The 67681-nt window shown below is 33.8% G+C and overlaps 13 protein-coding genes across 14 annotated transcripts in view; 6 read left to right on the top strand and 7 right to left on the bottom strand.

Moving 5' to 3' along the window:
* LOC105769973 (putative HVA22-like protein g) overlaps nucleotides 1-1365 on the bottom strand; it is a 3013-nt gene extending 1648 nt beyond the window's left edge. Inside the window, exons 1-2 of the mRNA XM_012590964.2 lie at nucleotides 1086-1365; nucleotides 1-29 (exon numbers count right to left, since the gene is read on the bottom strand). The exon at nucleotides 1-29 is cut by the window's left edge and continues 15 nt beyond it. Of these exons, the coding sequence (XP_012446418.1) occupies nucleotides 1-17 (17 nt within the window). The 5' untranslated portion in view covers nucleotides 18-29; nucleotides 1086-1365. The remainder of the gene's footprint in view (nucleotides 30-1085) is intronic.
* A 1294-nt stretch (nucleotides 1366-2659) lies between these two features.
* LOC105769890 (L10-interacting MYB domain-containing protein) lies at nucleotides 2660-4796 on the bottom strand. Its single transcript, XM_012590842.2, has 3 exons — nucleotides 4655-4796; nucleotides 3538-3878; nucleotides 2660-3454 (listed from the first exon to the last, which is right to left on the bottom strand). The coding sequence occupies exons 2-3, from the start codon at nucleotides 3862-3864 to the stop codon at nucleotides 2870-2872; spliced, it is 912 nt and encodes a 303-aa protein (XP_012446296.1). The 5' UTR covers nucleotides 3865-3878; nucleotides 4655-4796; the 3' UTR covers nucleotides 2660-2869.
* Nucleotides 4797-5383: 587 nt separating this feature from the next.
* Nucleotides 5384-8485, bottom strand: LOC105770772 (uncharacterized). Its single transcript, XM_012592109.2, has 13 exons — nucleotides 8241-8485; nucleotides 8035-8162; nucleotides 7824-7944; nucleotides 7654-7735; nucleotides 7439-7509; nucleotides 7291-7332; nucleotides 7073-7197; nucleotides 6796-6889; nucleotides 6512-6614; nucleotides 6254-6432; nucleotides 6054-6159; nucleotides 5780-5866; nucleotides 5384-5701 (listed from the first exon to the last, which is right to left on the bottom strand). The coding sequence occupies exons 1-13, from the start codon at nucleotides 8471-8473 to the stop codon at nucleotides 5603-5605; spliced, it is 1470 nt and encodes a 489-aa protein (XP_012447563.1). The 5' UTR covers nucleotides 8474-8485; the 3' UTR covers nucleotides 5384-5602.
* A 3798-nt stretch (nucleotides 8486-12283) lies between these two features.
* Nucleotides 12284-14673, top strand: LOC105769812 (uncharacterized). Its single transcript, XM_012590699.2, has 3 exons — nucleotides 12284-12953; nucleotides 13049-13149; nucleotides 13815-14673. The coding sequence occupies exons 1-3, from the start codon at nucleotides 12451-12453 to the stop codon at nucleotides 14483-14485; spliced, it is 1275 nt and encodes a 424-aa protein (XP_012446153.1). The 5' UTR covers nucleotides 12284-12450; the 3' UTR covers nucleotides 14486-14673.
* A 4183-nt stretch (nucleotides 14674-18856) lies between these two features.
* Nucleotides 18857-19625, top strand: LOC105767683 (hypothetical protein). The gene has a single exon (XM_012587258.2). It carries the CDS (start codon nucleotides 18965-18967, stop codon nucleotides 19415-19417), a length of 453 nt encoding a protein of 150 aa, XP_012442712.1. The 5' UTR covers nucleotides 18857-18964; the 3' UTR covers nucleotides 19418-19625.
* Nucleotides 19626-29371: 9746 nt separating this feature from the next.
* LOC105765941 (gibberellin-regulated protein 1) lies at nucleotides 29372-30321 on the bottom strand. The gene is made up of 3 exons (XM_012585224.2): nucleotides 29987-30321; nucleotides 29848-29896; nucleotides 29372-29744 (listed from the first exon to the last, which is right to left on the bottom strand). Exons 1-3 carry the CDS (start codon nucleotides 30065-30067, stop codon nucleotides 29563-29565), a joined length of 312 nt encoding a protein of 103 aa, XP_012440678.1. The 5' UTR covers nucleotides 30068-30321; the 3' UTR covers nucleotides 29372-29562.
* A 918-nt stretch (nucleotides 30322-31239) lies between these two features.
* On the bottom strand, nucleotides 31240-32205 carry LOC105771432 (gibberellin-regulated protein 1). The gene is made up of 3 exons (XM_012592900.2): nucleotides 31899-32205; nucleotides 31765-31807; nucleotides 31240-31675 (listed from the first exon to the last, which is right to left on the bottom strand). The coding sequence occupies exons 1-3, from the start codon at nucleotides 31980-31982 to the stop codon at nucleotides 31494-31496; spliced, it is 309 nt and encodes a 102-aa protein (XP_012448354.1). The 5' UTR covers nucleotides 31983-32205; the 3' UTR covers nucleotides 31240-31493.
* An 8141-nt stretch (nucleotides 32206-40346) lies between these two features.
* On the top strand, nucleotides 40347-42470 carry LOC105768920 (uncharacterized). Its single transcript, XM_012589188.2, has 5 exons — nucleotides 40347-40680; nucleotides 40810-40921; nucleotides 41007-41071; nucleotides 41161-41751; nucleotides 42200-42470. The coding sequence occupies exons 1-5, from the start codon at nucleotides 40477-40479 to the stop codon at nucleotides 42317-42319; spliced, it is 1092 nt and encodes a 363-aa protein (XP_012444642.1). The 5' UTR covers nucleotides 40347-40476; the 3' UTR covers nucleotides 42320-42470.
* Nucleotides 42471-42498: 28 nt separating this feature from the next.
* LOC105768919 (tubulin beta-6 chain) lies at nucleotides 42499-45792 on the bottom strand. The gene is made up of 3 exons (XM_012589187.2): nucleotides 45182-45792; nucleotides 43473-43742; nucleotides 42499-43379 (listed from the first exon to the last, which is right to left on the bottom strand). The coding sequence occupies exons 1-3, from the start codon at nucleotides 45579-45581 to the stop codon at nucleotides 42697-42699; spliced, it is 1353 nt and encodes a 450-aa protein (XP_012444641.1). The 5' UTR covers nucleotides 45582-45792; the 3' UTR covers nucleotides 42499-42696.
* Nucleotides 45793-50031: 4239 nt separating this feature from the next.
* LOC105768917 (protein PSK SIMULATOR 2) lies at nucleotides 50032-54679 on the top strand. 2 transcript variants are annotated; one of them, XM_012589185.2, is made up of 13 exons: nucleotides 50032-50261; nucleotides 50643-50958; nucleotides 51332-51657; nucleotides 51756-51848; nucleotides 51946-52036; nucleotides 52421-52514; nucleotides 52759-52856; nucleotides 53083-53146; nucleotides 53236-53339; nucleotides 53427-53543; nucleotides 53681-53757; nucleotides 53864-53908; nucleotides 54039-54679. In XM_012589185.2, the coding sequence occupies exons 2-13, from the start codon at nucleotides 50707-50709 to the stop codon at nucleotides 54529-54531; spliced, it is 1854 nt and encodes a 617-aa protein (XP_012444639.1). In that variant the 5' UTR covers nucleotides 50032-50261; nucleotides 50643-50706; the 3' UTR covers nucleotides 54532-54679. The 2 variants fall into 2 exon arrangements, with proteins under 2 accessions (XP_012444639.1, XP_012444638.1); XM_012589184.2 differs by having other exon boundaries at nucleotides 50032-50360.
* Nucleotides 54680-56300: 1621 nt separating this feature from the next.
* On the bottom strand, nucleotides 56301-58704 carry LOC105768918 (L-ascorbate oxidase homolog). The gene is made up of 7 exons (XM_012589186.2): nucleotides 58440-58704; nucleotides 58232-58341; nucleotides 57832-58102; nucleotides 57306-57763; nucleotides 56884-57234; nucleotides 56719-56797; nucleotides 56301-56627 (listed from the first exon to the last, which is right to left on the bottom strand). Exons 1-7 carry the CDS (start codon nucleotides 58584-58586, stop codon nucleotides 56406-56408), a joined length of 1638 nt encoding a protein of 545 aa, XP_012444640.1. The 5' UTR covers nucleotides 58587-58704; the 3' UTR covers nucleotides 56301-56405.
* A 794-nt stretch (nucleotides 58705-59498) lies between these two features.
* LOC105768913 (ferredoxin--NADP reductase, leaf isozyme, chloroplastic) lies at nucleotides 59499-62142 on the top strand. Its single transcript, XM_012589180.2, has 9 exons — nucleotides 59499-59808; nucleotides 59876-60110; nucleotides 60212-60345; nucleotides 60460-60538; nucleotides 61116-61207; nucleotides 61289-61366; nucleotides 61456-61518; nucleotides 61602-61836; nucleotides 61907-62142. The coding sequence occupies exons 1-9, from the start codon at nucleotides 59704-59706 to the stop codon at nucleotides 61972-61974; spliced, it is 1089 nt and encodes a 362-aa protein (XP_012444634.1). The 5' UTR covers nucleotides 59499-59703; the 3' UTR covers nucleotides 61975-62142.
* Nucleotides 62143-65830: 3688 nt separating this feature from the next.
* LOC105768914 (pathogenesis-related thaumatin-like protein 3.5) overlaps nucleotides 65831-67681 on the top strand; it is a 3103-nt gene continuing 1252 nt past the window's right edge. Inside the window, exons 1-2 of the mRNA XM_012589181.2 lie at nucleotides 65831-66167; nucleotides 66285-66978. Of these exons, the coding sequence (XP_012444635.1) occupies nucleotides 66083-66167; nucleotides 66285-66978 (779 nt within the window). The 5' untranslated portion in view covers nucleotides 65831-66082. The remainder of the gene's footprint in view (nucleotides 66168-66284; nucleotides 66979-67681) is intronic.

Raw genomic sequence — 67681 nt, 5'->3', positions numbered from 1 at the left:
AGAAAGGATCCAATCATTTTGTCTATTCCCTGGTGAAAGATAATACTCCCAGGGTTAAAAGCCAGTAACAAAATCAAGATTATCAATCCCAGAAAACAAGAACAGTCAATACATATGCTAATTAAAGCAAAAGATTCCTCAAAAGATTAACAATCCACTTCCTCACTGTCCATGAAACATTAGGAAAGTGATGATTTCTAATGGAAAATGTAACTTTGAGTTCGAAAGTAAAGAAAATTAGTAATAGTTTGTAGCATCTCCAAATCTCTTCAAAAGAAAACCTAGAAAGAGATTGTTACCTAAGTTTCTCCTCCTCTTTATTTATTTCCTTGATGAAATACAAAAGAAGAGGAATTCCATCAGTTCTCTCAATCCAAATATGTTATAATCCTAGTCAAACAAGGCCTAATCAGGTTGGAACTTAAAATTTTCTTGGCCCCATAAATCGACCGAGTAAAAGGTATACCAAAGGGTCTAAAATTTTGTCCTATTCACGACTTAATGGCAGAGATCCCCTTAAGAGCTTATGGAAAGACTCAGTTGAGCTAAAATTTTCAGATACCGGAACTGAAAACAACATAAAACCTGCTTAGATGTCAATTTATCATCTTTTTTTTCCCTTACTAACCAAACAAAGGAGTACGAGTAACGTAACGTTACAAGTTCAGAAACCAGAATGATTTAGCTAATCAAACCCCAAACCTTCCTTATTACGCAAGTCACAACAAGCAACATACTAAGAATTAAAAACACTAATTAGATCCCAAAAGTATAGGACACCGTACGGAACTATTTCAAGTATTCAAAATTGAAGCAACATAATCGCACCGAGAAGCAGTGAAAACGAAGAAATCATCGAGAAAAACGCAAACACCGTTGAGTTCAAAAAATAAATAAATAACAAAATTGAAGAAAATCATATACAGGAAATACAGGAAAAATTTAAAAACATGTTCAAGAACCAAAAAAGATCCTTAGATAATATCGTTATCAACATTCAACAATGTAATGTCAGATAAATCTCGACTGCGATGTGCGGAATCAATCACCGAAAAAGAAGGTGGAAACGGCAGAGTGATTGGTACCTTTGAAAGATTATTTTCAGTAAGATAAAGCAAACAAGAACGCAACACTATTAAACTCAGAAATGATAGTTAAAACCAGAGTTCCAAAGCGATGCACTTGAGGAGGAAATAATAAAAGAGTACTTTCGGAGAAGATCGCCGGGAAACAGGAAAATCGGCGCCGCCAAAATACGACGGCTAACCGTTATGAAGTCGGCGGTAGCAGTGAGACAAGAGTGAAAAAGACTTTTGAGGAAAAATAATAAAAAATATTGAAGAGAGAGTCAGAGAGAGAGAGAGATAGCATTACAGTCTTTTCATTCTTATCGTTAGTTTTCAAATCCCCATTACGTCCGGCTTTGTTTTTAAACTTTGTTGCCTATTATACCCTTTAGAGAAAAGCAAAACTCTTTCTAATTTCCAAGGGCGGAATACACTAACATTTTGAAGAGGATAAGGATTAATAAGGAAAATAAAATCAAATAGAAAGAAGAAGAATCTGTAGCCGACTAAACTAATGGTTTAAAGTAAGTGATCATTATGGATAACGATCAAAGATTTATTACTAACACTAATTATGTTTATGCTTCTGCGACACTTCAGCCTACAAATAGCTAATCAGAAACAGATGAAGGAGGTTGTTAGCTTTGGAAGTGGGTGAGGCTTCGAAGAATTTTGGGTTGCCAAATTAGCAAGCCCCGTTACCAGCCTCCGACTGGGCCTCCAAAGTCAAAAGGATTTCCGAAATTTAAAAGTATATTTGTTTTGGGTAAATTTCATAGAAAGTCCCTATACTATATGTTTTTATTTTTTATTATAATTTAAACATTTCTTTTTCTTGTTCATTAATTTCATCACTTAATTAAATTTGATTCTTATTTTTTCTAAATATACAATGACATGACATATAAACATCAACTTTTTTTTAGTAATTAGATAAATATTATACTTTTCATGCAAAAAAATTTATCTGACCAAAGTGTGTATGTCATATCTTTCAAATTATTTGATGAGAAAAGAGACTAGAACTAATTAATTATAGTACATAAACTAAATCTACCAAGGGACCTTTTATAGAATTTGACATTTGTTTTTATTTGTATTTTGCGTTCAGTCCCCAAAATACTTTTCAAGGGACTTAGCCCTTCAACTTTTCATATTTAGAAATGCAAGTCCTAATTGTGAACACAGTTAAAACTTTTTTGCTAAAGTTAAGTTTATTACAACAATTTTTTTGGTATATGGTTACTTAAGTAATTTTTTACAAAAAAAAAAAATATCATGGCGGCAAATTGAACAGAAGAATTTGAGGGCGTTAACAATTAGACCTAAATTTTAAAATATGAAAAATAGAGAGATTAAATTCCAAATATACAAAGAGCACAGGGACTTAGAGGATTCTTTAACCTTTTCTAATGACGTTTCCTCTGTTTTTAGTTGCTTTCATATAAAGAAGAGAAGCCACCCTTCAGCAGTTCAGCTGATTCTCGACTCTGACGAGCTCTCTCCCTTGGGAGAAGGGGCAACCAGATCCAAACTGGTTGAGGAAGATGAACTGTGGTCACCGTTAACCAAATGAATGTACATACGTGCAGTTGTAGCCCAATGCAAAAGGACGATTCCACTATCTGCAAACTTACATAAATATACACGTGCCTGTGAACATTGGTAACCCTACAGCTAGAACATCTCATCTATCAATCTGTACTATGTAACTACTGTTTGACCAAACTAGCTCCCTAAGATTAAACAATTGCAGTCAAGATCCTAGCACTTACAAAGTAGCCAAAGATTCACCCTTTACCTTAGACACAAGTCATTGCTGGTTTCTCACACTTCTCTTGCAACCATGTTAGCCTAATCTTGCCACCTTCTAAAGAGATAAAGGTTTTCCTTAGGGTGGGGTCTTCGAAGAGGTCAAGAGATGCAAAATAGAGCCACTCTTCAGTGTCTTCTATCTCATCCAATGCTTTAATGCAATTAGTTATGCTAAATTTCTCATCACTTCGTTTTGTGGCAATTGTACTCCTTGACCTCCAAGCCGCAACCATATCTAACAAGGCTCCAGCCATAGTCTCAGAGATTTCTTCATCCTTTCTGCTCTGATCTAAACAAGATTGTGCCTCAGATGGTCGTCTTCTTTTTCTCTCTGCAATACTCTTAGTCAACTTTTCAGACAATGAACCGCTTTGGGTTAACCTTGAGGTGGGTGGATTATCATCTGGGCATGAAATTAAGACACTGGTATCATTTCCAACAGTTTTTTCTAGTCCCTCAAAGTGACTTGATTGGGCATACTTCCCATCAGCAGATGAATCAGTAAATATTGTACATAGTTGCTCATATATGGGGCAGTCCTTGATTTTGATTGGCTCAGGCCTAGGCTGTGCCTGTAAAGTATAAACACAATCTCTCAGGAACATACAGTAAAAGTGTCAGAAACAAACATTCATTACATTGAGAGGAAATTTACCCCAATTTCTTCCCACAGGTCAAACCCGATGCAACAAGAGTCCTCCATGGATGCAAAGTCATTTTGATCATAAGCTGACTTGAGGTTATAGAACCGTATTCTCAGAACATCCAGGTGCTTTCTCAACTGATTGTTATTGAAGTTAAGATCTGTTTGCTTGTTGAATTCATCACGTATGATATTCCACGTTTTCTTGTCAAAAACATTGTTTGGCCTGCTTCCCAATTTAATTTGCTTCACTACCAAGTCTGCAAATATCCTATCAAGGGACGCAGTCCACCTTGTTCTTGAGCGCTCCTGTTTCGGCTGACCGGCTTCATGATCCATCTACAACTACCACACTGATAATGCCATAAAGTTTCAATTCATTGCCAGTGCTTGGCTGGTGGCCAGAAACAATCTCCATACTTACCGATTCACATTGATGAACAAAATGGTGGTTCGCTAGTCATTGAGAAATTTTAAGCAAAAAATAATACTACCTAAAATTTATGTACCCTTTTAGAAAGAAATATGTTAATATTCTTGTAAATGTTAAACAATGGGGGGGGGGGGGGGATCATATATTAATAGCGAGCCTAAAAGCACTACAATTTATCATGTATATATAATTGCAAGTCCCCTCAAAAGCCAAAAAAACAAAAAAAAAATGAGAAAATTATAAATAAAATGCATCTGATTTTCAGCTAATATCACCTGGCAAATAGGAAACAAATAAGCAGTTTAAAACCTATTGGAACAAGGATAATCTTCAGTTACTGCCACTCTGCCACCTTTCTTTTACAACTTACAGTCAAGTTAATCTACATCACGACCTTCTAACAACTTTGGATGATGTTTCTAACACTAAAATCACGAAGAATACCAATGGGGAAAAAAGGAATAGAGAGATATTGGAAATGATGAACAAACTGTGATTAACTTAGATTATAGAACAACCATTTGTAAAACTAAATATCAAGTCAAACCCGTACAAATTTTACTCATCAATACTTGTTCACTAGTAAGTCGTTAGTTTTGAGATCAGTTACAAACCCAAAACCCAAATTGATTTATCAATAACTTCAATCATAAAATTGAAAAGAAAAGCGATGTACAAGAAGCTCTGTAATATTACCTGACAAACTCAATTCACTGAATCTGGCTGTTACCGGTTCTTCGCAAAACCTGAAATGAAGAATGAGAAGAAGAAAACCCAGAAGACTTTTTTTTTTTTTTCTGAAAGAAAGACGATTCAGTAATCGTTCGCTTTGTTTGCTTATTGGGCTCTTCCAAGTTCCAAAGGGCTTCGTTTCTCTGACTCATTTCAACAAATATTTCAAGCCCATTACAACTCTAATTATGATTTTCTTGGGATGAACTACAAATTTAGTAGTATATGCTTGTGTAAATTCAAGATTTCCTCACTCAACTTTAAAAATTACTATATTAGTAATATCAATTTATGTTAACATCTGTGAATTCAAGAACCGTACGAATATGAATAAAGAGTAGATATCAAGCAGATATTAAGGGTCTTTTATGAAACTCTTTTAATGATTGTTGATCAGATACGGTTAGACAAACATATTCGATTGTCTAATCCTGCTGCTACTGTTATTTCTTAATCGATGGTTCTGATGTAATGTCAACACACAATAGGAGTTAAGAGTGTAAATATAAATAACCAATTTTATAATTTACCTTTTCTTTTGATATTTTAAATAAAAACTGTAATACTAGAAGATTAAATCAAATTGTCAACACGACAATCTTACTTCAAGTATGACATTAAAAGATGCATGAGCTTAGTATGATGTTTGAGCTGCTTCAGATTAAATTAAATAAAAAAAATAGCTCACTGAAATTAAGCAGTTAATAAAATTCCATTTGGAATAAATAGTTTACATTTAACATTTGCCACAATAGCATAAATAATGGTTTGTTAGAAATCGAAACCTAAGTAGCAACACCAAAGAAAACCATATAAAATAATGATCCAAGTTATACACATGATAAATTTGGTTTTAGGCGACCATTTTGGGTTACTAATACACAATAATTTTCCTTAATTAAAATTTAGGAACTAGGATTGACTTGTATTAGAATACGCCCGAGTACCACTTAGGATGTAGCCGCCTGATCCACTCATCTGCATGCAGGGATGGGTTCTTGATGGAAGTACCTGCATGATAATCATGTTATTCTCATAAATAAAGCATTACATATTCTACAAGTTTATAAAGAGGAATAAGAAGAAAACCTGATATTCCCGTAACCAAGGTTCTGAAAGTTGCAACCCAATTGCCATTTTCTCAAGTTGTAGATTGTTCATGCATGTTGCAAGAGGCTGTATTTAGACATATAGTTTGATCGAGTTAGTTTTCTAGGGGAATGATTGGTTCCACATTTTTAACAACAGAAATACAAAAGATCGTTCAAAACTACCAACTCAATTATTAGTTTTATAGAACAAATAGAAGTCTAAACTTGGTTCCTTCCAAAATTTAGAGCAGTAACAAGGGATGAAACCGAACCTGCAGATACTGGTGATAGATTGCAAAAGGAGCTGAGTATGTTAGAAGGGGCAGCAAATCCTTAACTAAGCTCCAGGCATCCTGCTCCGGTGCAGCAATAATTAGGCTACACACACACATTGGATTTTAGGATTATGGATATATATATATATATATGGTTCTAATATTAATACAGCAATTGTTGAACTTCTGCAGATTACCTGGAGAAACCATTTTCTTTCCATGATTGAATTGCTTCTTTTGGTGCTTTTTCCCCAGCTTTTGGGGTTTTGCAAGTTTTGCCTGTGGTAGAAAGTTCATTCTCAGGAACAAGATCCGAAACACCATTCTTGGATGAAAGATGAACCTCTTCGGTGCTAACTGATAAGGATATTTTCTCCTATAAATAAAGCATCACAATACATTCAGGGTGATTCAGAAAAAAAGACTAAACTTAATCACAGGGGAGCATGACTAACATCAGATTGACTCTCCATAGTACAGACATCTTCATGTTGGCTGACTTGCTCACTGGTTTCATTTTGGACTGCACAAAGGTCATTAACTGAACACCGCAAAACTCTGAAACAAATAAGAAGAAAGAGTAAATATTGCATGGCATGATTCAAGAACATAACTCTGTATTTATACCTGAACTCCATGTAATCCTCCTTGGAAATGAGATTACAGTGCCCAGCTTTTACATGAGTTTGTAATATGATATTTCATGTTAAGTTAGGAAACTCAAAAAATAGCAGCATACCTCTTGCAAATTTCATTATTGAAGTTGAACATCCTTATTATCTCCATAGGATAGGGTGTCCCCCCAAGATAAGTATTGCACACACTACCTGTACCTGTTCACAAAAAGGTATTGTGAGACAATGGTTCCAACATTACTCTTCCATAGATACTTGAGAACATTTAAAATATTTAAAATACCACTATATTTTATTAGAAATGTTACACTGGCCGTATTCATTATAGGTCTTGTTGTTTCAGTTACAATATTAAATAACTCTTAAAAACATGTATCATACCTCCTAAACGCTCTGCCACAGCACCAGTAACAAGTCCACCAACCATATCCAGGACAAGGACATCCGAGTTTGCAGTAACATTAGCCATTGATAGCAACAAAGATAAAGCATCCACTCGTAAAAATCTGAATCATAGGAAAGGAGATTACAAATTATTTCTAATCTATGTCTGCAGAAATAAATGATCAAAAACACAGTTAACACAATATGATGATTACCCGATTCGAGCTGGATATTTCTTAAAGTATGCCTCACATATACTGAAACAATAGTAGTAGCAAAACACAAGTCAGCAAGCAGAGAGATAAAAACCATTTAAAAACCACATCCCGAAAAAGCAGCTCAGATATAGAATCATTGACATACCTTCTAGAAAATGGTCGTCTAAGAAGCACTCTGGGCGCATATTTCTTTTGCTTCTTAAGCCTATATTTTTCCTACAGATACAAACACAAAAACACTTATGTTACCCTTTCATTCTTTTTCTCCTCTTGCTCTTTTATTTGTGTACCAAACCAGCTTATATTCGAGATTGTGAACCATAAATAAATGTCAGACTATTAAGTGTGAAATTAACTAACTTGTGAGAACTGTGTTTTCTTATCGAAAGTTGCACTGTTAGCAATGAGGGCCTCAACAATTTCATTCCCCGTTGCCCCCTGTCTGCATCATAAGAGAAAAAAGCAACCAATGAAAAATAGTGTACACAAAAAAGGCTATAAATAACCACAAAAAACACAAAGTCTAGCACCTCCGCATTGCATCTATATCATCACCGGTGAGGCTTTGAGCTTGATTATTATCAATTATTGCTCGGTTGTCACGGGATTCTTCTTGTAATTGACAACCTCCTTCATCTTGAACATTATTCTCTGCAAAAATACACCAAAAGAGTATCATGTAGAATGAACTTGAAATCAATTAAGCCACAAAAAATAAGCTTTCAAGGGAAAAAATTAAACCTTCGGTGGGTGGAATAAAGCGGGAAAGGTAAGGCTTTTCCTTTCCGCTTTCAACTTGAAACAGAGACCCAAAGGGACATCCAATCAATGGCTGCAAAGAGAATGTCTTATTCCCAATTTTCAAGGTCCTGAAACAGTTTTAAACGGCATAAAAATTAAAATTTGATAACCAGTAGAGCGAACTGTCAGGAGAAATAGGAGCTTACGAGCCGGCAGAGAGACGAGCGAAAAGAAGACGATCGCCGTCGTTAATGTCGAGCAAGACGCTGCAACCTTCCCAGGTTACTCTAGGATTTACAGTTGGACCCGATTCAGGTTTATTTTCGGACATGTTAGATCCTTTATTGAACAATATATTTGCTCTTATTCCGCAGAGTGTTAAAAAAAATTGCACTTTACGAACCAGAATCTGAAACAACTTGAGTTCACTTAAAAGCATAAAATCTTAACGTCTAGGGTTTAAGATTAAAAAGTTTAAACCGCCACAACAGAGCAACGAGGAATGTTTTGTTTATCTTGGATCTGAATCCTTGGGCTTAGCCCAAACCGTAAAACAAAAGGAATGTTCAAACCGAGCCCATTTTAACTGTCCCTTGCGTTTGATGATTTTATAACATCCAATTGGATTGGGTTAACAGTTAAATACCGAACACACTTTTTAATTATTTCAGCTTCCAAACGACAGATAAAACATGAGATCAGCTGTGAAGTCAGCTTCTTGTTCCCACTCTATGAAAAACACAGTAGTGAGAGGATATCTCCGTAAAACATCACGACAACCGCAATCCTTGTAACTTTAGTTTTTGTTTTAGGTTTTTTATCTATCTCCAAATGTGAGAGGGGAACATGGTCGGCCAACTCATATGAGCCAATTAACCCCCACAAGTTGCACATGGGTTTTTGTGCTAGATTTACTAACCCTCTTGCATTGTTATAGCTTCAGCATCTTAGCCATTAATTTTTTTTTTTAAATCTCTGTAGCTTGCACATGTAATTTAATATTGGGAGTTTCTTTTTTTCTTACAAAATTGGGATATTTTTCATTAATTTTTAAGATACAACAGTGTAGAACATACGTATAAACTTCTCATTACTACCCAATATAATAATAATAATAATTAAGATATTGTTCTAAATCTCATATCTGGTAAGTAATTTGTGGTCACATAATAAATGAAATATAGAACTAAAACTTAGATGTTATATATTTACTTTAAAAAGTATATTAACTACTTTTGCATTGAAAAAAAAGAAATATATAAGTTGAATTGTATTTTAGATATTAAAATTAATATATATTCAACTTACTTATAAACTATAATGTAGTAATGTTTCAGCTGTACTTGCAAAGAATCATTTTTTTATTAATAACTTTCATGTGAGATTTATTAGTTGGTTTATGTTTGTTTGTTTGTTTGAAATCAAAGGTTCCCACGATAATATCCGATGAAATACTGTAGCTTTGTTTGGTTGCACACACCATTTTCTTGTGGATGACAATGGATGGTTTCTTTTCACACTACCTCCAGGATTTGTCTAACTAAGAAGCCTAAATGGATACCAAGTTCTTGGTTATTTTCAGTTTTATATCTTTTGTTAAAAAAAAATTCTCTAGTTATTCTCAATTTTGATATTAAGTAAATTGAGTCCTCTCAAAAAAAATGGAGTAATTTAGTCACTGCCAAATTTAAAACTAAGCATATAAAGACAATTAATGACAACATTAACTTTTTCCACCCAATTATCCTACTTTTTGGAATCAAGATCAATTTGACAGAATACGTAAACGTTGAGAGCTAAATTTATAATTATGCCAACCAAAAGTAGGATAATTTGATGGAAATTTCTAACACCATTATTAATTGTCACTAGTTGCTCACTTTCGATATTGTTAGGGGCTAAATTGCTTCGGTTTTTTAGAGGGACCAAATTTGCTCAATATCACAATTAAGAATAACTAGAGAGGTCTTTTTACCTAATTTTTTTAATTTTAAAATTTCATCATTTACCCAAATGGTAACCGTTACATTTGATAATTTAAGGGTAAACTAGATAGTTGGCCACCCAACTTTTAGAGTGCTTTCATTAATCACTAAACATTAAATTTCTAACGATGGTTAATGGTACACGCCACATCATTTTTACACTTTCATTTTGGTCACCCGACAAATATCTTTTTTAAGTATTAATTGAGGTAAAAAAATATAAGATTAAAGTAAAAAAGCAGTAGAAACTAAAATGTCAAATTGTCAAATTTGTTGATACCATTGTCAAAATTCTATTTTTTAATATTGAATTTTAAATTTCAAACATCAAAACAAATTAAATAATTTGTTGAAATTTTTATGATCCCTTAATAATGTCAACCAATTTGTTACTGCTATAATATTGAAACTAATTAATTAAATCTCCTTCTAATTTCTAATTTAAAAAGTGAGTTATTTGAGTTTATTTTAATTTGAAAACATAAAATAAAATTTAAAATACTAGAAGGAGATTAAATTATTTAAATTAATTAAGTTTAGTATTATAGTAACAAAACATTTGACACAATCAAGGATAAAATTTTCAACAATTTATTTAATTGATTTTGTGTTTTGAAATTTCAAATTTAAATATTGCAAAAAAAAATTAGAACTTCCGGCAAGGAAGTAAACAAGTACAATTTGACAAATTTTTAACACATTATTTTAGTGTATACCTTTTTTTACCCCAACCAATATTTAGAAAATATATTTTGTTAGTGACCAAAATGACAGCGATGTAGAAGTTAGGTGACTAAATAAAAGTGTAAACATGATGTGGCGTGTAGAGTTAACCGCTGTTACAGATTTAACCATTGGGTGACGAAAATGAAAACGCCTTAAAGTTATGTGACAAAATTGTAAGGATTTCATTTTGAATGACCAAAATGAAAGCGTCCTAAAAATTGGATGACTAATTAAATAGTTTACCCTTAATTTAAATTAGGCTTAAACTATAAAATGATACGTAAACTATATCATTTTTCCAAAGTTGGCACATAGACATTTTTATCACAATTAGTACCTAAACTATATTCTTCTATAAATTATCTAAAAAATTAATAGGTTAAATTAAAATTAGATTAAATTAAATTAAAGAATATAATTAATTAAAATTAATCAACTTGTAGTAATTTGGTAAGTTACAAACAAAATTCATAACTTACCCTTAATACTCATTATTAGAAGAATATAATTAATTAAATTTCCGAACGTAGAATAATTAAATTTAATTAAATTAGAGCACATAAACAAAACTTATGCGCAAAAGGTATTACATTTTCGGGGAAAAAGAGCTCGTACATGACTACTCTTGCTGAGCCCTACATTGCCACTACTGCATACTGAACTTAGTCATCACTCATTACGAGGTACCGAAAGCAAGTAGGGTTCAACACCAAAAGAACAAATAAGCTTACACCAGAACTCATCAGTTCCACGATCAACATTCTTCGTGAGTGAGTCAACTGGTGAGCCCTACTGCCTGGTTGTGAAGCATATGTGTTGACGCCTGGGGCTACCTAGTGATGGCAAGTTATATAACCTAGCCCATCCATCTTGGATTCGTTGAAAATGGGATAGAGATAGACATTTGTAGTCATCACCAGCTCAAGCCTTTTTAGGTGGATATTACATGGAGCAGGTTGTTTATATTTTTTTGTGCACCGCAAGGGAAGGGACATGTCAAATTGGCAATTTAGCCAAGAGACATTGGGAAGATGCAAATTTGGCGCAGAGAGTTTCCTATTCTTTCTGTGTGTCGTATATGATGTTCTCTTTAGTTCATGCACTTTTTTCTTTTGCTAATTTTTAGAATCTCTGGATCCCACTTTCAATATTAATAATATTATTTATTATCATACACTAAATAACCTCATTATTCACCTTCCATTTCTCCCTTAATATTTTAACACAGTCCGGGCTATTAACCTCACCATTTAATCCAAAATTATCGTTAAAAGGAAAAACGAGAACAAAGAAAACTTATGTGCTTGTTAAAAGAATACTACCATGAAAATGGCTGGATCATTGACTCAAGCAGTGGTTAGCCGTTTGATGAAATGAAACTAGTTTTTGCATTCACGTCGGGATTTATATTAAGTGGTCCAAAACTACGAAAGTAGGGGAGGGAGTTAAATCATAAAGTGAAGAAACGTAAATGCAATAAATAAGCTGAGACCCCACTCCCACCATCCTCACTGTCCCTCCTTCGACTTTAGTCCGTATTACCCGTCTCGGATCCCTCTACATTTCCCCACCCCCAAAAAATAAAACTAACTCGCTTCTCCAAGTTTTCTCAAAAGCTCTCATCTTTTATAAAAGAGAGCTAAATCTGCTCCTACTTTTCCTTTTTATTATCATTGTCTCCTATTGCTTTGTTTTTTTTTTTTTTATGGCTCTCCTCACTTTCTTACCGGAACCGGCGGCCGAACCCATGAAAGTGGAACAGCCGTCCAAGCGTGGAAGAAACCCGGTGAAAAAGCAAAAGGAAAAGCAACCATCTTCATGGGACCAAATCAAGAATCTGCTCAGTTGCAAACAGATCGAAGGGTCGAAAGTTCATGACCCTTCGAAGAATAACCAGCTGCCTCATCATCACGGCTACTCGAAGCTGGGTTCCTCTTGCAAATCCATCTGTAGCTTCAACGACGTCGTTCACGGCAACACCAGGGTTGTTCACAGAGCCGACAACTCGCCTGAGAGTAGCACGGTGGGTCAAGAAACCGGGCTGCTGAGACGCAAAGCCGGGAATAGCTCGTCAACGCGGTCGTTGTCAGGGTCAACAAGAACCAACAACAGCAGCACGACTTACACGACGTCATCTTCATCAAGAGCTATGCAATTCAGGAAACTTTCTGGGTGTTACGAGTGTCGTATGATCGTTGACCCCAGCAGGTATATTAACATATAGTTTAACTCAATTTGTTTTTTCTCATTTTTTCCAAAAAATAAAATTTGCTTCTTTACCTGAAAAAAAATGAAATGATCAGGTATCCATCCTCAAGAACAACTATATCTGCCTGCTCACAGTGCGGAGAGGTATTCCCAAAGATTGAAAGTTTGGAGCTCCATCAAGCTGTTCGCCATGCAGGTACATTAATTTCTATATCTATGGAGTATAATTTACTCTTAAGCTTATCTTCTAATTTTAGACCTTACACACAATTATTTTCCCCAAGTACTGTACAATAATTTTGTTTAACAACAATTTTTTTTTGTGGAAAAACTACTATTTACTTGATTGTATGACCGCTTTTTTAATCTTTTAATATCAATTGTTTGAACTTATTACAACACAGAAAAGCTAATTCTCCATGTTTTTCGCTTCATTTTGTCTCAACTATATGAAACTCGAAATAATCCATTTTTTTTTGTCTAAAAAAGTACACATATTTTTTCTCTTTATCCGAAAGAAAACAAGTACAATATTATTAACGACCACTTATTACAGTCAAATGGTTTTACTAATTATTTCGTTACCACTTTATTTTCACTTTGCAAAATTTTGACTAATCATGTTCTGATGCTTTATTTACAACTGCTTTAACACCTATTAACTGCACCAACTGGTGTTAAATATCACAGCTGTCACTTTTAATATTTATAGTAAACGTGGTGCCTTTTCATTAGTGCAATACTATCCCTACTTGTGAGGCTAAATTTGCACGGTTTGTGAGGACCCTGACCCCACCGACCACGACAAGTCGAATTAATTTTCCCATTAATGCATTTGATTTGATGCTTTTGGTGCTGCAGTTTCGGAGTTGGGCCCAGACGATTCGGGCCGAAACATTGTGGAAATTATCTTCAAATCGAGCTGGTTAAAGAAGGACAATCCAATCTGTAAGATCGAGCGGATACTGAAAGTCCACAACACCCAACGCACCATCCAACGGTTTGAGGACTGTCGCGACGCAGTGAAAACACGTGCTCTCAACAGCACCAGAAAGAACCCCAGGTGTGCGGCTGACGGCAACGAACTCCTCCGGTTCCACTGCACCACATTGTCGTGCTCCCTCGGAGCGCGCGGCTCGTCCAGCTTGTGTGGTTCCATCCCCGGCTGCGGCGTCTGCACCATAATCAAGCAAGGGTTCCAGAAAAAAGGTGGAGGAGCCGCGGCGGCCGCAGAATTCAAAGGGGTTTGCACAACGGCTAGTAGCGGGAGGGCCCACGATTCACTTAAATGTACGGACGGACGCAGGGCAATGCTGGTTTGCCGTGTGATCGCGGGGAGGGTGAAGCGAGTGACGGAAGATGCGCCGCCGTTTGAGGAGGATAATAGCGGCGTCGTAGCGGCTGCGACTGGCTCATACGATTCTCTAGCGGCGTACGCCGGGGTCTACTCCAATCTGGAGGAGTTGGTTGTTTTCAATCCAAGGGCCATCCTTCCTTGTTTCGTAGTCATTTACAAAGCCCATGAATCTTGACTCGGCTGACAGCCAAATATCAACATCAATTTCACATAATTACCAAAATCAAACGATCCACCTTAACCGTGTACATATATTTTGATCTTACGTCGTGGCACATGAGATCAAAGCCTCGGTTTGTTTTGTTCTTCTTCTTTTCTTTTTTTTTTTATTAAATAAATTGGATTTTAATGTTTGTTACCGCATGCATGGCTGATAAATCTAAAAATTTAATTTTGTTGGATGAATGTTTAAATTAAAGGCATTGAAATCATTGATTGCTCGTTTATGATGAAGACAGGTAGGCATTATGTGTAAGAAATTTACATAGCAAATAGCAAGGGGAAATTTCTATTTACATTTTGTTTTTGGAGGGGGTTGTCATCTTCAATGCGCACCTTTCACCGTCAATTCGCTCACCTACAACATTGTGCTTTCTTAGTGGAGCAGTGGTACCATAAATAATTCGTATAATAACACCCATGCCATATTTTACCCCACAATCTAATTAAAGTAGTATCTACCACCACACAAAATGGGGATAATTTGGATGTATATATCATTTTAAGATTCTTTTAAGTCAACGAGATTTTAATTTAAAAATAGAATCACAAAATTTCCAGAGCTTCAATGAATTCAAGATTATCTCGAATTAAAACGAAAGGAAGATGATTTTGAAGGGAGTTGGAGCAGAATTATGAACACTCGCCCACCCACCCACCCACGTGAGATTATCTTGGAATAATTGCAAAGGGGAAGTGCGGAGATCTTGGTGGACTTTTGACCATGCAACTAAACCAAACTAGAGGCCAAGGCAACCTGCCTGGCTGAGACGAGGACTGAAGGGTGGATGAAATCATGAAGGGTTTCTGTAACAAAGTACAATGTGGGCATTTTATAATTGCAGCAGACACCATTGCATATGCACATTCATTGCTTTCTTCTTGTTTCAAGTGTTTGGATTTTATATTTTAATGTTTTGGTTTAAATTATACTAAAATACTATACGACTTCCCTAAACCGTATTACTTAATTAATGCAATCTTTGTTGAGATTACTGAAAAATCTTGCACCATATTAAAAACTATATTTTAAGTTTCGGGTCATCCATGCTTTAGTCATAGGAAGTTTCCTAACAGTCAAAATCAAATCTTATTTCAATGTAAAGTTTGCTAATATCGACGGGTTCGTTTTATTTTCAATGAAAAATATTTCATCGCAATATTAGAAATTATTATTCTTTTATGATTCCATCGTAACCAAACACCAATGGAAATGCCACCAGGCTGGCTCTATCGAATAGTCGATGATTGCTCAAGGTTCCTAATCAAAATAGTTGGTGAAAGATACCATTAAGCTTAAATAGAGTAAATTGGTTTTATATTTGATGAATTCAAGATTTATTTCTTGATATTGTTCATAGATATGAATTTGAGTCGAATTGTTAGGTCATGAAAGAAAAAAATAAAGAGAGAAAAATGAACTACGAGAGCGTTAAAATTGATATTGATACTCTTTGATGTTTAAATCGATTATAGTTTTAAGGTTATGAAAAGAGTAAAAACGATAATTAATAGGCTTAACCTAAAAGGATGCCTCATGCTTTTTTATCCTTACCTCCCTTTTACTTCTCAAATGACAATGCTCTTAGCCGTGGAACTCAAGAAGCCTTGGAATTGGTTTGACTTCCTGCTTTTTTGTTTGCTCCTTTGGTCTTGTTTTGACAGTGTTAGGTTTTATCTCCATTTGATCCTTGGAGACGTCAAGTTTCTTTTGCTTCCTTGCCAATTTGTCCTTAACAACTCCTTCTTTTGCTATTAGTTGTGTATTAGATATTTTTATAATATAAATTTTTTGGACCTTCACTTTTGGCAAGTCAATCACAGTTTTAGGGTTATGGAAAATTAATAGTAAGTTTAACTTAAAAGGATTCTTCATAAAACTTTGTATGCTTACTTCTCATATGACAATCCTCTTTGCCTTAGGATTGATTCATCCTCTTGCTTTGTTCACTTGCTCTTTTTATCCTACTTTGACCATGTCAAGTTTTGTCTCAGCTTTGTCCCCGACAGTGTTAGGGTCTTTTCGCCCCCTTCCCATCCGTCCTTAACAGGTCATTTTCTATTAGCTGTGTATTACATTTTTAATAATAATTTTTTGGTCCTTCAATTTTGGGCTTTGTGGTAATAGGGTAAGATATAGGACATGGATTTGAATATTTAAGTTCGAGTTTTTCCATATATAATTGTGCTGTGTGAATCTTCAGTCTTAACATAGGTGATAAGAATGAGTTTGTATTTTTATTTGTACTATAATATATTGAATTTGTAAAAGTACTATAACATTTAAAAGAAAAAAATTACTAATTATCAGGCCGGTTGCTCAATTGTGATTTGTTTGCCAGCAACGTCTATAATAGTTTCGGAATTGCTTCTGCAAATGACATAAAGCTCAAACAGACTACCCACACTATGATTTGGAATTATATTCAACTTAATAATATTATTATTAGTATTAATAAATAGGCTATGGATAAATTTAAGTAAGGATGGTGTAGGTTGAATAAAAATGCGAGATGGGTTTAACCTAACACCAAAATTAAAAATAAAATAAAATTCATAATCTCATGGACATGCAAGCTGATAAGCAGGTGACACCATATTATGTTTAAAGTATATTATATCGATTGAATTCAAATACTGATATGGCAAAACTATAACAATTGCAACATTAATTATTAAGAAGGAAAACAGGGTGTAGAAGTTTGTTGGTTAAACACCTGTTCAAGTCCTAATAATATAGTACATGAGTCATGATGAATGGTACAGTTCTAAGTTCTATCTTTTAAGTTTCAGTTGTCAAATTTTGCAACCAAGTAAAGCGTTTCCATTGTTACATGAGAGAAAAGGGTTGTTGCCTTTTTACCCAACATGCTGATGTTTTAGAAGGTTCTCGACGCCATATCCAGTCCATCAAGCAGGTTGGGCCTACTAAGCTTAAAGGTCGACCCATAAACCTGAGTTCAGTTCCTCTAAAGGCAACGACAGAAATATGGTCGGGTAGAGATCCAATTAGCCTGCAATTAAATAAGAAAATCTGTTGAATTATGATGTAAAAACAAAAATCTCTTCTGTTGTGTTGTGTTCATTTTTCCACTTTAAACAGCAATGTGGTAAACCTCATAATTGCTTCACTTGTTAGTTTAAGATGTCAGTGTCAGACACAATGATGTTTGTCTTAAACAAATCCTTATCCTAGCCTTCCACAGATCCATTGTTAATGATGTCATCTCCTGTTATTATATTCCCTGTGATTGGTCCATGTACGGGATGATTTTATCTTTGTTAGGACCACAAATTGTTCGCTTAAAAAATCTCATTAACTGATTTAGTTTATTTAGCTTTACACACGTGTCAATAATCAATGAAATTATCATTGCTTTGCTAATACAGGCCGCCAAACAGCATGAAAACATGGTACAATTTGTATGTCTGGCTCCATCACTTTGGATGAAGATAAGAATTTGTGAGGGGGAAAAAGATTTAGCTTAAAATTTGAACGACGGGTTTCAAGTGCTTGGTCCATTATAAATATGTAATGACAGTGAAAGTGAACCAATGTAATGGCAGGCAGAGACAGTATTATTCAAGTATATGAGATTAATAGTAATACCTTCTATATAGGCCCCAGAAATGTTCATTTCATCATAGGTTAAACATCCTTTTCTAGGGTTTTTTTTTTTTTTTAATGGAACAATGAGGGTCACTCATTATTCACCAGCAATATTCTAATTTATACTTTACAAGTTCATTGCATGGATTGACTTACTTCAGACTATAAATTCCTTTTAATATAGAGTGGGCAATAATATACATACATTTAATATAAATTAACCCAATACTCTTTTAGCACCAAAATGAAAATTGGATGCATTTTATTGAAATAAACAACTAATAATTGCTTGGAAAAATAATCTATTTGAATAGAAGAGATGATTTTTCTACGCTTACAGAACCTAATTTAAGTAAATTTATTATATTTAACCTAATACAATAAGTGATTTAAATTACACCTTACTATAGCAGTCTTATTTTATAATTAAAGTTATAAATCACTCACCTCTAAGATATTAAATCTATTACACTGATAACTGTTGATACTTCGCAAGACACTTTCAACACTTACCTCAACATATTTCAATATTTTCTATTTGAGTTATTTTTGCCTAGCTTTTACCGAAGAATATACTTACATGTATTTATATATAGTATATTGGATTGCTGTTTCTAGTTGAAGATAACCAATCAAATTAGTGGTATAAATAAACTACATATCGAGGACAGGTGAAGCCCAATACGAAATGATTTGAGCACATGGTCTTTATTACCAACTATCTTTTCTTTTTTTGCCTTCAAAATATGCTATTTGAGCCTTCCAAAACAGAATAAAAACACGTAAGATTCTATTGAAAACCTCGATCTTTCTATATCTTCACACATGATAGCAATTACACTACCCGGAGGGCATCTAGCTAGCAAAGTTCAATTACTTCGTATTTACAAGATGCGCATTCCACCAAGTGACAGCTTCGTTATTCAAGTAAGAGGCAGCAGCACCCAAACCCTACACCAACACCCAACCCTTGAGCCTCAACCCACTTCTCTCTCTTCCAAGCTAAACTTCTCTGCAATGAAGCTCTTTAATCGGTTCCGCAAGATCCTTGTGCGGCTCTTGTTTTCTCTTCCTTCCGCTGGATCTTCTGGCACGTCGAGTGTGGCTCCCAAGCAAAAGAACTGCGATAGGTTCGAGCCACCGAAGACTTCGTGCAGCTCATCGTATTACTCGTCCCACTCGCATTACACCGAGGCCATTTCTGATTGTATTGAGTTCTTCAACAAGTCATCGCAAGAGGGGAGTTTGGATGGTCCAAAATCTGATGTTTCGGTTTGATTATATAATATATATACCTTTGTTACTCAAAACGTTAAATTATAAATCTTGGGTGTAACAGTACTCTCCTTCATTATATTTTCTTCTCTTTTCCTTCGGTCATCATTTTGTTAATACAGTTTCCTCAAAGTACTTGATTGGTCTCTTCCTTCTTGGGGTGTTGGTTCTTTTGTATGTACAAATAATCTAAAACGTTTGTTTTGGTTTCCATCTGGTTTGTTGAGGCCGAAAGATTTAATCATTACCTGGACTAAACATTTTAATGGGCTAATTGGGCTTCTTCTTTCCATAGAGGAAAAATCAATTATGTTTTTTAATTATTTTATCAGTTGAGCGTAAAGGCTTCAAGCCCAAAGCAAGTAATTGATCCTATAATCCAAGTCTCATCGAGTCGACAAGTGGCATGAGGCAATTAAGCAATATGACCTTGACAAATGTCAAACAATAAGACTAACAAAGAAGCTGAAAATATAGTGCAACGGCAGGGCAAGGACATCCAAATGTACTAGTCCCCACGAGCACCCGACCCATTGCTTCAAGGTACAAAGGAAGACGGAGGCCTAATCTCATGCATGAACACAATATTATTGCCTTTCTTGCCTCTATCAAAGTATTCTGCCGCATAATTATTTGCAAGCCCTCGCTCATATTTAAGCCAGAATCTTTTTGATTCATCATCTCAAAATAAATGAAACATAAATAAAATTGTGAACTTAACGAACAGAAACAAACTACACTCAATAAATTAGCGTGAATTGTTACATACAAGTTGCTTATATCTTATGAATTCTAAAAATGTAAACGGAACTTGAGTCCAACCTAAATTCGGAAAACTAACTGTGGTGGCAATGGATGAAGGCTTGTATTTTATTTAAGTGCAAAAGATGCTTAAAATAATCTGTTGCAAAGCTTCTTGCACCTGAGACATCGTATAAAAACTTTGTAGTAGAGTAGAATTGGGCTTGTTGTACAAGTAGCTACAAAATCCAAGTATGACACCACAATAGATCAACCTTATAGTAGTGTTGATACTAGAGAAAATGGTGGTGTCTTAGGACGGTTCACCCCATCCGAGACATGGACGGGGGAAGAGCTGAATGGTAATCGGAGATACTCGATTTTAGGTAATGTTTGAGATAAACTGGAGGAGTACGGAGGGCCTCTAGTTAGGAAGTTGCCTCTTTGGCTCATTAGGGTTCTAGCTCAAGTTTCGGTGTATGCAGGAATTTTACTTTTCTTTAACTTCGTTTCGGGTAAGGTAAGCCTTTTTGCAATAACAAAAAGATCTCTTCTTGGTGTTTTCTTAGATAAACTCCATGATGAGCTACTCATCCATTGAGGCTTTCTCCTCTCTCGAGGTTCTATCCTATATTGAATCTTAACCAATAAGTACACTTCATTTTTTTATGTCCAACACAACTCTAATTTTTGCTACTTGATTTTTTATTTTCGTCACCCTGGTTATGATTTCTACTATTGCCTGATTCAAAACCTCAAACTGTTAATATCATACTAATAATACAAAATGTGTTACTAATCATTTCCCACGTACCCAATGGAGTCCTTGAAATGATACTTTATTAATATTGGATTAAGCTTTCTATTTGTATTTGTTTTTTGTGTCGAGGGAACTGGTTTGCATGTTATTTCTATGTCCTACATTTTTTGCTTCAAATTGACCAATAATTAAGCAAATAACATAACTAGGGGGATTTGAAAGAAAGATGCTTTTATAATAAAACAAAAGAAGGAAGAAAAGGTTAAGTCTAAACATACACAATTAGCCATTTTTAAATCTTTTCACTACTAAGAGGTGATAATGAAGCAATGGACATTAAAATACCCTTTTCTTACTAATTATCTTATCAGACAGTGTCTCATTATATTTCATGCAGTTGAAAGAATAAAAATAGAGTTTACTATGCATCGTACGTGGAAGAGAGCTTCTAATTCAGAAGCGTTCGTCGCAAGGTAACTGCAAAGGCAATGATCTACAAACACGAAATGTAATAGCCCGATTTTAGGCTTAGTCGGAACAGTGGTTTCGGGACCACAAATCCGACGAAAAAAAAAATGTAATGGCTTGAATTTTCAGAGGTGTCGGAACGGTGATTCGAGATCACTAAATTCGACAAATGGGTAGAAAATATTATTAATTTAGTAAGTATAAGTTAAATATGAAGTTAGGAAAATTTTTGAAATAGTGAATAGTGCACTAGAAATAAATATTAAAATAATTAGAATCAAAATGAGGTATCAAGACCTCGGGGATTTTAAACTGAGCCATAAATATTTTTATAAATATTTATGGAGTGTTAAAAAGTTAGTATTAAAGTTTCGTTAAGAAATTTTAAAGTTCGATAATTAATTGAACAAAAAGGACTAAATTGTAACAAATGCAAAATTTTGGGAAATGATTAAATAGCTTAAATGATAAAAGGAAGAGGGCTTAAAAGACAAATAGACCCAAGGTCTATTTGGGCTGGACGGCAGAGGCATGAAATCAGCAAGAAAGTAAGGAGAATTAAGGGCAAAATTGGAAAATTGCAAAATTTGCTTAATAAAGTTAGGACCCAAGTGGAATTATCTAGATTTCTCTTCATTTTTCTGAATTCTCATCAGCTAAAACACCATGGAAGGGCTTCTTCAAGCTGGTTCTTCATATTTTTATTACAAACTAGGCCCACTTGTTAAATTCATTAGTTTTTGATTTTATGAAAGAAGTTGAAAGTTGATATGAATATGTGCTGGAAATATATGATGATTTAGCATGAAATTAGAGCTTTAAATTGTTCATATGCTGATTTTATTGAAAGAATTGAATAGAAAGTGAATGTTTGGGACCTAATAGTAAAAGAGTTTGAAGATAGAGTTATATGTGGAAATTCTGAATTTCAATAGTTGTGTAACAACTTATAATGTCTAGTAAAGTACTAATTGAGAAAATTAGATTAATTGAGGGTTAATTGAGAAAGGACCAAATTGTATAAACTGTGAAATTTGGGGCAAAATGGAAATCAACATTTTGCACTAAAGCAGTTTTGGACAGCAGCAGTAGTGTAACTTTGAAAAATCACCAAAAATTGTAGAGATTGAATTAGAGGATGAATAAAATATGAAACTAAAGCTTATTGAGTCTAGTTTCTTATAAAAGAAATGATGTGAGCAATGGAATTGTAAATCATGAGATATAATAGATTTTGTGAGACAAGGTCAGAATGAATTCGGGTTCCCCTGTTCTGACTTTGGAAAATCATTAAAAATTGTAAAAAAATGATTATGAGTTATAGTTTATATGGTTAGAATCCTTAATGAGTCTATTTTTAGAAGAAACAAGCTAAAACATCATCCGAATTCTGTACAATGAGATAATTAATTTTTAGTGAAAAGTGGTCGGAACTGTCAGACAGCGAAACAGGGGAAACTTTAAAGAATAAACTGTACTATTTGGCTGAACCAAAAATTATGAAAATTTTATGGTATGAAGATATGTGAGTCTAATTTCAGGAAAATTAACGGATCTTAATTTGGAGCTCTGTAGCTCCGGATAAAAATAATTTAGTGACTCTGACTCGGATAAACAGCTTTGAATATACATGTTAGTGAATATTGAAATTATGGTTAATGTTGTTTAAGTGTGGTATACACATTAAGGATGTGGAATGGAGAGGAGGAGGAGGAAAATTGGGAAATATATGAATGATTCGTGTATAAATGGTCATATGTTTGATTATAACTCATAAACGATGAAATATGAATGATGCTTATTTTTGTGCATTATTGGTCATGGTTTAAGCTCATGTGTGAAAATAAAGTTTCATAGTATGTGTGCATGGTATATTCAGTATATGATTTGGCATGAAATAATACCATGAATGGTTTATGAATTAACACATGTTGGTAAGCCTGATATATGAATAAATGATCAAATTGAGCGGAACGCGGATTTGAGTACTTCGATCAAGTGACAAAGTGATAAGTGATAGCTTCACTACACTTATATCGATCAAGTGACAAGTGGAAAGTGGAAAGTGATAAGTGATAGCTTCGCTACACTTATCGATCAAGTGACAAGTGAAAAGTGATAAGTGATAGCTTGGCTACACTTATCTGATCAAGAGACAAAGTGATAAGTGGCTACACTTATCTGATCAAGAAACAAAGTGATAAGTGGCTACACTTATCTGATCAAGAGACAAAGTGATAAGTGGCTACACTTATCGATCAAGAAACAAAGTGATAGGTGGCTACACTTATCGATCGGGACAAGTGATAAGTGATCATACGTAAGACCATAGTTATACTATGGCAAAGTGAAAGTGAAGTACTCAATTTTCCGTGACCGTTCCCTAATTTGATTAAGGATGGTAAGTGACAAATGGGCCCGAACGAATTAAAGTAAATGGATAAGTGGTAGTGTATTTATATCAGGACGATGTTGTTATTCAAACTAAAGTGATATTTTCATTGCTAAATTGAGAATTTCATAAATGTGTTATTGAATGGTATAATCAATAAACATTGAGTTAAATGGTAAATACGTATTAGTTTTGAATTTGATGTCATTGAATTGTACGTGAATTAAATGGAAATTGCTAGTGATATGATTTAAATTATGAGCATGAGAAATTGCGAATTGAATGAAATGGAAATGAAGCATTAAATTGCATGAGTATGTATCGGGTCTCATGAGCCCTAATTATTATGATTATAATATTTTGAGGATATATTGTGAAAAGTTATAGAAACATGTTAATTATTTTGAAAGTTTTAATTTTGATGAAATTTTATAACTCGGTTAAATACGTTTACAAGTGTATGTGTTTTGGTAAGGCCTCGTACCCTATTCCGGTGTTGGATACGGTTAAGGGGTGTTACACGAAATCTATCACTGCTTTCCTCAAAAATGGATGAAAGATGTGTTAGAAAATTGATTTAAAAAATAGTGCTTTTAGGCACAATGAATGTTTAAATTTTTTTTCTATGTGATATTTATAGTAATAAACCCTAATTAAATTATTACTTGTACTTTATGCGAAACAACCTAAGTTGTTTCCTAATTTTCTACCAAATGATCTTCTCTGCTATCCTCAAATCTCGAATTGCTTTGAATATGGACTCAAACAAAATGAACTGAACATATAGATTCAAAACTTTTATTAACTTTTACTGGAAAAGTTAATTTCTTTATGTGAGAACTAGATTTAACATCCCAAAAAAATTTCGATTTGACATGTGGCACTATTTTGATAACAAATACAGTGAATTGATGAGAAAATTTAAAAATGAGTTAGATAAAGTAACCTTATGGAAACACAATTGATAATTGAGATGAAAAATTATGAAAATAATTTTAGAAATGAAATGTGATAAAAGGACTAGATCTCAAATTTGAAAAGTTGGAGTAAAATGATATTCAACCAAAAGGAAAATAAGAATTTTTATTGGTTGTTTGACTTGAGAGTAAATTGGAATATGAATTAGTGAGATGAAAATCACCTTTGAGATCAAATTAGGAATATTTGATAGTATAAAGATTAAATTGTAAATTTAGTAATTTTATCGAAAAAGGATAATGATATGATTTTAGTACCCAAAGAGGTTACCAAGTATTAAATGAGAATTATGGAATTTTGGTTTGATTAATGATGAATTATTGTAAAAGAATTGAGCATTGAGGCAAAAATGGGTAAAAGAGAGTATTTTATCATTTCGGACTATATTATAATTGATTTATAATATTAAATTGATATTAAATTATTGAAATTGAATTTATTGAAAAATGAATTAGCGAGAATGATTAGAAATATGAAGTTACGAAAAATTAATTATATTGGACGTTTGAAAAACATACGAAGACTCAAAGCGTAAATATTTTACAAAAGGATATTTTGGACTTTTGACAAGGGATTGAATTTTTATTTTAATTAAGAATAATTTGTAGATCACCCAACACATCAAGTTTCAATTTTTTTCTTACTCCTTGCAGGATTGGATGTTGGTAAACTTGAGGAATGCTTTTGGCTTAGAATATCAGGATGTGATGTGGCAATCTCTCTTTAGTATTATCTACGGGAGGCTTTGGAAACAAAGGAATCTCATGATTTTTCAAGGGATCCCTTGTGATGCTGCCAATATTATACAATCATGTGGTGTTAGATAAGTTATATTGAGTCGAAGCCTTGCAGACTTGGTAGATCTATGTGCAAATTGTAGGTGGATCCCACCACTTACTGGTTCTATTAAAATAAATGTTGATGGTGCCCGCAATCCGTCTTTAGGCCTTGCATCTTCGACAACAGTGACAAGAGATGAACATGGTAGATGGCTTTGGAGGATTGGGAGAAATATTGGAAGATGTAAGGTGAAAAAACCAAACTTTGGGCTATTTATGACGACCTTGATCTTGCATGGGGATTTTAATTGGAAGGAGGTTATTCTTGAAACTGATTATGCTCAGACTATTAAAGGTATTCATAGGGGTTTTAAAGGAAAATCAAATAGAGACTTGATATTACATATCCAATAATTATGCAGGTGTAATTGGCAAGTGGTCATTAAGCAGATTCCAAGAGAAACAAATTTTGCCTTCCATATCTTGGCAGATCTAATGAAAGGGTTTTCACTTGGGTTCCGTGTTTCTCATGATGCCACTACTAAAGTTGCTTATCAGCTCCGACTAGATAATATTTCTATAATTCTAATTCTATAAAAAAAATCAAGTTTCAACTTCTTCTTCTTCTTCTTCTTCTTATGTTTAAAGAAGTATATATATATGTATGTGTGTGATTGGTGGGGCATGACTTTCACTATGGCCGTTTAGGCCATAGAATTAGAAAGCCCGATTGGCTTTTTGTTTAAGGGGTCATTCGGCCATTAAGAAAAAGAAAAGAAAAATTATATGTTGATTCGAGGGGGGAAGCAAGAGAGTGCTCTTTCCCTTCCCCCTAACTTTTCCTATTTTTCTTAAACTTAAGTAAAATTCAACCCAAAAATCAAGTGGAGAATCATTTTTTAAATTTAGTTCTTTAATTCATTGCACAATTTCAAGTTTAGGATTTATGGGTTATTGAAAGAGAAAATTTAAATTAAGGAGAAAAAGCTTTTATTGATAAGAAATTGTATTTTTTTTTAATATTGAGTTCTATTGTATGAGAGAATTTGGGAGTCTTGTATGTTAATATTTGATTGAATTTTGGTGTAGTACAAATGAGGAAATGATGAGAAATGAAACTTCTAAGCTACTGTGAGAATGATTTTAAGTGGATGGAGACTTGATTTTTGAGAAAATGTACATATAAGAGGTAAGTACTATTGGATATTCATACTTTCCTATATTAACAATTTTACGTTTTAGGTTTAGGGTTACATCGAGCAAGTGAAGGGACTGATTAAATTTATATAATTAGGATTTAAATAATTTGTAATTAAGTTCAGACTCTTTATCTATTAATTACAACATTATTTAATCATGGAATGATTAATATGCTAAAATTAAGCTCCCGTGTCACTTAACGAGCTTGTTTTTAAGCAATTTAAGTGATTTTTAGTAATTTAGCTTAATTTTGGTTTTTACAATTGAATAAGTGTAAATATCTCCTTTGATTGAGTGTCATTAGGGGCCCTAATGGTTGATTGAGTGTTGTAAGAGCTTGTTTGTGGCCTGAACTTAAGCTAAAACATCACCAAAGGCAAGGGTATCACGACATCGAAGTATGGAAGTTGCAACACCTCAGACATGCTTGAAATGAAGAGAACGAAGACCACCTACAGTGGTATTGTGGCATCCTCTTTGAGTATCATGATATCCAATATCAAGGAAACCCCGTTTGGGGACTATCAGTGATATCGCAATATCCGAGCCCGACATGACAAAAAATGATTGTAGGGGTAATTTTTGTTCAACACCTACACCAATCAAAATTAAGCGCTTAGAGGCATTTTGGTCCAAAATTTTGAGTTGTAATCAACTATTTAAAGTCATTTTTGGCTGAGTGAAAGGGGGACTCCTTTTGCTTTAGTTTTTATCAACTTTTCCTTAGTTTTAGGTTAGGGTTAGGTTAGATTTTTTTTTCTTTTTCTTTTCATTTTTAGTTTAAGTTTTCTTGTTTCTTTTTAGGTTAGATCTTAGTGTGACAATTTTCTTTCTTCCTTATTGTTAAAGATTTTGTAAATAAGGATGAACAAACTCTTGAGTTTCAATTGATGAAATCAATTGAATAAGCATTTTCTTAAACCCTCTATTTTCATTTTATGCTTACAATATGTTGGATGCTTACAATAAAATGCTCATTTGGATTCTGAGTTAGAGTATGTGCTAAATTTGTTGGATGGTTGGTTGATTAGTTGTTTGCTAGCTTAAGTTAGTGTCTATACTTAATTGATTGGTTGTTCGGTTATATCGGAATGCTTAATACGTTAGAATTGACGCCTCTAGCGGAAAATCTAGATAAACGAGACCGAGAGGAGAGTTTATCCTTAGATAGTTTGATATAATTGTGCCAGGTAGTGAGATTGAGAGGTAATTTATATGCCTAGGTGAGATCGAGAGGTAATCTTAGGTGATAACTTTTAGTCTAAGATGAGACTGAGAGGAGATTCCTAGCTAAGAGTGATCAACAATATAATCAGTGTAGGTTCATTAGTTTAATAGCACTCAACTAATTAATCGACCATCGTTTAATCATTTACATTATCTAAAACAATAGGAAGAAGTTTTAGCTTAGTTATTTTATTTAATAGGTTAATTTTAGTTAATAAACAATTTAAAGTTGAGTTTGCATTAATAATTTCTTATTCGATTAGATTAGTAATTACTCACTTGGAAATCCTTGGGATATTCGAGTGTCCCATTGACACTACAAATATTACAACTGACACTGTATGCTTGCAATTAATACGGCACTTTTAAATTGCTTTGTAAAATTGTTTGTTTTCTATGCACACGCACGTGCGGGTCAGTCATTCTACTAAAGTACCATGATTGAACTCTCCCTGTTATATACCGTTACAAAAGCAACTTAATAAGTGCTTATTATCTAATGATATTGTCATAAGTGTGTTACCATCATGGGATATCCTTAATCTCTTTGGATTAAATTTGTTTATCAGATATGATTTTATTTTATCTCATAATAACTATTACACCTTCTTTCATGAAAAAAGCAATTACTAACAAATAGTAATTAAATTATTTGTGTTAAACAAATGATCCATGACCACGTTACTTTGTCATTTATCATGTAATGTTAATGAGTGAACACCATCTACCCTTTATTGGGATATAAATTTCACTATTGTAAATGAAACTATGTCATACGTAAGTCGATACCTAACGTACCAATTTTGAGTCTTTAGTTATTTAAATTCAAACTTCTAATACTTCAAAGTATACAAGTAACACACATATATAGTTACTTACTTAGGATTGAGGTAAGTTACATTAAAAACATCACAAGTGAATTAATCTATAAATTGATCTAGAACTAATTTCACTTGTATCTAGAATTATTAGAATCAATATTGACAATTATATTTATGTTTCTATCTTCGAAATTAACCACTTTGATACTCAAACAAGGTATCTACTTATTTGGATTTGATAGACAACATAATAATCCTTTAACTAATTTGCTCAATTTCAATGTATCATATTATAAACCTTTAAGATTACCTATTGATACAAGTTATCTTTTCGTATTACTATTCAATCACATAATAAAATTTAATTTTAGTTAAATATTAAGTAATCAAGGAGTTAATATTTACGAATAAAAAAAGCGACCAACAAATTTTCAGTAATTAATGCTGACTCTGCCCTCTCCAAAGTGTTAGTGCTTCCTCCATTTAATACTACTAATAAATGCTTTGTTATCGTTGGGACAGTAATCCCCAGTAATCCTACGCATTCCATCAGTAGTGGGGTCAAAAAACACATTTCCGACACACCATATATATATAATCCAAGAATCACTTGTAATTAAAGACAAAAGGAAGCGAGAAACATATATATCTTCACTATAATTAAAGCTCAAGTAGTTACAACCATGCCTTATATTGTGATTCGTTATTATGATCATCACATTCTTATTATATAATTTACTACGAGTTTGAAGCACGACAGGCTGATGAAGAGGAGTTTTAGGCTATGGGCATTTGTGTCTGCCGCCATGGGTGGTCATGTCACGGTAGCAAGGACACACATCATAGTTATTGTAGGTGCCCGGAGGAACACAGTTGCAACGAGAACAACATGTCCCACATGCTCTCTTGCAAAGGTTAGGCCTTGACGATAACTTGCATCTCTCAGCACAAGCCCTACCGCAATCTAATTAAACCATAAACATATGCAACAATATCACATACATAAAACTTAAATAATAACCGAATTGTTATTATTATAAGATGAAGAAGTAGGTTATGATCATTACCTATTTTCTTATCATTGAAAGAGTTCTCCTCCACCATGTTCTCGATCACCTGTAAACATACAAGTGAGCCCACAGTCTGAAACTTCATTCAATGGTGACTGTAAGCACATAATTTAGAAATGCTAGTACTTTCACTTACCAGTGGATCGGATGACTCAGCAAAGCGAAGTAAAAACAGAGAAAGAAGCAGGGAAGTCAAAAGAGACTTGAAGATGGCCATTTGCAGTTGGATTTCAAAAACAACAGCTAACTTGTAAAACCACAAGTAGGTGGGTAGATCCACACGGCCTGGCCTGGTATTTATAGCAAGAGAAAGGATTGAATATTAAACGGTAGTGAAAAAGTTTTGTTGGTTTCTCACCAAAGTTATAGCCTTAAAAGGAAAGGTATCACACTAGTGGATCAATACGCATGGTGTGAGTTGTGTGTAAACATGGCATGGCAGAGTGATGAAACAAAAAAGGGTAGATCAACATACATCATGTACAATCATATTCCATTCTCGACAAGATTATACTAATAATATCAACATATCAAACTTGTGTTTCGCTTTGAATTTTTTCAACACATTCCCTGACGGGTTCCAACGTTGATGTCAAGTCATGTGAAGAAAAACTCTCAGACAAGATTTCTTTTTTTCCCCAAATAACACGACGCCCATGTGGAATGTCGTCTAAATAAAACTTCAGTTATTGCTTGCTTGATCGTTCAAGAATCTCATTGTTTTAGGGGATGTCTTGTTCGCATGAATTGGTTCAATTCAATCTGTAAGCTGTCACATTTTTCTTCCCCACTTTTTTCGTAATTATATGACATTAACAACTACTATAATAATGTGATTCATTTTTATCCTAATAAGATGCCTCTGAATTTGAAGTCAATCATAGTCTTTGAAGGCCTCTGACATGCGCAGGAAAAAATCCCAATGGAGCAGAAGAAAATTCCAGGTTCAGGTTTGCTGCTTAAACTTAAAGCGTATGTATTTTTGAAGTGGTTGACGTGGCAAAAGCAAACATTTTTCTAGTGATAAGTCGTGATCATACATTTTTGCTTGCTCCACCATATACGTATTTTTAGATATCTTACACGTGCTGTTGTTAAAATGCGACATCCCCAGGATTTTTTTTCATAAATCCTTATCAGTTCTTTTTTTCTCTCACTGTACTCTTTCTTTTGTTTTCTCGGCAACAAATCTTTATTTTTCTTTGAGATAACTCAAAATCCAAATTTCTAATGACAACATTTAACAATAATTTCAATGCTCTTCTAAAATGATTTCTTAGTTAGTTTCCACCTTCCAAGTGTCAAGTCCCAAGCTAGCTGGTCCAAAACCCATGAAGAACACACGTATAGAATTTAAATACAAGGTAACATAATCGAAAGCAAAGAGAATTATACAAACTTCTTTATTATTTCGCTATTATATACTCAAACTTGATACAATACAAGCAATCATCAATCATAGTAATATCACGCCAAACAAAGAAAGGAAAACAAACCATTAATTGAATGACTTTAGCTTTATATATATATATATAGGACGTTCTTTTATTCATTCTTACCCCTTGCATGCATTAATTTATTTTACCACGACTCATTTAATTATCATTTAATTAAGGAGAGGCTCGTTTCAAGTCGATGTCAACTCAAGGGCACTTGCGTTTGCCACCATGGGTGGTCAAGCTAGCATAGCAGGGGCACATTTCTTGGTTACCGGAAGTTCCTGGAGGAACACAGTTGCAACGCGCGCAACATGTCCCGCATGCCCTCTTGCATAGGTGTGGCCTTGATGATAACCGGCACCTAGCTGCACATGCTCCACCACAGTCTGAAAAAACCAGACACAAATATAAATATCAAAAAAGGGTCTTACTTTTTCACATCTCAGCATCTTATTAAACGTGTTAAAACATGTACCAATTTTCTTCGGGGGAGAGGTTCCCTTCCTAGCATCTATCACCTGTATTTCACAAGAACCTTTCATTATCGAAGAGCCAAAGGAAGTGAAAACAAAAGAGCTTAATAATGATTCAAAGTGATCAAAGCTTTACCAGTTGATGATCAGCTTCAACCAGTTGAAAAAGGAGAAGAGAGATGAGAAGTGAGGCAATCAAAGCTTTAGAAACAATAGCCATGACTGAAACCTAATTATAAGAAAGAAACAGATTATTGTTTACGTTTCAAGTGTGAATGCCTTTTCCTCAGTGTTACGTATTTATAGCAAAAATCTTGCAGAGAGAAAACAAGTACTGATAGTACTTAATAATTGAAAGGGGTTAGTTGTTGCATGTTAACACCCGAAACAATCTGATAGCAAGTACGCAGAAGAGCGGAGAAAAAAGAAATGTGCGGTGCTGAGTTGTCAGTTTTCACGTTTCAGGGAATATCTGTGGATCGAAAGGCCCCATTAGAACCATCTGGATCGATTAAAGAAGCAATTTTCTCACAGTTTTTTGATAGATGGTGTTTCGTCTATCTAGTAGTGGCTTTGCCAAGCATGGTTTTTGGTGCTTTTCTTACTATCGTTTTTCTGTGGGGTTAATGAATAGACCATAAACTTAGATTCTTTTGATAATCTTAAGTCGGTTGGCTTAGCTGAGTCTCAGAAAAATTATTGGAGGAGTAATAGAAGCATCTATGATTGATTCATGAATCATGATTCTTTATGTTCATTGGCAAATTGACTTCCATTTCTCTGATCCGTAAGTTCCAGAGACAGAGCCATCTTTTCGAAGCTTGCTTTAATTTGCAATTAAGTTGATATTGGCCTGAGATGACAATTGACAAAAAGGTCTAATTAATTAAAGCATACATGCATGCATGCATTCTACTTAGTACCATTATTGTTCAAAGTCGGTAAGATTATTCAACATACCCTGTAAACTATAGATATGAATTATTGTTCTTGTTTCCCTGTATTAATTAATGGACTAGTTTTCGTTAAACCAACCTTTATGAAGTCCCTTCTCGTTTTCATTATTTTTTCTTTATACAATTATGATTTGCTACCTAATATAACCGGATTATATGTCTACAAACCAAACTTGAGGGGAAATGACATGCAAATATCGGAGTCATGGGAATGTAAAGCCAACATGTCTTGGAACTTAAATATAGGAATAATTCAACCACCGTAGCCCCTCGACGGCGAATAGTAGGCCGGTGGATTCAAAGATGGCTTCCACGAAAACTACTCTATATATTATTGGGATATTGGGAGAAATAAACTTGTTGGAATATGGTTTACCCTTTATATCTTGAAACGAAAATATCTGTGTTTAAAGTATATATCTTGTGCAAAAGAACAGCATTTTCCTCCTCATTTTTGGATTAAGTCATTCAGCTTGATTACATGTCTATATTTGAAGGTCTATGTTTCATTTAAAGATTAAGAGATAATAACTGTGAAGGAAAGAAAGGGGTTTTGATATTCTCACATCGCAACCAAAATGAAAGTGAAACTGAGAAAAGCTGACAATTTGATTAACTAGATTACAATCCTCTTGATGTCCCACAATTTCACTAAACATGGACGTATTAGATTTGGAAGCTTGAAATTATGTAATTGCCTAATCAGCAATTGTTCAGTCGGAAAAGGATGGCTACTTCGTCACTTTGTCCACATATTCATATTAAACATGAGTCCAAGTACCCAGCCTAATCTAAATCAACCAGACAGCTGTTCGAAAGCCACTTTCCGACAACAGCTGTACCCTGCTCACACCTCACGCACCTATTGCCACAGTGCCTCATATCCATCATTTCTGCATTTTTCAAAGCCTTTGCAAGTGTTTGAATTCACTGAATTCTTGCTTGCACAAAAAATGAAGGGTTATCAATGATCTTCATGCGTTGTTTGACAATATGAAAGTTAGTCTTATCTTTAAGCATATTTACATATTATCATTGTTGAATTACTACCAACAGGGCAACAGCTAATATATTTGATTCCCATGTCCCACTAACGAATGCTACACATCTAATTTGAAAAGCAACCACGCAAGGAAAGTCCCAATGATAATAAAAAGAGAAAGCTGATGTTTTGGAGAAATTATTTTATGTACTGTTCTCATCATATTATAATTTTTTTTAATTATTTAATATTATTTCAGTAATTTATTTTGATGTTATTGACATATAATTTTGATGATTTTTTTTAATTTTAAACTCGGAATTCTGAACCTCGAACTCTGAATCCAAAATCCCAAATCCTAAACCTCGATCCCTGAGTTCAAGGTTCAGGATTCAAGATTCAGGTTTAAGTTTAGGGTTTAGAATTCTGAGTTCAAGATTCAAGGTTTGGATTCTAAGTTCGAGTTGGGGTCCAGGGTAAAAAATTACCAAAATTATGTGTAAATGACATAGAAAAATTTCGGTTAAAACTGAATTAACTGGTCGAACCGATCTAATTCGATTAATCGATCTAATTCGGTCAGAGGTCGATTAATGATTTTCTGGAAGTTTGGTCATCGATTAATTCGGTTCGAAATCGTGTAATTAACTGAATTAACCAAACTTAATAATTAATAATACAAATTATATGTAGTTTTAATTCGGTCAAATAAACATTATCAATTTATTTTTTGATATGTTTTATACTTGTTTTAACCAAAAATATATAAATTTCAGTTAACCAACCGAATTAACCGAAATATTTTGGTTCAGTTACTCTTTTTTTAAAAATTCAGTTTAATTAAAAAATTAAAAACTTCAATTAATTCAATTTAATTAACCATTGGATTAACTATTTTAACACTCGAAAAGATACATAAAATAATTCACAATGTTTGATTGTTTATAGATTACCGACCAATCAGCTTTAGCACAAGGAAAGGTCCAAACTTTTGGCAGTTTATCCAATTAAGAAAAATATTTTATTGACCAGTGCTTTTAAAATATATTTTACGATTTCTTTAAAAAATTAAGATTAGTTGACTAATCATTTATAATAATATTTTGGTGTTAAATATAACAGTTGATAGATAATGTAAATGAAGAGATGTTTAGATAAAATCTTGTTTAAAGTTAAAAAAAAAGAAAAAATAAAAAAGAGGAGTTAACTAATGAAATCTTTAGTTTAGTTGGTTGAGAGTATTTTAAGTTTAAATCCATCTAGGGCCATTTTATTTTTTAAGAATTAAATCTTGTATTATTTTTAATTAAAAAGCATCTTTGTGTTGAGTCCCATTGTAATAAATTTTATATTAATATTTACATATAATTATTAATTATTGATTATAAAATATAAATTTATATTTATATTAAATAATAACTATTAATTTTAAATATTATTGATAATTATATATTAAAAATTAATAATTTATATCTATACTTATCACTGTCATGCGTTCAACTAATTTTGAATGGAAAAAATAATCAAATTAAAAAGTAAAACAATTTATATGTGAAATTATATCAATAATTCCATTTGAAAGAAATGAAAACAATTTTGGTTGTTTTTCCATTTAAAAAACAACTCTTTTATTAAAAATATCGAAAGCTTTTATAAAAAAATAAAAGGAATAATAATAAATTTATTTCTCAAAGCTTCTTTTTTTTCTTAAATTTGGCCGCTAACCATTCAAAAAGTATTAATTTTTAACGATATTGGCATGACAATTCACGTGACAATCTACGTGTACTTCATACTTACATGATACTATTTGTCTTATATGGCACGTCAATAAATAATTTAAAATTATAAAAATATTAAAATTTTATATAAACTTCATAAAAATTCAAAAAAGTTAACTTGAAGTAAATGTGAATTGCCATATGGACTGTTGTATTTAAAAATTTAATGATTTAGTCAATATTTCTATAAAAAAAACAATTCAACTTGTTTTGAAAAGTTATTGGTCAAAATTGACTCTTTTTAAAAGGTTGAAGGCTAAATTTGGCTCAAACAAAGAATAAGGGTCAATTTGACCAAATATGTAAATGTTAAGGCTAAATTTTGTATTTTGTTAAAAAGGTTAGATTATGCTATTAGTCCTTGTACTTTGCAAATTTTGTGGATTTAGTCCCTATACTTTAATTTGATCAAATTGAGTCCCTGTACTATGGGTACATTTAGTCCAAATTCTCTAATTGGATCATTCTAAGTCCCTATGTTATTCAAATTTTGAATTTTCAATGTTGGCACGAATGACAATTGTTAATTCATTAATTGGATTTTTAGGGAGTAATATGTGAAAATAACAAGTTGACATTGTTGGAAAAATATGAACATCACATATTTAACAAAAATAATTACATTTTATTGTTTTACTATCATAAAAAGTTATCCCGGATTAAAAGTGATCTAGTTTGATTAAAGTTTTATTATGCTTTAATTATTAAAAAATATGGGTCAAATATGTGTACATACTTTAATTACTAATTTCGATTGATGATGAATTAATTAGAAGTTCATATTAACATGCAAAAATTATATATTAGAGTTATGGTCTCAAATTACACATATAAAACTTTTTTGACATCTCATCTTCAAAAAGAAAGAGCCACATTCTCTAAAATATTTGTGTGTTAATTTGGAAGATCAAAATCACAAGATTCAATGTTTCAATAGATTTCAGGTAGGCTTTCGCATTTAATTTTATTTTTGATGATTTGACTTGACAGATCTTATTTATTAACTTTTGTATCAGAATTTTACAGTTCTAACAAGTGACATTCGAGCCTCTTCATGTAGGATCATTTAAAATGAATTAATTTATTATTTTTTTGGATTAATTCGTTTTTAATATCTTATGAATTTTATATAAGAATTTGATATTTTGATCATACAAATATTAAAATTTTTAATTTATATGAAATTTTAGGGTTTTGTTTTTAATTTTCAATTTTGATTATTTATGATAATATATTTATATAATTGAAGATTCCCAACATTTAAGTTGTTTGATATCTTGATATGATATTATATATAATAATATATTTACTGTATTAAATTTTAAAATAGTAGAATTTAATTTTATCATTTCGTGAAAATTAAAATTTAAAAATATAAAACATATAAAAATTAAAAATAATTACAGCAAAAGTAATAATCAATAGTGGAATTTAAAAAAAAAAAAAAAAACTATGGAAGCCTAGGACCCCTACCCTGGCAAAAAAGGCTCAAAAGCCTCAAGATACGCACGAGTGAAATCATTGTCGAATTTGGGATGGGACTAAACTTGAGGATTCAGCTTGGAACCAAGCCTTGTCGGGGCTTGGGACAAGACAAGGGTTTGAGGATAAGAATATAGGACAGCTGGCAGGCTACTCCACCAATCAGGAATGTTTTATGCGTTTCAACCCCCTGATGATGATCCCCCAATTCCAAAGCCACGTGTTTTATTTAAAATTTTGCAACCTATATTTCAGTGTTATTATAGATAAGTAAAGAAAACTTTCAAATATATCCAACGTCACCGGTTTGTCTTAACTATTAGAGACATTGATAGTTTTAATCCTTTATTTAATTTTTATCTTTTATAATTCTTAAATTTATTGTATTATTTTTAAATCACCTTAAAATAGATAAATAATTTAATGTCCGTTAACTTTGTTGACGTAGTATACACTTGAATTGTCATGTGAATTTCATGTCAACAATTAATTTTTTAAATTTAAAAATTTAAAAATTTAAAAATTATTTTAAACCATTAAAAAGTATAAAATATATATTTTTAAAATTTTAATTTTAAGAAATTAATTAATTGCTAACGGACATACATGTAGACTGCACGTTAGCAAAGTTAACATGTATTAAGTTTTTCATTCATTTTGGGGTAATTTGACAAACAATGCAAGTTTAATGGCTAAAAAAGGTAAAAAAAATTAAATGGAGAGCTAAAATGACATTTTTTTGTAAAGTTGAATGGCCAAATAAAGGTAAAAGTACTATAGAGATCCTTGTACTAGGAGTTGAATTGCATTGTGCCTTTTGTACTAAGAAAAGGGGCAAACTAGTCTTTGTATGTTAAACCAAAAGGTAAATTTGTCTTTTTTGTTAAAATTTCGTCCATTTATACTGTTAAAAACTGACGTAGCTAACGAAATAGCCAGAAAATTATATATGGTGTGCCACGCTTACCTCAAGCTAATGTATAGGGACTAATTTTTAATGGTAAAAATAGATAAATTTTTTAAAAGAATGACTAGTTGACTAGTTTCTTCTTTGATTTAATGTATAGGGACTAATTTACCTATTTTTTGAGTAAAGAGACAAAGTGCAATCTGACTCCTAATACAAGAACCTCCATAATATTTAAACCGTTATGCTTAAATATTATTTACTTAAATACATAATATCTGAAATTGATTATATTGCAATGCAAAAATTCTAAATTTCAAAAAGTAATCTCAAATAAATTATGTATTGATAAATATTGTTTCATCCATTATTTTATATATAAAGAACCTACCCCACCCCTAAAAATGCACCATTGATGTGTGGAAATGTGAATAAGGGTTTCTACGTGATTCATTGAGGCCCCCGGGTCCTTTCAATACTCAAAGCAGAGTGTCACTTTGAAGACGCAAAGGCACAATAATAATTGTGTAATGCTTGGAAAATGGGGGGTACGTAATCAGATAATAGACAAGCATGCAAAGCTAATAGGGCCATCAACATAGTAGCAAACAACCAACTTTTATGTATTGTTGTTTTACAGCTTATTCATTCATCCATTCAAAACTAGTTGCTGGAAGTATGGGTCGTGATAAAGCAGAAAACCAGCCAAATCAAAAGCCCCAAAATGCGAATACTAATTAACGCTGATACGAAACCTGGTGAACCAACTCTAATAAATTAAACTACATATGTTCGGAGGTGGCGGAGCCTCCAACTAGTCAAGGAGTTTTGTCTAGAATTGTTCATGAGTCGGGTCGGGTCCTAACAAATTTTTAACCTCGATTGTTAAATTTTTACTCAAGCCCGACTTAAATTAAGATACTAAAATATGGGTCCAGCCCGACCCTTATTAAATTTTTTAACTTTATTTTTTATATAAAAATTTAAACAATCTAATACATCAAATACACTAAAAATATTAAAACAAATAATTCTCAACTGAAAATAATTTTTTTTTAAAAATCTTTATACTTAAATAACTTTAAGATAAGTGCAACTTCAAGCAAATGCCTATAAAATAGTAGCAAAATTAATAATAAAACAAGTGTTATACAATATCCAAACATTAACAATAAAATAGTAGCAACATAATAATGAAATGGTAGCAAAACAATGACAAAAAGTGGAAAAACAATAGCAAAACATGGAAAAACAACAAAAACAGCAGGGTTTTTTTTATTGAAAATTCGGGGCGAGTCGGGCTTGGGCCAAAAAAACTTAACCGAGGCCCGGCCGTTTTTCCAAATGGGCCTTGTTTTTATGCCCGAGCTCATTTTTTGGGCTTATGTTTTTGCCCAAACCCTCCCATTTTTTGAGCGGGCTTTCGGCTCAAGCCACACGTCCTAACCTATGGACAACTCTAGTTTGGTCCCAACATCTTTGAAATATTAGCAAGTAAACATTGATTTTTTTTAATTTTTAAATTAAGGTATAATTCACATCTATTTTACAATTATGGAGACTAATCCTTTCGAAATTTATAGCTACATATTTCAACAATGTTATTTCTAAGGTTTAAATTTAAGTCCTCTTCATGTCAGGACAATGTACCTTTTAAATTTAAGTCCTCTTCATGTCAGGACAATGTACCTTACCAGTATAATATCATCTCTAAGATTTGAATTTGAGTTCTCTCCAATATGTTTTTATAGAATTAAGGTATCGTTCATGTCTGATTTACGGTCCATGAAAATTAATCATTTCAGAGTTTTTGATTGCCCCTCCCAATAATATCATCGCCAAGATTTGAACTTAAATTCTTCCCATAAAAGAGTAATGCGTCTTACCATAGCACTTTCATCTTTAAATTTTTAACCTTTGATATTTTCCAAAGTTATTGATTAATTCAAAAGTATATATATATATATATATATATATATATATATATATTACGTTAAATTGAAATCGCCTCCTCCTAAATAAATTTTATATATTGGTTTATAACTTAATTTTGTCTGGATTGAAGCTTAGTTCAATTAGTATCATATCATTGTTGAGGTAAGATGATATAAGTTTGAATACGCTAAAATATATTTATTCTCTTATTTAAGAGTTGGGAAGAGATTAAAAAAAAAACTGAAACACCAGTTATTTATATTTTGCATTTTACTAACCAATCATTATTTTTATGCTCTTCAAATTAATTGAGTTATCATACCAAGTTACAATTATGTCGATTTTTAAACTAAAAACCGAATCAATTTAACGAAATCGATTTATTTCGGTCAGGCTTTTAGTTTTGAAAATAGCTTTGGGCCGAATTTAACGGACAAAAGGTTTTTGTCGACGTAGTGTTACAAAAATAAAGAACCCAATTCAGCCCAAGAGGCTTTTACGTACTTTTGTAAGTCGGCGGTGCAAGTTAGCTTCAGCCCGTATCTGCTTTCCCTTGTTAGTCAGAAGTCGACCGTTTGAAAATCCCTCTTCTCGAACTGCAACGATTCTACTCCAACACTGAAACTGAAACTCAATCTTCTTATACTTTTAATTCTGCTCGAGTTTCAACAATGCCCACGAAAACGCGGTCTCAAGTCTCATCGGAGCGTCAGAAATGGGATCAAATCTTTGAAGGTTTAGTTGGTATGCTTAAAACACAGCAACAACAGCTGGAAACACTTATTAAAGAAAGAAAGATCCTCGGAGATCGGATCAATATGCAATATGAACGATGGACCTCTGATGTTCGTCTCTATGAAGATCACATATCTCAGGTAAAAAGAGTTTTGAGTTCAGGATTTTTAGGAGTTTCGATAAATTTAGGGTTTTTTTAAAAATTATTTTCTTTCCTCCTTAATTGGAGGGGGTAAGATTGGGTTGTTTTGATGTCTTTCGTTCTTTAGATGAGGACTGATCTGGAATCGAAAGAAATGACGCGTTTGCTTGAGGCTGCTAAAGCCGATATGATGGTAGGATTGAAGCAAAGAGAAGCTTTTCTTTGCAAGTTGAAATTAGGTATGCGTTTTGGAATTGAATTTTTCTTTTTAGTAATTGAGTATTTATTTGACGTTTACATTTGCTTGTCTTTGGATTGTTGCAGAGGAAACATCGGATGAATTGACTGATTTCAGAATCTGGTTTGACATCCTCTGTAAAAATTCAAATGTATGTTCCAATAAGTTTTCTTTTCCTTTTCCCCAGAGTTTATACATTTGACCATTTGTAAGCAATTTTAACCATTTCACTACATCTAGGATGTTTCTCTTAGGGACCCCAAAGGAACCAAAAAGGGAATGTTGGGAGATGAGGATATTGGTTCAAAGTCTGTTACTTTGAAGACATTGGAGGGCAATTTAAGAAGGCTAAAGCTCAAATATGAAAATCTTGCTTCCGAAAAGAGTTGTCAAATTGCTGCACTTATGGCAGAGAATAAGTTCGCATGGAACCAGTTCAACATTATGGAAACTCAGTTTACAGATAAGTTAAACAGCAAGAATTTTGAACTTGACAAAGCTAACAGGAAAATTGAGGCACTTATTTCCAATATGGAGGAGCTGAGGTCATCAAATGCCGAAAAGGATGAAATGATCCAGATATTAAAATCCGAATTATCTCAAAAGGAGGCTGATGCAAGTAGATTTCATGAAGTTTCTAAAATGTCGAGGCAGGTAGAGTTCTTAAGGAAGCCTAGAAGTTCATCTCATACGCCTGTAATAAAACATTGTACAGCTAGGGAAGGAACTGTTTTGGGAGACGAGAATGGCGGCGGCAACAAATGCAGTGTAAACATGAAGAAAGGAAGCTCCGCTCCACATGTTCATGATTCTCTGAAGGACAATGGAAGGGTAATTTTTAGTCTATCTAGCTTAAAGCTGGATTCATATGTTTTTGAGATGATTAATAATTAGTATGTTTTTGGATTGTTTAATGCACTTGGTTGTTTCTGCCTTTGTCCAAAGAAAAGCATTTTTGTCCCCTTGTTTCATCGTATTATATAACAGGTACATTGTGGCCATGAAGGAACAGCTACTATTAAGGGTCCAAAGACCTTAAATGTTCTTCGTTTTTGGCCTCAAGGATCTTAAATTTCCCCAAAATAATTCCACCGAGGAAGTTCTTGTTCTAGATTTCATATATTCCAAGAATTTAACACCAAGGCTATATACATTATATATGTTAGCTTGCTGGTCTAATTAACAAATTACTCTGATGCGTTAGTAACCGTAGTAAAACTAATGTTTGTTTTTAGGTAAGATCCATTCACTGACCAGATTGTATTGTCTTGTTGTTTAGGGAAGCAGAAGTTCGAAGAGGAAAAAGGATGATGAAATTCGTATTTCTGAAACTCCAAATCTATTCACTTCTACGTTTAAAGTTCCCAGATTGAGAGACTCCTCTCCCAAGTCAAGATGATCTTTCTTCTAAATCTACTCATCCATTTGTATCTTTTACCAATGATTGAAATAGTGTTTGTGATTGTGAATTTGTAAATTAGAAATAATTAACTAGGTGGTTTTGAAAGATTATCATAAAAATTGGTATCCAATCTGACCGTCTCTGTCTATTTTGCGGGTGTTTTTAACTTTTGAAAGTAAAACTGAAACTGATCGTTTCTTTATTTGAATGTCTGAAGAAAAGCAAACATCTTCATTGTCGGAATACAAAGGAACGAACAGAGCAGAAAATTTAGACACACACGGATAGCCACACGGCAGTATATAACTAGGCAAAAGTTGCTGCTATTCTCGAACTTCATGCAGGTTTTGATATATGGTAATTGCCAACGCATTTTAGGTCTCATAGTTCTCATCAAGACCCTCTTCCCCCTCGTACTCTTCCTCATCTTCCACAGTTGCGTCCTGATATTGTTGATACTCTGCAACCAAGTCATTCATGTTGCTCTCTGCTTCTGTGAACTCCATCTCATCCATTCCCTCACCAGTATACCAATGCAAAAAGGCCTTGCGACGGAACATCGCTGTGAATTGCTCGCTCACCCTCCTAAACATCTCCTGGATTGACGTGGAGTTCCCTATGAAAGTAGAAGACATCTTCAGACCCCTTGGTGGGATATCACAAACACTGGATTTCACATTATTGGGAATCCACTCCACGAAGTAAGATGAATTCTTGTTCTGGACATTCATCATCTGTTCATCAACCTCTTTGGTGCTCATCTTGCCTCGGAACATGGCTGACGCTGTCAGGTAGCGACCATGGCGAGGGTCAGCAGCACACATCATGTTCTTCGCATCCCACATCTGCTGAGTTAGCTCTGGGACAGTGAGAGAAACGTACTGCTGAGAACCACGAGATGTAAGTGGTGCAAAACCAACCATAAAGAAGTGAAGACGTGGGAACGGGATCAGGTTCACAGCCAACTTTCGGAGGTCAGAGTTCAGCTGTCCGGGGAACCTTAGGCAGCATGTTACACCGCTCATAGTAGCAGAAATCAAGTGGTTTAGATCTCCAACTGCAAAATTAAAAGTGCAGAGTTAGCTACACTATGTTAAATTGTATCATATTAAAGCAAATCATCGGTCAAGATAAATGTTTTATCACTTACAGCTTGGAGTAGTGAGCTTCAGGGTTCGGAAGCAAATATCATAAAGTGCCTCATTGTCAAGAACCATGCATTCATCAGCATTCTCTACCAACTGATGCACAGAAAGGGTGGCATTATAAGGCTCCACAACGGTGTCAGAAACTTTGGGTGAAGGGAAAACAGAAAATGTCATCATCATTCTGTCGGGATACTCCTCTCTGATTTTTGATATCAGGAGAGTTCCCATGCCAGAGCCTGTGCCTCCTCCGAGTGAATGACATACCTGGAAGCCTGGTCCAGAAGTAACAATGTAAGCAAGTGAGCTTCCTCAGACAATTCAAGGGGAAACCAGGAAATTGCCATTATTTAACCAATAAGGGTTATTATTGCTAAATACTAATAGTATGACGTAAATATCATGCTCTAAAACATACTTAATAGGAGGATCAATAAGGGTTGAATAAATAAATAAAATGTAATTTAGATTGACCTGTGACAATTTACATATTTCATATTTTTAGCGACTGACCACTAAGTCACCTACTTGAAACTACTCCAGATAGTTCATCGAAAGTAAGAAAATCAGTTATTCAAAAAAAAAAAATTAGTGTGGCAAATCTGAACTCATTGGAAAAGTTTCCAGAACAACTGAGCCACCAGAAAAGGATATTAATATATGACGTAAGCCATTATCCTGCCTTTACATTAAACCACAGAAGGTATGGGTTCCCTTAATGTGGAACTTAGTTCAATGATCCACCATTATCATAATTCATAACATAAATATTACTATAATTAGAATAGAAACAAACTAATTATTTGTCCTTTTCATATAGATCTGGATCTAGAGTCATGGTTTTCTCTTTCCATTTTTTAATAGGTTTATACCTACTAGTCCTCAATTTTTGGATAGTATATGGTACTCGAGCCAATGTTACAGCTTACTGTGTGATTGTCATAATTTTTAGATAGATACTGTAATTAGAATTTTTAGATAGTTACAGCATGTTAGTTATCATTTTCCATGCTCCTTTAAAAATCTTTTACTTTTCCTATAGGTTCATGTATTAAAATATTGATAAAATCATCGTTAATAATGCAAGGATTCATATATATGCTGATGAGCTGGTGAGGGCCCCCAAGGCTCCACCTTATTCATCGAAAAGCTTATCAAGTGGTGTAAGATCTAACTTTTTGTTAATTTTTGGAAAGAAAAATAGAATACAGAAAAAGATTGTCGGTATAAGGAAGATAAAATGAAAAATATCATATAGAAAATATAGATAATCTTCTATCACATGTCTATAAAACCACATGCTCACTGCCTCCATACCAGATAAAACGAAGCTTAATAATTGAGCAAATTGGCAGACCTTCCATGCCAGTTCACAGTGAATTATTAATCTTAACATTCAAGATCTTTCTCGTCTTTATTGCAGTTTATTGGATAGGAAAAATGAGATTATTTCACCTTGGTATTTCCATCCCCGGAAAGAAAATGAAAAGATGAACAGCAGAAAAGGTTTTATATCGTTATCATGAAATTGACATGGTAACTCAAATGGATTGGAGTTTCAAACTTCGAGGTGAAAAAAAATAGAGCGGAGTAATTATGTTGGAATGGATCAAAGAAAAATACCGCATTAAGAAAGAACAGATAGAATCAATTTCACGAAAACCAACGCAGATTTAGATTACGAGGGAACATAAGTAGAGAAAACAACATATACCTTGCAGGCAATCACAATTCTCGGCCTCTTTACGAACAACATCAAGAACAGCATCAATCAACTCAGCTCCTTCAGTGTAATGACCTTTGGCCCAGTTGTTTCCGGCACCGGATTGTCCAAACACGAAATTATCAGGTCTAAAGATCTGGCCAATGGGACCGGATCTGATACTATCCATGGTACCGGGTTCAAGATCCATGAGAACCGCACGAGGGACGTACCTTCCACCGGAAGCCTCGTTGTAATACACATCGATCCGCTCCAGTTGGATATCGGATGATCCATCTCCATTGTACTTTCCGGTAGGATCAACACCGTGCTCGTCGCAGATCACTTCCCAAAACTTGGATCCGATTTGGTTCCCGCATTGGCCTCCTTGCACGTGAAGGATTTCCCTCATTGTTATTTCGTCGAAAATGAAACGAAAAATAAAAAAGGCAAAGAGGTTTAAGGGTTTTCTTAAATGTTGTTTGGAGTGGAGAGAAGGAAATGAAAGGAGTATTTATTGAGGGGAAGATGTTAAAGAAGGAAAATGCGAATAATAATAACAATTAATAGAGTGGCATGATATTTTTGAAGGATTGTCTGTTTGTCTGTTCTGTCATGAGAAGGACAATTGAGAACCAGAGTTAACAACTAACCGCCCATACGAAGCAATTGAAAGGGTAAAAGAGTGAGCCAATCGAGCGTGGTGAGGCGCCATTTTACCAATTTGTTTTTCAATTGAGCTTGTATTTAGGAATTTCTGTTCTTATTTTTAGTTTTTACCCGCCGTGTTCGTGACCCTGAGTTGGATAATTGTGGTCCGGTTATTGGGTTATTGGTTAGGTGTACTATTTTGTTGTTTTTCGATGAAGTGTATAATTCCGTTCTAACCTAATAAAACTGAATCAAGATTTAATTAATTTCGACTAACCGTTTAACTAACAAAATTGTCTAGTTTGTAATTGTAGGAAATAAAAACTCCTAATCCTGATTAGTTTGGAAATGGCACTTTGGACAATAGCTCTGCAGCCTCCGGATTGCTTGATTGGCCCAATTTTCTAGCGAATCAGCTAATATACATAACTGTTAGACTAATATTGAGTCAAAATCCTTAACTTCTAGTCCCTTAATTGAATATCAGGTAGAACCATTGGAAACTCGAACCTAACTTTAAGGAGATTCTTATCTTCAAACTTTTTTTTTTAAAGTAAAATCTAGTTAAATTGGATGAATCGGTTGGAACCAATTGAGGTATTGGTTTAAAGTAAATTATTAGGTCGGTTAATTGTAGAATCGACACTTACCGTTTGAATCGGAGAAAAAATTGGTTAAATTATTTTTAATATTTTTAATTATTTATTTATTTAAAATGGTGTTCAACCACTAGACCTGTCCATGGGCCGGGTCGGGCCCAAAAATTTTTTTGGCCCGCCTCCTAGGCCCGGCCCAAAATATGAGCATGAAATTTTTCCCATGCCCGGCCCGGGAAAAATATCATAAGCCCGAGCCCGGCCCGGCCCATTTTTAAAATAAACATTAAAAAATATTTTAAAAATAAAAAAATAAAAAATAATTTTAAAAGTATTTTAAAATTAAAAAATAAAAATAAAAATAATATATTTATTATATTCGGGCCGGGTCGGGCCGGGTCGGGGCCAAAAAAGTGGTGCCCGAGGCCCGGCCCGTTTTTTAAACGGGCCTAATTTTTTTGCCCAAGCCCATATTTCGGGCCTATATTTTTACCCGAACCCTCCCATATTTCGGGCGAGCCATCGGGCCGGGCCGGGCCGTCCGGCCCCTGGATAGGTCTATCAACCACTGTCTGGTTCTAAAAACCTTGACAAAAATATTAGGCTTAAAAAATAAGTTTGAGTAAAAAAAGTTAGATCTATTTAAAATATAGGTCATGCTTGAACTCTTAAACCCGACTCAACCTATTTTCAAATTTTATGTTATATGATGTTACGTTATTTTTTATTTTATTTTATATGTTGCGTAATCTATGTCATATGAAAAATAATAAATATTAAAATAGGTTAAATTGTGTATGTTTAAATTTAATAAAAAATAAAAAAATCAATTAAGCATTTTAATAAATATGAGCCTAAATAGGCTTAGGTTGGTCAATTAGAAATATGAGTGGACTTGGACAATTTTTGAAGCCCGAGTTGAGTTGTGATTGGACAATTATACATGATATTAATAACATTCATAGGCTTGACAAAAACTTGGTTCAATCTAGTCAAACTTAACCTATGAACCCCTCTAATTAAATCTCTATCCAATTCAAACAACATGTAATTAACAAAAATAAATTTGCTAACAAAGCATTGTAAGATTGAAGTCTTCAAAAACATGATGTGTCTTGTTTGAGTCCTCACCATTCGTAAATATTATGTGATAACCTTATTCGATTATATTTTGATTTTCAAACTAAGTTTGTTATCAACATAGTACTATCTTACATATACAGTTGATTATTTTTAGGGTAAACTATGCTAGTATTCACTCAACTATTACTATTTTTTTTCGGTTTTATGAAAAGTTACAAAATGTCACCAAACTATTAGTAAAATTCTTTTTTGCTCACTTAACCATGAAAAGTTACAAAATAGTCATCCAACTATTCAATTTTGTCTTTTTGGTCACCAGTACTTGGTAGACCTAAAATTCTTTTTAGGGTCGAGCCACTCGATCAGGCCCAAAGGCCCGCCCAAAATATGGGAGGGTTTGGGAAAAAATATAAGCCCGAAAAATGAGCTTGGACAAAAAAATAAGGCCCATTTAAAAACGGGCAAGGGTCGGCCCAAATTCACTAAATGACAAAAAATCTGCTATTTTTTTTTGTTTTTCAATGTTATTTTCTTGTTGTCCCTATTTTGCTACCATTTTACTATTATGTTGCTACTATTTTGTAGTTATTGTTTGGATATTGTACAAAAACTATTTTATTGTTAATTTTGTTATTATTTTAAAGGCATTTGTTATTATTTTAGAGGCATTTGCTTGTTAAGTTGCATTTATCTTAGTGTTATTTAAGTCTACATATTTTTTAAAATTTATTTTCAATTTGTTGGGAAATATTTATTTTGATATTTTTAGTATTTTTGATGTATTATATATATTTAAAAATTATATAAAAATTAATACGGGTGGGTCAGGTCGGGCCCGATTTTAGCATTTTTATCCGGGTCAAGATTGGGCAAAATTTTAGGCCCATTTTTAGGCCCAGGCCTAGTAAATGGGCTTGAATTTTTAGTTGAGCCCGACCCGAACCCGGCTCGGCCCATGAGCACCTCTACCAGTTGGCTAATGGTGACAACTTTTAAAATTGACATAATAGCAACTTTAACCCCCAACATTTATAAACTATATGAATTTAGTCTTGAATCTAAAAGAAAGACCTTCAACGTTTATAAATGATATCAATTAAGTCTTTTTTTTTTCTGTAGTTTTTTTGGTGACGTTGAGGATTTATTTTAAAAGAATGAGGAAACATGTTTTTTTTTTGTATATTTTCAATCAAATTTAGTTGATAAATTTATTTTTTAGCTTTTTAGGTGAAAGGGTCACAAAGAAAACAAAATACAAAAAAGACCAAATTACACAATGAATAGATGTTTAGGATTAGATTTTTTAGAATCAAGGCTAAATTGACATAATATAAATGTTGAGGATTAAAGTTGTTGCTATTACGACAATTTTAAAAGTTGTTAGCTTTGAGCTAGTGACCAAAAAAATAAAATTGAATAGTTATATGACCATTTTGTAATTTTTCATAGTTAGTTGACCAAAAAATACTAGTAGATGAATAACTACTAGTTTAATTTACTCTTGTTTTTATCCTACATAAAAGTAAATAGATATAATTATATTTTAAATATATACAATTAAATACTGGCAATAGAGAAAACAAGTTTGAATATTAGAAATAATATTGTTGGGAGGACAATCACAAATTCTGGAAAAAAAGATAATCTTCGTAGATGGTAAAACGAACATAAATGAAACTTTAATTATTTACAATAAAATTAAAATAAAAATTTTATATATAAAATTAATGAAAATTAAGAAAACCCATCAAGTGTCAAGTTTCGATGAAAGTCAAAATCCCAAGTCAACGGGGGAATCATTTAAAAAAATCTCTCCGCTGTGGCGGCAGCATCAGCGCCTGCAACAACGAATAAGAAACTCACACGCGGGTTTCATTGTTTATAACAACCTTTACTTTCAACCCCCAGATGGCAACAATTCGTTCCTCCTCCTCTTAACACTTTTCCTGTCCCTTTGTAGTTGATTTATCCAACTATAGCCATTGACTAGTCTTTCTTCTGTCTTTTAAGTAATCTTCAAAATGTTGGGTCGGAGAGTGAGGAATATAATATATCAAATGGAGCCTGTGCTACTACTTTTCTATTCAAACAACATTTCATTTCTTTGGTTTTGCATTTCCTAAAGGATTATTTTTCTCCGAATTTGTAATGTTTTTATTGAAATAAACATACTTTCTCTAACTCAGATAACAGGACCTGATTAATAATTTTCTTTGACGTTATCCCTATGAATCCGTCATTAAGATAAAAACGAAAGTAATTTCAGTTAAACATTTTAAAATCAATGGCCTTGGAATCTAGTAGTACTGAATTTTTTTTAAGCAACAAAGATATGGTAATCTCTAATGATCTTAAACGTAACCAAAAACAAAAGAATATCACATAAAGAGCAAGTTACTAACATACTTTTTTAAAAAGAAAAATTGAAAAAGGGCAAAGAAATAAACGAGGGAATATAATTTAGGATTTGATTTATTTTAAATGAGAGAGAGAGGGAGGGGCAAATCAGAGAATGTGAGGGAACCAACGAAATCAAAGCCCAGACGGGTCGCTTCCATGCTTTCCAAGGCTGCATGTTTCATACTAAAAGTCTAATTCCAAAATTCAATTCTCAGTCAAACTACAAATCTCCTGGAAACACCACCACATTTCCATCCCTTGCCTTTGAAACTTATTTACGCGTCTTTTCGATCTTAAGGGAAAATATCGCCTTGATTCTGTGGAGTTTCGTGTCAATCAGAGTAAATCTTTTTCAGTCTCCTGTATAACCCTGACTCTTATCTGTTTCTTCTTCATTTTACCATACCAAATCTTATCTTTGGTTTTTCTTGCATCTTCTGCAGTTCCTCTCTGTTTAGCAGGTTTGTTATTATTGGTTTGGAAACTGTTCCATATCATCCTTTATTTGATTGTAGAATCATCTAGTGGAAACGTTTTTTTTCTCCCGTAAAGTTTGATTGGAAAAATCCAAAGATTCTTTGGTTTTATCTAATTCTAAATATTGGTTTTAGCTTTTGTCAGGCTTTTATACAGAAAATCTTTGATTGCAAATTTCCTTCTTTTTTATTTTATTTTTTATTCAGAGATTCATCACTAACAAACATAGCCTGGATTAAGGATGATTCTGTTTTTTTTTTTTCCAGTTAAATTCTGTGTGAGATATAGACTCGGGTATTGTTTGAGATAAAACTAAGTGCTTGAAGAATAATGGGAGGTGTTTGTTCTTCTGGAACAAAGGAGCGGAATACAAAGCTTGAACAAAAGACCACAACAGGATTTTCAGGGAAGCTCAAGTCCAAAAGGAGCTTTGGTAAGCAAAAAGGAAATTCAGATTCACATTCCCATGCCAATGGCAGTGGTTCCGACAAAACGCGACAGTGGGACGATTCTGGTGACTTGGGATTACAATTTTCCCGGGAATTGAAGTCATCGACACCCGCCAGGATTGCATTTTCCAAGGTATTGCTTGCTTTACCACATCGTTTCTAGTTGTAATGAGCTTTCAAGGTCGGAAATGTATGGACTGCAACGATTTAAATATTGACCGAAAGAGCAGCTAATGGGCAAATAAACAATGTTGATGATACAGTGTCCAAATTCACGTGTATCCATGGAACCTAAATATTCCTTTGTTGCAGCACATAAGATGTTATCAGCTAGAATCTTGTGCTGGCCAACTGAATTGCCAGATAAACTAAAGTTTCAATTATATTGGGCTTATCTCTAAGAATGCTTTTTTTTAGAAGAACAATGGCATGAATTAAAATGCCGAGATCAATTTATGTAGGGAAAGTGGCTTCTATGCAATTCATGTTTATTTTTCTTTTTGTAGGGTTCCCAGAGGAACTCATATCTTGGAAAAGCCGGCATTGTTGGATTAGAAAAGGCAGTCGACGTTCTAGATACACTTGGAAGTAGCATGTCATATTTGAATGCAGGGAGTGGCTTTGTTACGGGCTTGGCTTCAAGAGGGCAGAGAATATCTATGTTGGCATTCGAAGTGGCTAACACAATAGCTAAAGGAGCAAGCTTATTGCAGTCACTTTCAGAAGAAAACATTCAGTTCCTGAAAAAGGAGGTCCTACAATCAGAAGGGGTGCAAAAGCTAGTTTCTACAAACATGAATGAGCTGCAAAGTATTGCAGCAGCTGACAAGAGGTAGGTTACTTGTTAGAGAAAATGGTTTCTTTTTCTCTATATGTTAGTTCTTGCTCTTTGGTCTCTTTTCATAACACTCAATCGTTTGGGAATTCTAGGGATGAATTGGATATTTTTTCGCGTGAAGTAATAAGGTTCGGAGATCGATGTAAAGATCCACAATGGCACAACCTCGGCCGATTCTTTTCAAAGTAAGATAGTTTCTTTTGGTAGCATTACTTCAGCTTGCAATGCTCTGATGTTTACTGACAGAGAAATATATCTCTTGCTACTGTCATTATCTGTCAGACTGGATGTAGGCAATTCACTTCATAAACAAGCTAGAGCTGATGCAGAGCAGACAATGCAAGAACTAACTTCTCTTGCTCAGTATACCTCTGTAAGTTTATCCTCCTTTTAATTGTTAGCTTTGCCTCTCTACCTTTTATGTTTTTCCTATTCCATGCATTAGGACTTTTAGATGCTTTCGTTGTCTTGTATGAATGTTTTGGAGTGCCATGATATATTCTACATGACAGAATGTTTAACTTTCTTGTTTGCAATAAAGCTTTGCCACGTAAATGGGACCTTGAGTATCTCATTTTTAGGAAGCCTGTCTGATACCTTTGAGATATTATCCTGCATCGTGTATTATGTTAAAGCTGTGATATCAGAGTTATTCATCTATGGGAATGATTTATAGCTGTATATTGGTTTCTGGTTTTGAAAATTTCTTATTACGTGAATTGTCCACCGAGAATTTAACGTATAATTACATATGTAGGAATTGTACCACGAATTGAATGATCTGGGAAGATTTGAACTAGAGGTTAAGCGAAAGCTGGAAGAAGCGGAGTCCTTAAATCTCCCTAAAAGAGGTTAGGCTTAGACAATCGGTTTCTCTTTCCAGAGCTTTCTTTTATGTATGCAGACATTTGATCCATTTCCAATTTTGTTTCAACATTTGTACACCATCCAAATGATTTAAATATGCTAACTTCAGAGTGGTCGAATTTCTCTTGTTAACAGCTTCCTATTATTTCTGTGTTTCTGATATTAGCCAGGGAGCTGCTAACCTGGATTGCAGTTGTTGTATTAACAGCTCATTCTTTTGAATTGTAGGACAAAGTCTCATGATTTTACAAAGTGAGTTAAAACAACAAAGAAAGCTTGTCAAGAGTTTGAAAAAGAAAACACTTTGGTCTAGAACCTTGGAAGAGGTATATAACTATGAGTTGAACTGATATTTTCAGAGTTCTCAGTGGAACTGTAACCCTTAAATATTCTGTTGTTCATGACTGTTATGTTTGATTCACTACTGCCTTTTTTTCAATGTTAATCATGTCTGATTTTTATGACTGTTAACACTCGCAATGGTCTGAAATGCTATGGAATCTATTTTGCTTTTTGGATTATGCATATGAAATAAATTTTGTTTTGTTTCAGGTCGTAGAGAAGTTTGTGGATATTGTTACTTACATGCATCAAGCAATCTCTGAAGCCTTTGGAGGTAATCATATAGACCCGACTACTATCAAAGTATTAGTGATGGCTATGTCAGTTGACAACGTTAACAATATAATCTTCGACATGTTACAGTACCGGCGTCAGTTACAAAGGAGACCACTGAAAATCCTCAAAGTTTAGGTGCTGCTGGACTTGCACTACACTATGCTAATGTAATTCATCAGATTGATAACATTGTAAGTCCTTCTCCATTTCCTCATTTCTGCTTTATTATTTGCACACTTAAATATCGCATTTGTTTAAATTGGATTTATATGTTATAGGCAGCTCGCCCAGCCTACCTTCCACCTAATATCAGGGACACATTATACCGTGGGTTGCCACCCAGTGTTAAGACATCTTTAAGGTCCAGGTTACAGTCCACTGACACCAAGGAAGAGGTATTGTTTAAACAGACTTTGATCTTCATTTCTTTAATTCATTTCTTTTTTCCTTTCCAGCATCATTTGGCTTGAGGTTATTTGTTACCCTAAGTTCCTGATTAACATTATTCTTGATTCCTTGCTTTTTCCTACAGCGCTCAATTTCACAGGTTAAGGATGAGATGGAAAAGACACTACAGTGGCTTGTTCCGGTTGCCACAAACACAACCAAGTATGCTAAAACTAAAATGCTTGCAAAAACTTATTGTCTTATTGATGTCATTTCCTAAGTAATGTTTGTTTCCATGTTTTCCTTTTGCTGTAATTTATTGCAACAGAGCACATCAAGGTTTTGGATGGGTTGGAGAATGGGCAAACACTGGGTTAGTCAAGGCTTCTCTTTATCATCTCTATGTGCACATGGTCATATGCAATGCAATGTAAAAGTTCATTGAATCACTGGTATTACATCATAAATATGAGATTTCCTGGTTGTTTGTTCTTTTTCCACAGCATTGAATTTGGGAAAGGTGGAGCCGCAAATATTACTCTGACCCGCCTTCAGACACTTCATCATGCAAATAAACAGAAGACAGATGCATACATCCTTGAATTGGTGACATGGCTCCATCATCTGACCAGCTTAGCAAAACAAAGAGATCAGAGCTTCAAGCCAAAGCCAGTTCGGTCTCCGACTTATAAAGGCTTTGTTTTTCACTCTAAGATGCAGCGGTTTCTTTCCCTCGAAGATGGTACTAAAGTCCAGAGGATTGAACTTTGTGAAGAAGAAAGAAACTTATTAAACAAGGTGACTGCAAGGAGATTGATTCCGGGTGTTAGCAAAAGCCAAGAACTTCCTTTAGGCAAAAGCAAAGGGATCAAAGTTTGGGCATTAAGCAGGAGTACTGGGAACTCTCCTGATAGGAGTTTTAGGGCAAGAAAACTTTTGAAGCATCCCCATTCAAACATATTGGATGTTATGGATGGTTTAGATCTAGCAACTTGAGAGTGGCATTAAAAACTTTTCACCCTAGCTTCTTGTCATAACTCATAAATTCTTACTTATTCTATTGTATAGGTTGTCATTTTCCTTGTGAGTTTTGTTTTAGATGTATTTAATAAGTAATAAAATTCAAAAAATACATTTGCTCCTATATCCATACTTGATACAAGAAAGGTTCAGGACATTATCATATGAAAAAGTGAATTAGTTTACAACTTTTGAATTGGTTAGGCTTAGTGATACATTCATTTACTATTTTTATATTTAACTTATTAAAATAAGATAAAAAAGTTCACACGGTAATGTTTAAAGTCAATAAAATAAAGTTAGATGTGAGTTGTAATAATTAATGTGTAAATTAAATATGTAAGATTTGATTTTTAGTATTGTTAATACTTGAGAAGGAGATAGGAAGAAGCTGGTGGTAGAGATAAAGAAGCCGGTTTACTTGTGACAGAACGAGAACCAAAATAAAAGAAAGAAAGATTGACCATTGACTTGGTTAAGGAAAGAAGCTCCTTTCATCCTCATGCTCCATAATTAAATTGAGATAGGGTAAAACAAGTATTAATGATTAGACATTTGTTTAATAATGTGAGGTCCTATCATGCTTGGTGTCAAGATTGACCATTGACTTGATAAATGAATTGTTTGATTCACTAGTGATTACATAAATCCGATGAAAAATATTGTCTCTTGGGCTAGATGATCAGGTAAAAAGTGTAGTGATTTTTTATTTGAGTTCTTTTATTATATAATTTTGTTAACTTTTGATTAATTTTAATAGCATTTGATATAAATTTAATAATTTTAATATAATATCAATATTCTTTCAAATAGATAATAAGTAGGTCAAGACAATTAAATTATTATAGATTTTAATAACCTTAAAAATTTGAAAGAAAAGAAAAAAAAATATCAATGACTTAAGTGGTGGCCGCTGCTCGAATTTAAGCTTTAAGTTGAGAGGGATGAAATAAAATAAGAAAACGAAAAGAGATAAATGAAAAATATATGTATTAAAATATAATAAGAAGTGGTATTTTTGCCATGGTGAAGAAAATGAACACCACCTGCCTGCTGTCTTTTAACAAAAGCTATAATGATTTTGTATAATAATATTTTTCTCTCTAATTTTATATAAAAAAAGATCATTTTAGTTTTTATTTAAGTTTATCCTTTGAATTTATAATTTTTTAAATCACCCAAAATGGATGTCTAAAATAATTTGTTAACTTTATTGATGTGACATACGATAGATAATATGTTAAGATTTAATTAAAATTTTAAAATTTAGAAATATTAAAAATATTTCTTTTATAAATTTTAATGATTTTAATTTAAAAATAATTTGTATAATTTTTTAAAAATTTAAAAATTTAAAATATTAATTAAATACTAATGTGTCATCTATGCGTATGTCACATTAGCAAAGTATGTTAACTTTTCCATCATTTTAGGGTGATTTGACAAAAGCATAATTAGTTAAGAAAACGAAAATTAAATGAAAGACTAAAATAACTTTTATATAAAATTAGAGGTTCAAATAAGTCATAATGCCTGTGGGCTAAACTCATAGGTAATTTAAAATTTAAGTATTAAAGGGAGAAAAGAAATAAAAGTGGCAAATGAATATGGTGAAATGTACCAAGCACCTAACACCGAAATAAAAATATTAATGATGTGCAAATTAAAAAGTGGAGGTTATAATTTTAGATGGAGCAAATAGAATTTGTTACTATTTGGATTGAAAAAGTAAAACACTAGTTTTGAGCAAATAATAATGGAGGACCGATGTTGCAGAAAGCTAAAAGTACAGGGACTATTTGTACAATTATGATATTGAACCAATATAAACTACTGAATTCCAGAAAACTTCATAGGTCAGCAGCTCTTCCACATTTGATGACATTATCAGGGATGGGAGCTTCATCCCTTGCAGAAATGTCTGATTGCTCATCCAACCAATTCCAAACACCTTTAACTCTTATGTAAAGCTCTTGCCCTAGATACCAGTTCTCTGCATTCTGAGACCTCAGATTCCACGTCCCTAGGTTGTCCAATTCCATCAATATCGCTGTCCATGACAACGGATAAACCTGCTCGTTCACAATTAACTTTCATCAATCAAAACACGTGTACAAGTTTATGAAACATACATCAACTAAATGTTTTTGTCGGACACAAAACCTGAACTGTTGATCGAGAAACAGCATCAACAATGTTATATCCTGCTTTCTTGCTTTCATCCCACAAGCCCCATCCCATTCTGCAAATAGCAGGATTACATCAGTTTCATTAGATTTACCGATGATTTAGCCAACACTATGAGACATGAAAAAGGACCGGTTTTACCCAACGACAAAAAAGTTGTAGCCATCAATGTGCCACGATTGCACTTCTAGCAAAGGATTCTGGAACACAATATGGAAGAAGTCACGGTAAAAGGCATCGACAACGGAAGTGGCTGAAGATGGAAGGGCAGCAGCAGCAGCATACTTGGATTCTTCATTGAGCTGGAAGTAGTCTAGTAGCTTTAATGGTGTATCAGAATGCATAAACGATATTCCATTTATCGTAAATCTTCGTTTCGATCCAATGACCATCACATTATTTTCAAGGATAAGCGTTCGAGTGATAGGGATGGTGCCATAGTGATACGAGCCTTGTGGATTTGGCCTAGCGGCTGATGCTATTAAATCCCACCTATTGAAATAAAAATAAGTCAGAATCAACGATTTGGGCCAGTTTTTGGGAGCAAAGCCTGTGTGGTTTACCTCATGGAACGAGCCTGCTCGATCGAGAAATTGTAATTGGACAGGCCTGGTCCTAAAGGAAGAGGACCGACAGGGTCTCCAGCAGCATCTGGATAATGAATGACACCGATGCCGGAATGTTCGAGAATAGTAAAGCGAGAACTTGCAACCATGTAGTAAGACTTGCCATTGGCCTGGTTCTTTGCTGTTACCAATACAGAGTAAGACTGCCCAACATGGATGTCCAGGCTATCATAGTATTGCTGAATCAAGTAAGAACCTTCAGTTTCCACCAACAACATCGGATGGTCCTCGATTCTGAAATTCAAGGATGTCTTCAAGCCTACATTTGAAATTCTTAGCATGTATGTGGCACTTGGTTCGAACTCAAATCTTGCTTGATTAGGCCCTAGTCCATTGATGAGAATCCCATCAGGATGGGGCAAAAAGACACCATTTTCCAGTGATGCTCTCAGGTCCTGCAAAAGGTCACAGATTCAACAACTCCCTGGAATGAAAAAAAGGGAACCAATTCAATTTAGCATACCCTATAGTCGGCATTGAACCAATCACCAATCAGCACTGCATAGTCTTTGTATGGTTGTGGGAATGGAATGGGAATGATAGGGAGATTATTCAAATGAATGGCACCATACCCACCAGCAGCTTTGTGTAGGAGAAGTGAAGGAAAATAAAAGAAACTTCCTATCTGATCCTTAAGCTGAAAGCTGTACGTCCAGTTTTGCCCTGGCAGTATAGGGCAATTCGTCTCTTGCACACCATCTTGCCATGAATTTTTTCTCATTTGAACCCCATTCCTATAATAAAATAAAAAACTCATTCCACCACAAATTATATTCAAAGATCAAGTATTTACTAAACATCAATGTCTCCAAGGGGAAAAAGTAGAAAGACTTTGATCTTGATTTTCTACTTTCTAAACTAACCATGTCATGAGAAAGGGCTCTGTCAAGTTATTATGAATATTAACATTCACAACGTCATTTGTTGATGCATACAACACTGGCCCTGGGAACATACCATTGATCACAATCACCTAATTGTCACACAAACAACAACAACATTATAACCAGAATCAAATAGATACTAAAAACTACAACCAGAACTTCTAAGACAATGGGGAAAAAAAGGAACCTGTTTATCAACGCCAAGAGGGGCGAGTTGAGAGTAAGAAACAGTCCAATCATAGAAAAGTTGTGACCAGCCTCTATAAATTAACACCAGTAAAAAACAAGTGCAAAGACAAAGCTCTGACGATGTTAACAGCCTGATGGGGTTCATTGCTTGGAGGTTATAGCTGATCACAAACAAAGCAACCCTAGGCTAGATTGGATAAAGAAGAAGATTTCTAGTTTGGGTTTGATGCGCTTTTTTTGGCAGCAATTCCATCAAGCAATGGGATACATGGATTCAAACACTCGAGTGATATAGGGATGAAGTGAGAGAATGATGGAAAAAGGTGTCTTACTTTTGAAATTTGAATTGTTATGCATATCTTTACTGGTTTAAATTAAAATTCACTCTATCCTTGTTAATATGTTATCATTTCAGTTGTAAAATTTAACATGATAAAACGGTATTAGTTGGTGGATTTAGAAGTTAAACAAGTGAATCATAGGTGACCTAAACTTTGTAATGGTTAATGGGTAAGCCTAGCCATATAACTCAAGTGCAATTCTTTTTTCCTTTACATTTATTCAATTTATAATAGAAAATGAATTCCTAAAAAATAAATGAGGAAAAGAAGTTTTATGTATGACAATGAGATGAATGGATAAAAAATAATATAAAAAAACCTCAAAATTTTAAAATTTTACATGATAAAACAACATTAGCCGGTGGTTTTAGAAGTTAAACAAGTGAACCATAGGTGACCTAAACTTAATTTTGGTTAATGGGTAAGCCTAGCTATATTAGTCAAGAAAGGGGCATAAAAAGGATAAAATAATTTACATTATAGTCTTTCTGGTTTGGGGTTTTAATTACAACCCATAAAATATTCAATTGGTTTTATTGGGTTTAGGCCTTCCTTCACAGGCTCTAAGACAGCAAATTCACCCAGGACTTAAATATCTAACCTGAAAGCTAATGGGCTTCATAAAATTGAGTGGTTCCCAAATGGAATCAACATCTTTAGGAGTTTCCCATTGGCAATGAAGGCCACTTACACCACAAATGCATCTCCCAAGAATCTAAACCGAGAATACTTTCCAACCATAGATACTAAACTGCCACTGAATTTGTCCTCCTCTCTCATCCAACCAATCTGTAATCCTTTCCCATACTTTTTTTTTTGTCTTTTTTATTTCCTTTTTCAATTTGGTTCTACTTGACTTAAGTTCTTCCTCCACTTGAAGGCCTCAATTCAGTCTTCTCTTTTTTTCTGTGCGTGTAAACAATGGCGATGACTGTAAATGCAGCAGTATCTCTCCCATCTTCCAAGTCATCTACCCTGTCATTTAAAAACTCAGTCACTGTCCCTGAAAGAATCAACTTCAACAAGGTATGGTTTCTTTAAGAAGATCCACTCATTTATTTGCATTGACTCAACCTCTTGGTTTCCTCTCCAGAGTGTTTTGTACCCAAAAAATGTCAGCCTTGGTGGAAATGTGGTTTCCATTAGAGCTCAGGTCACTACAGAAGCTCCTGCAAAAGCACCAAAAATTTCCAAGAAAGATGATGAGGGTATTGTTGTGAACAAGTTCAAACCAAAGGAACCCTACATTGGAAAGTGCCTCCTCAACACCAAAATTACCGGAGATGATGCTCCAGGAGAGACTTGGCACATGGTTTTTAGTACCGAAGGTGAACTTTTAACGATTTAGGAACTTGCTTTTGTCATTGAAAATGAGGTGACCTTGTGTCAGCTTTATATGCATTTGATCATTTGAAGTTGGATGGCACAGGGGAAGTACCATACAGAGAAGGACAATCCATTGGTGTCATCCCAGATGGTATTGACAAGAACGGAAAACCCCACAAACTTAGATTGTACTCTATTGCTAGCAGTGCTTTGGGAGATTTTGGCAATTCTCAAACTGTAAGGATCTGATCCCTTCAAATAACATGTTATTAATATATATATATATATAAGGTTTTTGTGCCTTTTTTCAGTGTGATATCTAATCTGATCTTGATGAGCTTGTAATTGCAGGTTTCCTTGTGTGTGAAAAGGCTTGTCTACACCAACGAACAAGGAGAGATAGTGAAAGGAGTTTGCTCCAATTTCCTGTGTAAGGATTTTAAAGTTTTTGGTGTTTTTTTTTTATTTAATAATTTCAAGGAAACCCTCACTTCGATTAATCTTGTAACATATTTATAATGATCTTCTAAGCTTGTTGATTGTTTAATAAGCAGCATGTTGGCTTCTTAGCTAATAGCTACCTCCTTTGTAAAAATGTCTAGCATTATAACAAAGGTTTATCTCTATATATAGTTCTTTCTAATATTTATGGAATCATCTCTCAAAATGTGGATTGACAAAGCACTGCACGTATCGTTTATATAATGATAAAGCTGGCCAGCAAGTTACTGCAGAAAAAAACATAAATAAACATCTTGCTTTCAGGTCTGTCCATGGTAACATCTTCTGGGTCCTATGTTCAACAGCACCTGACATATTTTGTCCCGTGTAACTATAAGAAACCATTTACTGGTTCAAATTAAGGCATGACAGATAACCGTAATATTTTCCCAAATTTCTGCCTTGGATAAATTTTTCATCTTTTTCATTTTTAATATAATCAACTATAGTAGAAATTGCAATTCTAGAACTTTACATCATTTATCAGTCGTAATTGTTCCATTCAGGTGACTTGAAGCCTGGTGCTGAAGTGAAGATCACAGGGCCTGTTGGGAAAGAGATGCTCTTGCCAAAAGATCCAAATGCCACCATCATAATGGTATGTTTACATCACAATGGTATCTTTACTATCTTGTTATCTGAGAATTTACTAGGTTAATTTGTGGTTTCCTTGTTGCAGCTCGCAACTGGAACTGGAATTGCTCCTTTCCGTTCATTCTTGTGGAAGATGTTCTTCGAAAAGCACGACGACTACAAGGTAGGCCTGATATCGAAAGCTTAACAAAAAAAGATTAGCCTTTAGCAAGTTATGGAAAGTACTTGACCTGTTATTGGCATGAAATGCAGTTCAACGGATTGGCTTGGCTCTTCTTGGGTGTTCCCACCAGTAGCTCACTGCTCTACCCAGAGGCAAGCAAGCTTTCTTAACTTTCACATCATTCTTTATCTTGGTACTGGAACATATTGGCTTAGGCTTTCTACATTCAACCCAGGAATTTGAGAAGATGAAGGAGAAGGCACCAAATAACCTCAGGGTGGATTATGCGATTAGTAGAGAACAAACAAATGAGCAGGGTGAGAAGATGTATATTCAAACCCGAATGGCCCAATATGCTGAAGAACTTTGGGAATTGCTTAAGAAAGATAACACCTATGTCTACATGTGCGGGCTGAAGGGAATGGAAAAGGGAATCGACGATATCATGACTTCTTTGGCTGCCAAAGATGGTAATTTATATAATGGGGTTCAGCATTTGCAAAAATATCATCTCATCTTGTAACTTTTTGTATCTTCCAGGTATTGATTGGATTGAATACAAGAGACAAATGAAGAAAGGAGAACAATGGAACGTTGAAGTCTACTGATCTAGGTGGGATTTTGCCATTCAGTCATTTCCTTGCTTCTCTCTGCACCATCTCTTTTTGAACTTGTTTGATGCTGTAGAAGTTGAATTATCAACTCAACTCATAAATTCTTGCCTCAGAACAGGTTGTATAGTGCAAATTTGAAGGAGATAAGTTCGTATCCTGTAATATCCTTCTTCTTTTTTCTTTTGGTCTAATTATTGTTTTTGTCCTTTTACAATTTTAACATTTGTTTTTTCCACGTAATTTGATCTCCGAATTGATACATTAAAGTGAGTATATTGAAATTATCATTTTAATAGTCAGTTTAACATTACTTCTTAGAAGTATTTTTGGAACAAAAAAAATACTTTTGAAATAAAAGCATTGCTAAACAAGATGTTTTTGAGCTTTTTAAAAGTGCTATTGGGACAAAAAATACATTACAAAAACACCTTCTTAGCCAAAAAGAGCAGAAAATTCCAACTTTTAAAGTATTTATTGGGCCTGGCTCTAAAACTACTATATTTGGACCCGTCAAGCCCAATGATTCAATACCTCATCTAAAGTCATTAAATGGGTAAAAGCCTAACATGTGAGGAAAGGGTACACAATACACAGAGAGTCAAATGGGCTTACGTTCTTTTTTATTTCTTTGGAGTAGTCTGGGGTTGTCCTCTTGTTTGTTAGTGCAAATCACCAATATCTGTAACAAATAATCTAATCAAATTTTCCGAATGTAGTACATCACTTGACTAATGGAAAGTGTATTGCCAATAGACGGCAATGAGAGACAACAACACATTTTTCCTATTAGTAACCAACAAATGCTTGCTTCTTAAATTAACTAATCTTGATAACCTCATCAATAATTGGTGTTATTATTTTTCTCACCACAGGCCAACCTTATTGCATCAGCTGATTTCATTTGATTCTCTTTTTATTCTTATCACCACCTCCCATTGTTGGAATATTACGAATAGCATGATGTCATCTCTTTTTCAGTGCTTCTCATCTTCTCAAATCATATAATATGACAACAACATCAACAAAAAAAACCATCCCATTAAATGTCGGGGCCTTCTGCATTTTGTTCTTGCCAAGTCTAAAAAATTCAATGTTTCACATTTACAAAAACAAAAACCCTACTTTTCCTTCTCTTTTCAAATCATTCATACAGAAAAACAAGACACCAATGATATACACCTTTTTCATGCTTCTACTCTTGGAATTCTTCTTTGAATTTTCACGCCATTATTTCAACATCATTTGCCCAATCCCTATTCATATTATAGTTCAACGATTCGCATCATAAAAAACCTATCGTATCTATGCATTATAAGTTAAAACTAGCAATTTCTTTCCTCTCTTTTTCCCCAAACACCGACGAAGTATTGACGTTTTTCTAGAATGTGAATCTAATTTTATAGCCCAGCCGTGATAGATTTGTATTCACTGATCTTGCTGTGGCCTGTGGTGATAAAAAAACATGTCGTTAATGTCGCTGTCGTTGCTTATCGATACATTTTATCCATAAGCCAGTTGTTGAATACTTTTGACATTAATAAAAAGAGTATCACATCATTAAAAATAAAGTTAAATTAATATTATGTTATTATTAAGTTGATTGACTGTATATATTATGATATCAAGTATAATCGTATAGCTATATTATTTGAGCACAATTTCATTCGGGTGAAAATAATATCTACGTAAAATTCTCTCAACAAACATATATTTCAATATTCCAACTTGTTGATTCAATAAATTAAATATTACGAAAAAAATTATATTTCAATATTTAATTTGTGTTCCAAAATATGAATGAGAAACCAATAGTTACAATTTAATATTGTACAACTTAATTACGGTGTAATATGTTTGTTTAAACGTCAGTAGCCTAATCATTACCGCTAATATTCAGTTCAATTTTCTACCAAATACCAAGAGGAGTAGCATTTGGATTCTACCTCTCTCGACAAATCACTGTCATTTAATTTAGACCCGTTCATTTGTCTTGTAGTCATAACCAAATTTCATAAATAAAAACTGAGTGATTCAGTGAATATTTCCTAAATATTAATTAAAAAAAAATGTAACACAATCATGTAAATTTTAGTATGTTATTAGCACGTTGGCGCCTTTGTTTGTGGTTGGGATTTTTCTGGGTTAGGGGAGACAAACTTCGACGGTTAAACGATTGGCCTCACTGAAAATCAAGGTAAATGAATTCTTTTATTTCAGAGGCTAAAAGAATGCGCCAATGCAGACATGTTGATAGCTTAAAATGTGCTTTAAACAATTTTAGTGCCTGCTTTAAATTTATTTGGATTCCACTGAAATTTTGACAGAAGATTTAGATATATATATATATATCTTTCAACTGAGGTAAATGGGTAATTTTCTTTTCGGTAAATTGTTCAGTTGATCACTTGAATTTTTTAGCGTTTTCATTTTAATCACAATTTTAATTTTGATCATTGCGGTTACAATAATTTGTAAGATGATTAGAAAAGTTTAAAAAATGCACTATGAATGGGCATCTTGTTGGTTGTAATTAATTACATTGCTTTCAGAAATCTCAATTTTAGTTTTTAATTTGAAGGGTCTTAGGGCAATGAGTGTGCATTAGAAGCAATCCGCTGTAAGCGAAAACGAGCAACACCCAATAACATAAAAAGTGATGAATTTGGACCGTATCTGGCGTGCCCACCTTGCTAACTGCAAAATTCAACCACACACCTCCTGGTCTAGTGGTTTCAAGTTTAAAGCCGACGGCTGCGCACGAAATACTCCCGAGGGAAATTTCAGCATTTAAGCGTTGAGATATTTTAATTGGGGTAGTTAGTATTAAGATATTTTCGAGGGCAAATATCTTTAAAGTGGTTGCTTTCAGGTTATACCATTTGTGTTCATGACACTTCATTATTAGAAATTGACTCATTAGTACTTATTAACTTCAGAGTTCAGACTATTGTTGGTTTATTTTATTTTATCTTCTTTTTGCTTTACGGTGTAAACATAGTTAACATAGAAGTTGCTCAACCAACGCCATACTCTGTCTTGGAGGGGCCAATGGGTTCTACTCATACAAATATTAGTTTAACCAAAAATTGGTCAGTGGGGTTCGTCTTTTAAACAAAAATTTAAAGATAAAAAATTGTTTCAAATGATAAAATTTTGAACTAATTTTTCATTAATTTTAAGTGAACTTTTTTGTCTGCTCTCTCCTTATTATGCCTGTAGAATCAAGTTAGGTTGATTTTTTTTAATTTCTTTGTTCAAATTTTGGGAAATTGAAAATTAGTGTTTTAATTATTAAAATATATTATATTGCAAAATTCGAAACAAATGAAGATAATATTTCAAAATCTTGGTTTTAGACTTGCTGCGACCTTTATGGGTCTAGAAAAAGCTAATCTATGATAAACTATTTTCCCTCGTTGATTTTCTTGTTTATTTTATATCAAAACAGTTCTAAACCGTCTAATTAAGGGACCGGAGCAAGTGAAGATGTAAGGGCTGTAGCCAGCCGCATTTGACTTGGTGTTCTGCATCATCCTCGGCAATGATTTGGCTCTCCCTGTTCACAAGTTTTACCATTCTTCCGGCTTCGAAATACAGTATAAAAATAATTTGTAAAATTTGAGCGAATTAAAATTTTAAAAGTTATACTGATTAATTCTCCCTATTTCTAGTCATATCTATTATGACGTCTCTAACTAGTAACTTTACACGGCAGATTATTTCAGCAAATGGAAACTATTATGGTTTCATTGTAGTGGAGCCTCGTATTTGTATTTTTATCATCGAAGTTGTTTTACATGCAAAGAAAGCCGAAGGAAGGAAAATAAATTCTCGACTGAGCACTGCAGCTCATCTCAAAACTCGGTGAGGTAGACAAAATAGCAACGTCTAGTTGGGCCCGCCCATCATCTTTCTGACTGTATCTGACGTTAGGTTTTTTTGTACATAGCTCAAGCTCGATTTCCCTTTATAAATACCCATGCTGTATCGCCATTGCATAATCTCACCTTTTCCCGACCACCATTTCTCAAGAAGAAGAAGAAGTGTTGTGTTGGATTTTGGCCTTCCCCAAAACTTCTTCTTCTTCTTTCGCATTATATAAATGGTTTTCCTTGCAAACTTCATGGCCCAACTTACATTTATTGCTTCGATTTTTGTTCTTATTCTATCACATTCGGTCATATCAGGTACTGATTTGGGAAACATTCAAACATATTTAATCAATTCTATTGTTAAACATCGAGATTTGGATTCTAGTTTGGGTTTTTCTTATAAATTTAGATTTTTCGCTGCATTGTAAACAGGTGTACAAGCAACAACCTTTACCGTAGTAAACAAATGCGACTATGTTGTATGGCCTGGAATTCTCACAAACGCAGGTGTTCCACCGCTTCCCACTACAGGTTTCACTCTCCAAAGAGGTGAAACCAAGACCATTGCCGCACCGACATCATGGGGTGGTCGTTTTTGGGGTAGAACCCATTGCTCCCAAGATTCCACCGGTAAATTTTCATGTTTGACCGGCGATTGTGGCTCCGGCAAGTTCGAATGTTCGGGGAATGGCGCTACTCCGCCTGCCACTTTGGCTGAATTTACTTTAGATGGCGCTGGCGGACTCGATTTTTTCGATGTGAGCTTGGTGGATGGTTATAACGTCCCTATGTTAGTAGTTCCTCAGGGTGGCACAGGGCCGAATTGTACCTACACCGGCTGCGCGGTGGATCTTAATGACTCGTGTCCTTCAGATCTCAGGGTGATGAGCGCAGACGGCGGAGACGGCGTCGCTTGCAAGAGTGCTTGCGAGGCCTTCCGCCAGCCTCAGTACTGTTGCAACGGCGCGTATGCAACACCAGACACCTGCAAGCCTTCTTCGTACTCGAAGATCTTTAAGACAGCTTGCCCTCTCGCCTACAGCTATGCCTACGATGATAAAACCAGTACTTTCACATGTGCCAATGCTGATTACACGATTACTTTCTGCCCTTCGCCTAACACCAGGTAATTTACTTTACCAAACTGTTTTTTTTTCTTTTTTGTTGGTGGACTTTACCAACCTTTTCCAACTTTTTCGCAAGTTTAACGTCAAAGGGTAATTTTTATCATGAAAAAAAGGTTCTATCCCCAATGGCAGTAAATAATAAATGTGAAAGTTGGCGTTCCATGTAGGCTGTAAAATTGGGTTATGAGAATTAGATAGCCCGCAATCATGTATTTTTTTAAAAAAAAAATTTAGGATGCTGATATATTGATCGTCGATATTTTTTTATCTAATTAAAAAATAATTTTTAAGGGTGTAGTGCTAGCCAACAAATGACCAAAATTACCCAACAAAAGAGATTGAGAATATTGTAATGTAATCCCTCTTTATTTTCTTATTTTTTTTATTTTCTAAAGTTAATTACATATTTTATATTTTAAAATAATATTAAAATATTTATCATATTTTTAAGTATTATTGCATCACTCACATTATTATTAAATTTAAAATTAATTTAAAATATATTAAATAATGATATGAGTGATGCAATAATAATTAAAAAACATGATAGGTAACTCAATATTGTTTTAAGATATAAAATATATAATTAAACATGAGAAATAAAAAAGATGAGAAAACAAGGAGAGATTATGTTGCAATATTCTTAATATCATTTGCTGGGTGATTTTGGCTATTTGTTGGCCAGTATGCATCTTAAAAAAA

The sequence above is a fragment of the Gossypium raimondii genome, chromosome 5, assembly GCF_025698545.1.
Source record: "Gossypium raimondii isolate GPD5lz chromosome 5, ASM2569854v1, whole genome shotgun sequence".
NCBI lineage: Eukaryota > Viridiplantae > Streptophyta > Magnoliopsida > Malvales > Malvaceae > Gossypium > Gossypium raimondii.
Note: the sequence above shows the minus strand (reverse complement) of the source record. Positions and strands in the feature narration are given on the sequence as shown.

Bases quoted from the DNA above. Each gene is read 5' to 3' on its own strand.
- LOC105769890 (XM_012590842.2), bottom strand. From the start codon at position 3,864: ATGGATCATGAAGCCGGTCAGCCGAAACAGGAGCGCTCAAGAACAAGG. The intron at 3,455-3,537 runs GTAAATTTCCTC...TATACTTTACAG, and splicing joins ACCTGTGGGAAGAAATTGGG to GCACAGCCTAGGCCTGAGCC.
- LOC105770772 (XM_012592109.2), bottom strand. From the start codon at position 8,473: ATGCTTTTAAGTGAACTCAAGTTGTTTCAGATTCTGGTTCGTAAAGTG. The intron at 7,736-7,823 runs GTGCTAGACTTT...CTTATGATGCAG, and splicing joins GATATAGATGCAATGCGGAG to ACAGGGGGCAACGGGGAATG. The intron at 7,510-7,653 runs GTTAGTTAATTT...TTGTATCTGTAG, and splicing joins AGAAAACACAGTTCTCACAA to GAAAAATATAGGCTTAAGAA.
- LOC105769812 (XM_012590699.2), top strand. From the start codon at position 12,451: ATGGCTCTCCTCACTTTCTTACCGGAACCGGCGGCCGAACCCATGAAA. The intron at 12,954-13,048 runs GTATATTAACAT...TGAAATGATCAG, and splicing joins ATGATCGTTGACCCCAGCAG to GTATCCATCCTCAAGAACAA. The intron at 13,150-13,814 runs GTACATTAATTT...TTGGTGCTGCAG, and splicing joins TCAAGCTGTTCGCCATGCAG to TTTCGGAGTTGGGCCCAGAC.
- LOC105767683 (XM_012587258.2), top strand. From the start codon at position 18,965: ATGATAGCAATTACACTACCCGGAGGGCATCTAGCTAGCAAAGTTCAA.
- LOC105765941 (XM_012585224.2), bottom strand. From the start codon at position 30,067: ATGGCCATCTTCAAGTCTCTTTTGACTTCCCTGCTTCTTTCTCTGTTT. The intron at 29,897-29,986 runs GTAAGTGAAAGT...GTATGTTTACAG, and splicing joins CTGAGTCATCCGATCCACTG to GTGATCGAGAACATGGTGGA. The intron at 29,745-29,847 runs GTAATGATCATA...TGGTTTAATTAG, and splicing joins TTTCAATGATAAGAAAATAG to ATTGCGGTAGGGCTTGTGCT.
- LOC105771432 (XM_012592900.2), bottom strand. From the start codon at position 31,982: ATGGCTATTGTTTCTAAAGCTTTGATTGCCTCACTTCTCATCTCTCTT. The intron at 31,808-31,898 runs GTAAAGCTTTGA...TGTGAAATACAG, and splicing joins TTGAAGCTGATCATCAACTG to GTGATAGATGCTAGGAAGGG. The intron at 31,676-31,764 runs GTACATGTTTTA...TGGTTTTTTCAG, and splicing joins CTCTCCCCCGAAGAAAATTG to ACTGTGGTGGAGCATGTGCA.
- LOC105768920 (XM_012589188.2), top strand. From the start codon at position 40,477: ATGCCCACGAAAACGCGGTCTCAAGTCTCATCGGAGCGTCAGAAATGG. The intron at 41,072-41,160 runs GTATGTTCCAAT...CACTACATCTAG, and splicing joins TCCTCTGTAAAAATTCAAAT to GATGTTTCTCTTAGGGACCC. The intron at 41,752-42,199 runs GTAATTTTTAGT...CTTGTTGTTTAG, and splicing joins CTCTGAAGGACAATGGAAGG to GGAAGCAGAAGTTCGAAGAG.
- LOC105768919 (XM_012589187.2), bottom strand. From the start codon at position 45,581: ATGAGGGAAATCCTTCACGTGCAAGGAGGCCAATGCGGGAACCAAATC. The intron at 43,743-45,181 runs GTATATGTTGTT...CTTCTGGACCAG, and splicing joins GAATTGTGATTGCCTGCAAG to GCTTCCAGGTATGTCATTCA. The intron at 43,380-43,472 runs GTAAGTGATAAA...TTAATTTTGCAG, and splicing joins GAAGCTCACTACTCCAAGCT to TTGGAGATCTAAACCACTTG.
- LOC105768917 (XM_012589185.2), top strand. From the start codon at position 50,707: ATGGGAGGTGTTTGTTCTTCTGGAACAAAGGAGCGGAATACAAAGCTT. The intron at 51,658-51,755 runs GTAGGTTACTTG...TGGGAATTCTAG, and splicing joins ATTGCAGCAGCTGACAAGAG to GGATGAATTGGATATTTTTT. The intron at 51,849-51,945 runs GTAAGATAGTTT...ATTATCTGTCAG, and splicing joins CTCGGCCGATTCTTTTCAAA to ACTGGATGTAGGCAATTCAC.
- LOC105768918 (XM_012589186.2), bottom strand. From the start codon at position 58,586: ATGAACCCCATCAGGCTGTTAACATCGTCAGAGCTTTGTCTTTGCACT. The intron at 57,764-57,831 runs GTATGCTAAATT...GACCTTTTGCAG, and splicing joins GGTTCAATGCCGACTATAGG to GACCTGAGAGCATCACTGGA. The intron at 56,798-56,883 runs GTAAAACCGGTC...TGCTATTTGCAG, and splicing joins TACAACTTTTTTGTCGTTGG to AATGGGATGGGGCTTGTGGG.
- LOC105768913 (XM_012589180.2), top strand. From the start codon at position 59,704: ATGGCGATGACTGTAAATGCAGCAGTATCTCTCCCATCTTCCAAGTCA. The intron at 61,519-61,601 runs GCAAGCAAGCTT...CATTCAACCCAG, and splicing joins GCTCACTGCTCTACCCAGAG to GAATTTGAGAAGATGAAGGA. The intron at 61,837-61,906 runs GTAATTTATATA...TGTATCTTCCAG, and splicing joins TTCTTTGGCTGCCAAAGATG to GTATTGATTGGATTGAATAC.